The sequence below is a fragment of the Durio zibethinus genome, chromosome 11 (assembly GCF_047325235.1).
Source record: "Durio zibethinus cultivar Kanyao isolate XHJ-2024 chromosome 11, ASM4732523v1, whole genome shotgun sequence".
Classification (NCBI taxonomy): Eukaryota; Viridiplantae; Streptophyta; class Magnoliopsida; order Malvales; family Malvaceae; genus Durio; species Durio zibethinus.
This window is the reverse complement of record NC_143172.1, coordinates 21,787,480-21,859,099: the sequence shown is the minus strand read 5'-3', so window position 1 is coordinate 21,859,099 and position 71,620 is coordinate 21,787,480. Positions and strand designations below refer to the sequence as shown.

Genomic DNA, 71,620 nt, shown 5'->3' with positions numbered 1-71,620 from the left:
CAAGAAAAGAAATTAAATGGAGGAAAATAGAATGTTTTTAAGAAAGAAAAGAATTAAATTATTTTATTTTATTTTGATAATGCAATTTTTTTCTCTTTTTATTTTTATTTTTTTATTTTTTATAATGCAACTTTGTTTTTTTTGAAAAAAACAACTTTGAAAATAGAAAATTTAGAAATGCACAAGAAAACTTTAATTAAATTTAACAAGACAACAAAAAAATCATTTGAAACAACAAAAAAAAAGTTTTCTTTTAATTTTAATTTTTTTAATTTTTGGAAAATGAACTAAAAGAAAAACTTATCTTAATCTTTATATTTTAAAAAAATGAAATAAATGAAAATTATAAATTAGTATTTTTTTTTGCTATGGTAAAAATAATTAAAATTTTCATTTTTAAATTGAGTATATCAAGTTTTTTTTCATTCAAAAACATAATGGCCTTTACAGCATCTTCTTAATAGATTTTTTAATATTGGGTTAATGACAGTATCAATTTGTCGAACCAAATTGATAAATTTGAATGAAATGTCTATTTTTAAAATTAATGAACTTATGTGGAATTTTAGTTAAACTTGAAGGACTTGGATGAAATTTATTCAAAAAAAATCTAGAAAGGTAATTGATCTTTCTGTGGTGGACGTAATAGTTCCTTGTGTAATATAGTGTCATAGAAGCATGTTAGCCTTAGGAGTGTAAGTGAACAGAGCTTTCGATAAACTGTTTGTGAATATGTTCAATTTTTGTTTGTTTATTAAACTTAACAAACAATCTTGAACACCATTTGTGCATTTGTTTATTAAACGAACCAAATACAAACAACTGTTTCTTTGTTCATTTACATTTATGAACAAGCTCGTTTAAGGTTCATTTAAAACTCATTCGTTTATTGTTCGTTTGTTTGATAACAATAAGGGGACATTTGGTTCGGGGGAATCCAAACATTTTCCTTCAAAATCTTACTGTTGAATATTTGATTCTAATGTTTAGTTCAGGGTAATCTGATTTTAAGAAAAACTGATGGATTCCCAATAGTACCCATAATCTTAAAATTAAAAACTCACATCTCCCTGTGGTATTCTAGGATTTCAAGGGAAAAGTAACATTATTTTTAAATTTGACTTGACTAAAAAATTATGAAATAGCTATTATCATTTTGAAAAGCATGTCTAAAAATGAATGAAAGTCAATTATAGGCTTCTGTTGATAAAAAAATTGGTTTATATATGGCATTTGACATGAAAAATGCCTTCAATAATCTTTTACAAAAAATTGAATGGGGTTATTGCAGGTGTTTTTGGTAAAAAATACCTTGAATAATCCCTTTAATTTTTATGAAGGGATTATCCAAGATATTTTTTGAGGGTTATTGAAGGGATTTCTGGCCAAAAATACCTTAAATAATCTTTTTCAATTTTTGTTGAAGGCGTTTCTGGTCAAAAACGTCTTAAATAATCCAAAAAAAATTAGAAGGGATTATTAAAGACGCTTTTAACAAAAAAAAAAACTTGAATAATCCCTTCTAATTTTTAATTGAAAGGGATAATTCAAGTTGTTTTTAGTCAGAAATACATTGAATAATCTCATTCAATTTTTTGTAAGGGATTATTGAAGGCGTTTTTTAGCAAAAAACGTCTTGAATAATTTTTAAAAAAATGGGTGGCAATTATTCAAGGCGTTTTTGACCAAAAATGCTTTGAATAATCCTCTCATAAAAATTGAAAGGGATTATTTAATGCGTTTTCGATTAGAAATGCCTTGAATAACCCAAAAATGCATTGAATAATCCCATTCAATTTTTTGTAAGAGATTATTTAAGGTATTTTTCTAGTAAAAAATGTTTTGAATAATCCTAAAATAAATGGGAAGCGATTATTCAAGGCATTTAATGTTCACGAACAATAAAATTTAATTTAAACAAATTGAACACAAACAAAGATGAACATCTTATTATTTAAATGAACCGAGCTCGAACACAATTAACAAATCTCTTACCAAACACGAACTGAGCTTAAACAACTTTAAAAATAAATGAACAAATTACGAACATATGTTCATCCGTTTATGTTTGGTTTATTTACAGCCCTAGTTAGCCTTAAATTGATTATTTTTTGAAATAATAAAAAATTTAAAGTTGTTTTTCAAACTAAAATAGTTTTAGATTTTTATGTATTTTTCAAATAAAAATTTACTTTAAAAATTATTTATTTGATTTTAAATGAAAGATTAATTGTTGTTTTAAATAAAAATTATTTTCTTTGGACTCAATATAATTGGGACAATATTATCTTTGAGAAGTAAATTTTTTATGCTTAACTTAAAACATAAATCTAATTGATATTCAAATAAAATTTATTTTCCTTGTATTTAATACAATTTTAGCAATATTGATTTTAAGAATAAGTTTTTCAATGATATACTTGACCAAAGCTTTTTTTTTTTTCAAAAGAAAAATACTCTTAAACTCAAATATTTTCTTTAACAAATAAAATTTGGAGAAAATTAAAAAAGGATAAGATCATGAATTAATGGGTCATTAATTATAGTGAAATGTTCAATATATTATTTAAATTTTAAAAATCTCTAATGTGATACTTGATAGATTGTTTGTTCATCATGTGTCATTATTTGAAATTATCTTGTTAGGAGTAAAAGCCACCTTAATTAACAGAATTATAATTCAAATATCATATTAAAAATTTTTAAAAGTCATTATTACATTAAATATTTTATTATAATTTATGAGTCATTCATGATATTAACCCAATTAAAAATCAAGAAGGGACTTTCAAGATTGAGAAAAATGGAAAGTCCAAGTAATTTAAAAATTTGGAGGTATTTGTTTTTTGGCATATTTAAAGGTTATACCTTAGGCTTGAAAGGTAGTGAATGTAAAGGTTATATATAAGCCTTGAAAAGGTATTTGTAAGCTTGAAAAAAATTATGAATTTGGCTTCCGGGCTAGATCAAGCCAAGGAAGATGAGTGAGGTGATTTAGGGAAGGGCCAAACTTCTATAACTTATTATGTTTGATTTGTTTGTAATTTCTCTTTTATTTAATTTCAAGATCAGTTGTGCTTAAATTTCATATATATATATATATATATGTAAATATTATTGTTATTTTTTTTGAGAAACATTTATTTAACTTTATTTTGTTGGAAGATTTTAATTCATCGACTCTTATATAGCTTACTAGATAGCTTACTTTAAGTTAACAATTAGTATCAAAATTTGTACTCTTTTTTTTTATATGTTTAACAATCTTAAATTGATCCTATAGTAATCTATCACGCAACTTCTTATGTTTAATAGTTCAAATTATATTTAATGAAAGATAAAACTAAAGCTTTTATCATGGCTAAAGATATGGAAGCATGGAAAATTATTGTCAAAGGGCTTAATGTTCCAATGAATTATTAAGAATTGATGAGAAACTTTTGAATTTTATTCAAACAAATTGCAAGGCCATAAACATATTATATTGTGGCATAAGCGATGAGGATTTAAACAAAATTTCAAGTTGCTTCGTGACCAAAGAAATATACGATGAAGTTGAACAAATGTATGAGGAAAGAATAAATGAAAAGGCAATTGGAGAAAAAGCTGTGTGAAAGCGAATGTCCCATAAGTAACAAGGAAAATGGAGTTGAAGATTCAAGTGAAAGGCAAATTTTGAATAGCCCTTGAGGAATCTAAGGTAATTTCTTCCCAAACTCAATTTAGTGAATATGCATTTGATGAGCTACAATATCATATCTTTCTTCTTCTTCCTCTCTCCTTATCCTTAACTGAAATCTCGACAAGAGAAGAAACCAAAGAAGTGTTGTTCATCAGAGCCTTTTAGGTCAATATCAATAGTATTCTCACAAGAGCTAGAGGAAGTAGCCAAATTTCTAGTAGAAATAGTTGAACTAGGTCAAGACATTAATGTTCCCTTCCTTCCGAAACTCCAGTTGAGAGCAAAGGGAACAGGGCCAAAGTCTCATGATTGCTGTTGTTATTGCCATTGTTGACGACTCATTCATAGTTTTTAATATTTGGCATGGTGAACTCCGTAAAATCTTGCCTTCTCCATCTTTCTAGGCCTTCCTCTCCCCTTTAACTTCTCCAGGGAGCAGAACCTTGGGGCACTAAGGGTAAAACACTAGATTCCACTGTAAAAAAAAAAAAAAGAAAACCTCCGACTTTCATTCTCTCTCTCTCTCTTTTTGTTTTTTTTGTTTTTTTTATTTTGTGGGTTTGGATGGTTAGCTTCCGATATTGATTTTTTTTATATTAAGGGGATTTGATGATGGTGCTTTCTCTTAAATAGATAGGTTTACGGCTTGTGAAGGCAGTTAAAACATTCAATCCATTTTGCTCTGAAGTTTGCTATTTGTCTCCAGCAGGATACCCCTTCGGTCTGAATTGCTTGTCTTTTATTGCCCCAAAAAATTATTGAAGGACTTTGGGTGTGGTAAAATTGTTTATGATGTTGGGAGACTTGGCAATGGCGAGACAATAGGGTGTTACAATGGCAGACAATGTTAGAACAAGTAGAGAGTGGATTAGTTCTATGTATTTTGTGTTGAGCTCAAGATAGAGAATTACGTATAAAAGGAAATGGCTTCAAGGATATTGCAAATACCCCCAGCCACGGTACGAGATAAGGGTTAAATCTAATGGTCTTAGTGTACAATACAATGAGGCCTTATTTGATAATGCTTTATACTTGTGAAATCAAACCATCAAACACATTGGATTGACAATATCTTTCTTAATTACAGTTTTCTGCAGCAAACAATGTCTCAAAGATTTATTTCTTAATTCAGAATGAGAAGGGAAAATAATACCAAAATCTATCAAAAGGTGTATATTGGAATTTTTTTGTCATCTCTATTTATTGAGATTTTAATATAAAGTTATAACTCTTGGGTTGTGTTGATTCAATCAATTAATTTATCTTTTAAGGAAGCTCATTTTTTTGAAACTCAACATGTGCCATTCACAATCATTTACAAGCGAAAGATCAAATTGTGAAAAGGTTGGAACTCAAATGAAGCAAAACTAGTTATTGCGGCCAAAAGTTACGAATTTTTTAACAAGGACAAATGGCCGGGGAAGGGATTTGACTGCCTTATTGTAAGTGTGAAGCAAATCTATCATTTGACTTGTTTGCTGAAGACATCCGATTGTCTTAGTGAAAAATTGAAACGGAATTATATTCTAGTCATGACACTCAACTTCCCTAACTAATCATTCGACTTTTCAAGATATGATAATCGACGGCCCTTGGCAAGATAGAGTAAATTTGAAATATTATCTTTGAATAAGTGCTTCACCCCACTTGGTATAACCATATAACCACAGAATGTTTTACTGCAAAAATTAAATAAGATCAATAATAATGAAAATTTTGCATTAAACTCTCACAAAAACATAATGGTCAAATTTGATTTTCCATCCAGTTTTTTAGTCATTTTTTCCTTTTGAAGGCAAAAACAAGAAGTACCTGAAGACAATAACAGGATTGGAGAAAACAATCTCCTCGACCTTCTTTAGTGCCATTTTTAGAATATTTTCTTTTTCTCTATGGTCTTTTTGCTTGAATGCAACACCCAATCACTTAGCTATATGTTTAGTTTCCTGGTGTTTAAAACGTGTAGCAGTGAAGGCCCAATGCAGTAGTCCAGGTGTCTCAAGGTCCATTAATATGAACCACTGGTGGAAGCATATGGCGTCGCCACCTGACCACATTGCTTTTGTTACCATATTGAATGTTTATTTGAAAAAAGGAGAGCATAAGCAATTGCAAAACGTTATATCAATCAATAGAAATTAGATTACTTGAACTTCAATATCCAGTACTGACAAAGCTAAACAATTGGGTTTTGTGTCTCGGCACAAGCCACAAGGAGCCATGAACATGATATTATTCCTATAAAGCTAGAATCGGAAAAATGGCACGCTTTTTGAGTTTCAAGAGGTGGTTGTCTCAGCTATACATTCCGCTGCTTAAGGTTAGACACTCTGCATAAACTCAAGCCTTGATACATTTTTTGGGATGTGTAGGCCTCAGTTGGACGCAAAAATGGCTTCTAAGTCTTTGTACAACCCTTTTGACTTTGACTTGAAATCGGAAGAGGAACTTACAGGAGAGCTCCCACTCCTTTTTGTCCCCCAAAACCCACTCCATTTGGTTCGGCTGCTTGAAGGATCACTTGGAACTTTGCTTCCAGCTTTACTAAAGCTAGCCTTTGCCATTTCCCTTAGTTGTTTTGGCCATGGTTTCTCCGTTGTGCTAGAGCTCCTGCTCCCAGAAGTACTCCTGTTCCTCTCGGAAGCAAAACCTGTATCCACTGTGTCTTCACCTCCACATCCAAATACTGGGAATTTGCTTTTCATCAATTTCTGAGGGATGAAATACAGGAGAAATCCAATTGAAGCTATTTTTAAACCTCTCAAGGAAGAGTTTTCAGCAGCGTCTAGTTGCTTTGTTTGTTCATACAAAGCATACCATTCTGTAATCATCTGTGACAAGAATCCAAATAGGAATAACATAAGCATGAAGATCCCAATTTTAGTCTCATCCCCAGCTGAAAATTCCTTCCCCAATAGAACAACACAAGTAGCAAACAGGGCCACTTCACAGGAAAGAGAGATGATTTCAACCAACTGTACCTTTTTCTTAATGAAAGGCTTCTTAAGAACAAGGAAGAATAGCTGAAAAGAGGTAATGCACAGCAAGATAATTAATGGAGTCTTAGATGACCAGTTATTCAAGAAGGCACCAGCCAAAACTCCAAGTGAAACTCTTTTCACAGATTCTAACATTGTGTAGTATATTCTCAGTATTCCAAACAATTTCTGAATAAAAGGTGCTTCAGCATCCTCTGTTTCATCATCTGAAGCAATGATACGGTCACCTTGCCTGCTGGGATTGCCACCACCAGATATCTGTGAGACTATATATTTTGGAGGACCTCTTAAATCTTCGAATAAAGGGCCTAACATGGTTAGGTAAACAGAGTTAGCTTCATTTTTCCAAGTCCACTGGCCTCTTTTACCAGGACCAAGAGTCATTCGGATGATATCTTGATACCAGTGAAACTGCTGGCCTTCTCGATGGACTTCCTTGTATTGAAGCAGCTTTCCAACTGTAATTCCAACAGATAGGAACAACAGCAATGACAGCAGTACGAAAGCCACAACACCCAGCACCATAATGCCAACTACAACTCCTGATGGCGTTCCACCTTTTAACCATGAAAGTTAGAAGAGATGAGAAAGGATTTCCAATGAGAAGTGATTGTGATAAGCAATATTTAAATATGTCACAAATTCACTATACAACCGATGCAAATTGATATCACTTCCTACAAGATTCGATAATTAGGCAACAAAGGAAGTACAGAAAAAGATTTTGATGCTGCTCAATAGAGTGTGACAAAGAAGAAATTAGACATTGTTGTGGCCAGTCCACTGATGTAGACATGCAGTAAAGGATTAACTTTTTGAATTGCAAATACAAAACCATGTAGCAGAGTAAAAATAGGCAAACTATTTCAACTAAATTGTAAGAAATTTCAAGTACTGCTTTTAGATCAAAGAAGAATAGACTGGATGTACAACAAAAGACATGTAATGATCATTTGGAAGCAGATGGTGAAAATCATAGTAAAAGATGAAGTAGCACAGTGATGGTAACCATTCACTTTATAATCACAAACGGTCTCCGTGTTATGCAACCCCTTTACAACAAATGACCATCATTTCAGTTCTTTTCTTTTTTTTTTTTTTTTGAATCCCTTTATTTTCCCCCTTTTAACACTAAAAAATAGTTAGAAAGTATAAAATCAGAGTGTTAAACGTAAATTATCCATGAACCTTTGCTCACAGTTGAGGGAAACTTTTTTATGTTTAAGATACCTCCAACTAGAGCAGCAGAAGCCTGGCAGATACAAGGTAGTGCAAGAATTACGAGAAATATCTCAAATCTGGGAAATATGAGTGCTCCATAACTCCCCTTCTTTTCAGAATCTCTCTTCTTGAACTTGAGAATGAAAAAGAGAAAAGCATGCAACAGTATCAAACTGCCACCAATAACTGCTAACCAGAACAAGCTTCTATCAAAGTCCCTCCACCTTCACAGATGAGATAAACAAGATTTATGATCAATATACATTGTTACTACTTTTACCTTTCTAAGGACAAGTATTAAAAATATATATAAATATATACTCCACAAATAAGAAAAGAAAAGGCAAAAGAATCTTCCTAAACCACACAATGAGAAGGGACACATCCATCACTGGTCCTTTATACCTTGATCATAAAAGTGTATGAAATTCTATAATCTTTCTTAAACATATGGTTCTGACTTTGTAAATTTAGTGTTTGTCTATTTCCGAGTAGGAAACTGTTAAAAGTCCAGCCGAATATTTTCAGCATTATTCAGTCCACAAGATCAATTTTGCAAGTAAAAGGTTTGTTGAATAGACAACATGAAATATGCTAACAACTTACCCACTTGAATGGAGCTTATCCAAAATATATTCTGCTTGTGGTTTAATGCTTTGGCTCTGCTCAATTAAATACACCTTCGTTACTTAAAGGTGTTCTTGTAACCTTGGAGCTTTTATAATGAGAAAAAAAAGAGTGATTTCTGACCTCAAAAAATGATCTGTACTCTATTGGAGTAAGTGGTGAACCATATACTGCAGCAGCTATTTTGAAGTTCACTTCTTTTGGTTGAACACTATGGGAGATTTCCCTATCATATGCTCGGGAAAGGAAAGAATTTGAACTGTCGCTGGGGCTCAAACCCATCATGAGTGGTTGATCATGCCCAGTTTCCCATGGGAGACTAAAATAAGGAATGCTCCACTCTAACCTCCTTGCAAATTCATAATACTCCACTGGCAAGATTACTGCTAACCACCTAGACAGCGCAAAAACCTGAATGTGGCATGCGCTTCTCTGTAAAAATGAAAAACAAAAGAATAGAACTGTTTGTCACTTTTGTTTTTATACTTTAACTTGATAGTGAGAAAGTATCAATATTCTGCTCTCCACAATCCATTCATGAAATTGTTTGTTGGTGTAGGATTCATCAAAGCTTAATCAAATAACAAATGACTGGTCAAAAACATCAGAAGACTTGGCATGAAATCTTATGTATCGTTAAGGGAAAATACAATGAAAAGTACCCTGGGTACATTTGCTCCTCCTAGTATGGCACATAGCATTATGCTTCATGGTTTCATGGTGAGGTTATGTAGGATGTGGAGATGATATATTTTAGAAGGTTTACAAGAGAAAGCTCGTACATTATTCAAAGTCCAACGGGGAAAAAGAAAACAAAGTGTTAAGAAGTGTTAGGTATCATACAAAAAGAATCCTTGCAGGGTCAGATGACAAAGATGAAGATGGTCTTGAAAATGCCCCGACAGATTGAAGGCTTGCAGTTGACATGGTGAGAAGCCCCGCAGTAAAACAAGTCAACAAAAAAGCAGCAGTTGCAAAGACGGAAATCACAGAAGAAATTAGAGGTATAGTATCTGCATAAAGTTCATGCAGCAGGAATCAGAGTAACAAAAATGGTCAGCCACAAAACCATCAAGAATGTGGTTTGTTAGGTCAACTGAGCTAATAACAAGCAAAAATTAAGTGGAAAAAATCCTTACAGTGTCTCACTCGAAGAACATTAGATGCCAAATTTTTATTTCCTGCAACATCCCCGGTTACATTTTCAGGGACACTGACAGAAACAACATCATCATCTGCTCGTATTTCTGCAGCATATATGCTTCTACTAATTTCATGGAAGCTGGAATGCATCAAAGCAAGGAAATCAAATTAGTGTGTTGAGGTTAACTCGTTCTGAACATATTTGCAGTTTCATATTTCTTCAAATACATGCAAGCAGAATGCAGTACATATTTCAGGACTTTATGTTTCTTTCTGAGCTGTTGTTTATTTTCCTATATATGCCACTGCATAAAGGTTGCAAATTACTTGCCTCTGCAGACGCCCTCCTGAGATGGATATCAAAGATGAATTAAAACCAAAAACAGGCTCCATGAACTTTATCGAAATTGGGATATCGTATTCTCTTGTCCTCATATGAGATGTTGTGCTTAATCTCACTGCAGTCCTCTGAGAATCTGAAGATCACGTCTATATCCATGTCAATAGGCATCTAGTACATCTAATATGTACAGATAATGTTAATTAACTCCATGAAATATAGAAAGTAGAAACCTCTTCTTACTGAAGAGAATAGGGGAAACACTGAAAGTAAATTTTATCCTCTATGAAATATAAAATTTCTTTATAACTTCTTTTAGAAGTGTAACTTGTACCATAAAGGAAAGTAACTGGTGCAACTGGAGAAACCAGAGTCCCCTGTCTGCTTATTGTAGAGTTTGGATTGAGGCTTATTGTTATTATAGCAATATTAGATATATTAGCAACCTGAAAGGAAACAATGAAATGACTTGAGAACACTAAATAAATAACAAAAAGGCAAAACCTGATTGTACATTAATGAAGAGTGAAACAGACAATGAGTTAAGTAAACTAACTTTAGAACTAACTACTAACCAGAAAGCCGAATCTGCGATTCCCATGATGTTCTCCACTAATAGGAAGAAGTGTACCCTGACTTATGTTCAGAGAACTTAGAATCTCTGCTGATGAATTGAGAATAGGCGCTGAGAAGTATAGGTACACCTTTAGGTTATTATAATTATTAGTTGCCTGCACTGTTCTAATTTCGCTGTTTAGTTGAAGCAATTTCTCAGGAGCATGAGCCCTCAGGTTAACATATACACTTCTTCTATCTGTGAAATATAACCAACCACAAGCATGAAGTTAGAAGTTAGAAAAAGTCAACAATTTATGAATACATTCATCTCAAGTGAAAAAATGGGGAAAAAAGAACACTCAAAACAGCCAAGTAATACTTGATGGAATTTTAGTTGTCCTACATGGCAAAGGACAGACTCCAATTTGAAAATAACCTTCTAACATTCTTTTATCCGGCTAGTAATGACCGTATTTCAAAGAAATTAACACAATGAACCCATCATTTTAATTGAAAAACATTCTTATATAACTATAAAATGTTCTAGATCTTTCCAAAAACTTCCTACAGGAAAGGAAATAATCTAAACTTTTAGTGAGATCAAAATGATGAACAACTTTGGAGAAATTTTCATATCACCTATAACCATATTTAAAGATTGAAAAGTGGATAGTTTAAAGATTGAAACAGAGAATAGTCTTGAAGCAATTTTGATATGACATACAATGATAATTAGTATGTGAGTTTGAAAATGACATAGACATTAAAATGTATAATGATAAACAAAGAAGAAAACTCACCAAAATGCACGTAGAAACTTGAATTTGCTGATCGAGTAAAAGTGTTCCCAGCAGCATCAGTACAAAAATTCCTATCCATTACCAATACCAATCGTCCATACTGACTAGCAGATGATATGCCCACAAAAAGCGAATACTTGAGGTTTGGCTCCAGAATGATGAGTGATGATGGTACAACTTTGCCAGCACCATAAACAAGCAACTGCCAGATGATGCACACTTCTTTGTTAGAATTTGGTCATTAATTTTGTACATAAACTGATACAAAAAATTAATGACTAATTGATACGAAAAAAAAAAAAAAATCAGATGCTATCCATGGTCATTAAAAAATGACAAGGAAATTCATTAAAAAACACATCACAATATCACAAACATTCTTGGTAATGTTGTGATCATACATTGTTGTTGATCAATTAGTAGATGGAAAACAAGGGGTTACCCTTGGTTCTGAACCTATGAACAACACAAGTAAATGTAGCAAGCACATGAAGAAAAACAACATTAATTTAAAAAGTATAAGGCCATCTACTCACATTGCAATCATTTACAGATGAACATCTGAAACCTCCTCCACCAGAACAAGATTCAGTGAAAGAAATATTTACAGAAACATTTAGAGCATTTGTGAAAGGCATAGATGAGGTTACATATGCTGTGGGAGGGACCGTGTCTGCAAAAATAAGGTAGAATTGACCTCAGTGTAGGACCATACAGAAACTAGATCCACTATAATTGGCAACATATCCGAACTTGAGCTAAAAATCAGTCTATCAAAAGAATGATAGTTGCAGTTTCTGCAAGATTTATAATATTCAAACATAATTGTAAGCACAAACAGACAATTTATATGTAGTATATTTAATAGGGAGCTGGCATATAGGGGAACAACTATATGCAATTCATGCATCTAGCAGGATTTCCTGTAAAATTTCTTCAGCAAAAGAAACGAAAAGAATTGAGAAGAACAATAATTAAGCAAAAAGGCAAAGATGCTAAAGCTCGAAAAAGCTCTGGTCTTTAAAAGCTTGGAAGTTAACAAATCCAAAGATGAATTTGAAACAAATTTGAAACTAACATATTTCTTTTGTGTTGCATAATTAGGAAAAAGGATTTGTCAAAAGACTGTTATGGTATAAGCAAAGTTGATTATATAACTGCCTTATGGTAGATAGGAGAAAAGATGATTACAACTTATAAAGGATAAAGGAAGGTTTCTTCACCAACAGTCCAATTATAGCTACTGCAGCTAGCTCCTTTAAAGCCATTGATGCAGACCACAAATGAGTGGTTTCCGTCCTGCAAGCCTGAGTACAAAATCCTTCTAGCTCCACAGTCTGAAGCAGAGCCATAATCCAGCTGCATGCATGGCATTGGCATCACACGAGTTAGCAATCGGGAAAAAGAATTCTACAGGAAAAAAAATAAAAAGCATTCTCGATAAATTCTTGATTAAATGAGTCAAAATTATGAGCAGTTTCTTAGATTCCAGTATAGTAGACAGAAGCAATAAAAACCTATATGAAAAAAAAAAAAAAAAAAAAGAAATTTAGAATACTTCAAGTATTGTAAGTTCAATCAAAAACCAACCTTGCAAGAGATGCTACAGTCTGAGCAAGTGCCATTGCCAGCTTCCAGGACTTCAAAGACAAATTTGGCTGAATTCAGGTGAGAAAATGCACGAGGAGCCTTTAAGAACTTCACTGAGAACTCTGAACCATCACAATTCCCTTTGAAACACAAAACTGAAAAGACCAAATAAACCAAAACCACAAATGACACCTTGAAGAAACCCATTTCACTGGAGACTATACAGTCCAGAATGAATTCTCAAACACGTAAAGGCTAGAATTCATCAGAAAAAGGTAGTCATTGTGGTGGGGTCTGGCCACAAAACAATGAGAGAAATTAATGCATTATTCGGGGATAATAATATTGGCAAAAATGAAAAATGTGGCCGAAACTAAAGAAAGAGAGGAGGAGGCAGATTAGAGGTAAAAAGAGTGGTTTAGAAAGGTGAATAATGGTAGTGGTTGATACAGTTTACCAGATTAAGGATAGTTGCACATGAAGCTGACAATGTAGGACAGGTTGTGTTTTGCGTAGATAAGCAAGAGAGAGAAACAGACTGGTTGAGAAATTCCCAGAAGGTTTTGTACTAAATTAGGACAGGCACCCAAGGAGTCTTAACTGCTGTTTTTTTTTTTTTTTTGACAAGGATTGAAATGTGAATCATACATATGTAATGTTACTTGCTAATGTTTATAAATAAAAACTTAACTTTTGTTGAAAAACTTTGTAAATTTATTTGATAAATAAATATGAGCTAAAGTTTTCATTAATTTTTTTTAGAGTTTTATAATAAATATATTTTTTGGCCATTTTAAATAATTTCTTTCTTTTTATCATTATAACCCAATATAAACTAATCTATTATGCTGAGGTTCTGTCCAACAAACTGAAAAATTAAGTTTTAAATTATTAATACTAAATTTAATAAGTAATGAATTTGAATTATAAAATTTGTTTGGTATTTTACTGAAAATTAAATATTGAACATAAATGTATTGTTTGATAATTATGAAATATTAAATTATGAAAATTTATAATTTTATATTTTTAACTTTATTTTTCATTGCAGATAATGAAGTAATATTTTTAGGATAATAATTCAAAAATATTTTTTTTAAAAATTATTCAACATTTTCTACATTAGGTGATAAGTAAATTTATACTTATATTATTCTAACACCTTTTGATTAATTTTTTTTTTAAATGGATTTTAAAATGTGTTATCAAAAGCATTAAAAAAATTAAAGTATTAAAAATTATCATTTTTAATGCAAAAAAGATTTTCAACATCAAACAAGCAATACTTTTCACATAATTTTGAAGAAACTTAACGATTTTATTTTAGATTACTTTTATATTATTTATTGTAATTTTCTTAAAAATTTCAATCCAACAAAGTTTATTTTACGTTCTATCGTCATTATCTAAATAATTTATAATATTTATTATTCTTGGTAGTTTGATATAATCACTATTATAAATGTACTTCACTTGAAATTACGAAACATTAAATTTATTAGTATTTTTTCTGTATAAATTGTTCTTATGAAATCATTTTTTAAGATAATAATAAATTTCTTCTTTTATTTTACTAATTATATTATTAGCTTAATTTGTAATGTTATCATCCACGAAAATTGTTTTAATTTGTTTAAAGATAAAAGGGATACATCATTAATTTCTCAATTTATTATATTTTTGAAAGGATTTCTCAATTTATTTTAGTAATTATGTTTTGTCCATTGCTTTATTGTTTTTTATTTCTTGATTTGTTATGTTTTGTATTATATTGAAATAAATATGTAGAATTGAATGTGTACTACATTATGATAAGGTGAAATTACATGATCTTATATAAAAGTGAGTTAAAGTTTACATTAATTATTTTTTCAAAGTTTACATTAATTAAAAGTAATAAATATTATGTTAATATGATATATATTATGTACAAGTAACAAACTTTACTTATTAATACACACTTTATTTATTCATTTATTTAATTTTAAAAGATTAACATGTACTTTATTAATTTGTGCTAAAGTTTACATTAATTAAAAATAATAAACTTTATATTAATATGATATATATTATGTACATGAAACAAACTAATTTACATGATAACATGCATTTTTTTTTTAAAGATTGGTATGCATTTTATTAATTTCAATTATTTATACAATAAACAACTATATATATGATATATGATTATTATTTAAAAATTTATATATTCCAAGTTTTAATTTTACATTAAGTTAAAAATAATAAACTTTATATTAATCTAATTTATTTTGCATCTAGAACAAACTTTACATATTAATATATTTTTTTATTGATTACAAATATTTTTTGAGCCATAGTATTAATTTTAAATATTTGTATAAATTACAATATATATTTATATATTGAATATATACTTATTATTTAAAAATAAATAAAAAGGAAGTATATAGGAAAGAGCAAGGAGTGTACAAACGTTTCAACAAATGGTATAGTTATGCTGCTACTGCTTATAACTTGGAGAATTGAATTAAATGCTTATTGCTTTACAGTTTGCGTCCTGCTGATGCGCACTTCTTTATTGAATTTACTTCTTTCTCTTGATTATAACTACTCCACTTTGCCTCTTACTTGGGGAACTTTGATTGACTCTTTCCTTCAACCAATTTATTTTTCCTTCCAACGAAGTTGACCATTTGCCAATTCTCCCTATAAATAAATACATTTGATGAGGGGCAGATTCATACCTTGAAATTGAATATTTGAGTCATAAAACTTTAACAGAAAACTTATTTTGGTGATACAGTTGAAGTATATATTTATTTCATGTTTAACGAATATAAAATATAAAAATTATTATATCATATTTCGTATCAACGCATCAAATATAGAATAAAATTTATTTTTTTATTAAATTTATATATAATTTTTTTAAAATTTTAAAACTTATTATTTTTATTATTTTTATATTATATTATCATATCATATTTAAAATTTTTATATATCCTTGATATTGACAAATGTTCATATGAAAGATAAAAAGGTATAGATGGCAACATATTTTTAGAACAATTAAGCCTACATTTTGGGTGTCATAAATTTGGACTGCCCTCAATGACAAACATCAAGTTTAATGTATATGAAATGGTGGCCTCAAATAAATGTGGAATTTCCTTTGTTTCACTTGATAAGAAAAAGTGAAAAACAAACACTTTCAAGTGCATATTGGATTTAAACACCTTCAAGTGGTAATAACAAGCCTGCTGTAAAGTGACCCACAAGTTTTTTCGCTGATTTCGATCAGTTTACTATAAGTGGTAATTTTTCTTCCCCACTCATCCTCAATTCTCGTACTCAAATAATCAAGCGAAACCCAAAAAATAAAATGTTTTACTGGATTTTTAATATATATATTATTAACATCCAAGAAAAGCCAAGATTTATAGGCAACATTTGAAACTGATTCAGGGTGTCATCACTTTCAACAATGAATGTGAACGAGAAAAAGGGATTTAAGGAACAAGGAAGTGTAGGTGTCGTCTGGTGAGTTAGGCCCCACAATAGAGTAGAAAAACAAAACAAAATGGCAAGGACTGAAAGAAAAGTGATTGAGGATCTCCATCATTTAAATTGACAAGTGCAGCAGCAGCAGCAGTTTCTAATAAGATAAATGGTTTTTGAAGCTCAACCTCTAAAACATTATCTCTTTACCTATTGCCACTGCGTTTTCCATTCCTCATGACTCTTTCACAAATACAACAGAGAATATATGAATAAATAGAGAATAAGACATGAAAGCTATAAGATACAAGACATAAAGAGAGAATAAAATTTTCCAACGCAAAATGGACTGTTATCAAATGGGCACAGAAAAAGCTAGCAAGCTGGATTCAACAAATGAAAGGTTTCTTTTTTAAAAAAAAAAAAAACTTAGGTTAGGTATAACATTATATTGAGAGAACGATTTTAAAAGAATGGAATGTCATACAGTAATTACCTGACAATAGCAAATTATTAAGAGTTGAACAACTGGCATACATACATGGAGACAACCATCCCATGTGCAAGACGAGACAGGGTGCTATAGCAGTTATGAAGTTTGAACAAGCCACAAACCCAAAGAACAAGCCAAACCAACTGGCGCAAAAAATGAGATCCTTTCAGCCCATCTGAGGCCCATAAATACAAGTTTCTTACACGTTTTCCAATTATTTTTAAAAGGGTACTTTTTAACACAAAATGTACAGGATTCCCCTTGGTTTTTTTTTTTTTTTTTTAATCTTTCTGACAGTGGGTGGAGAAAGATTACTTGAATTAACTTATTGAAACATTCAGTATTTCCTCGAAGGTATCATATTATACAGTAATGATTTGGCAGAATTCAGTGTAACAGAAGTTACAAAACATCCAAATCTTTTTATCTTTTTCCGGCTCAATGGATGAGAAACTAACAAAAGAATAAGAAGAGAACTTTTGAGAAGTAACAGTACCTCGACAATGGCTTCGCAGTGCAAATTCATCCGCATGTTGTTAGCTATATCAACTGCAGCAGTGGAATCTTATCACGGAAGAAAAGAACAAAAGAATAAAAAGTGAACAAGGACCGTTTCAGGCCCACCAGGCCACCACCATTTGCCACTACTCACACGTGAATGCTAGCCTCCCAAGCTTGTAAATAACTCCCTAGGTTAAATGTACTTAATTCCATGCTTTTTCAAGGAAGAATAATGTTCATGCTATAATATATTGGCCAGGCTAAAACCAATCTTGAGCAGCCCAACTAAGAAGTAGACACTGGTTTGACAAAGTGGATCTCTTTGTTTGGATTCCAGCTGAGTGTTAAAAGAAAAGTGTTTGCAACAAAAATAATCTATAAAATTATCCGAAATAACATTAATCAAATTATATTATTTTATTTTTATTAATTGAATTGAATTTTTTAATTTTAAAAATTAATTGATCAAAATTAATTTGATCAATTCAATTAATTTTTTTGATTAATCAAATAATAAAATATATTAAATTAAATTATATTTTTATTTTTATTTTCTTATATGCGAAACAAATTAAATAAAATTATTTAACAAAACTATTCAAATACTAAAGTATTAAGTTAAAAACTCTAATAACTTGATATGAAATGGACCAATTCATATATTTTTAGTTTTATATATAAATTTTATAATATTTTGATTAAAATTTTAATTAATTCGATTAATTTGATTTTCAAACTGAATTAATCGAAAACTAAAATTTTTTTAAAATTATTTTCGATAACCAATCAAAATTAATTCGGTTATTAATCGATTAATTAAATTAAATTAATTCAGTCTACTAATTCGATTAAGATTGAATTGTGAACACCTCTAATACTATGTAAATTATTCCCCCTATATATATATTTATATATTTTTGAAATTATCAAAAATTGATCTTTGATCATTTAAATTAAAAATCTAATATTTTATTAACAGATCACGTCAATATGCATAAAGTTATCTCTGCTACTTACCACACTGATACCGAAAGGTCATTTAAGATAATGCTCCTATATATCCTTTTTACTTGTAAATTTATACTAATCAAACTTTACGTCCTCCTTGATTAAATCATTGTTTGATAGGATAGTATACGGATACCCTCGTTTTATGGATAGATGTTTGAGCCCCACTTGACACAAAAGTTCCATTCATGATTGCATAACTTGGGCAAAACTACCTGTCATGATTAATTGGAAAGAACAAAGATTAGATATGTAGGTAATACATATCTAAGTTTGAAAAAAAATTCCCTAAACCAACATACCTGGTTTGGTGCGAACTCAACTAATGAATGTGCTTAAATGCAGCAAATATCACTTTTTGGCATCCATATGCGAAGAAGCCGGTCATAAAATGAGCAAGAAGCCACAATAGTGCTCTTGGTCTTGCATCCTGGTAATAATTTCTCTTTCTGCCAATCTGCCCCATATGCAAGTGAGCCATGCTGATTGTAAGTTTCAACAACTTCAGGTTTCTCCCCTGCAATTTTAACAACCATAAATCCATTATGCATACAAGCTGCCAAGACCAGGCCTGATACAAAAGGATGGTGCTTGATTCTCCAAACTCCTCCTCCAAGACAAACTGAAGATTCATTTATTGGCCTTGAGATAGACCTCAGATCCCATACCCTCAAGTACTCATCATAGCTACCTGTAAGTATAGTATTTGGGTCACTGGGGCTCTTGGCAATGCAACAAACTCCCATCTTATGGACCTTGGAATTCTGGAATACCATCTTGGAAGGATTATCCCGCATATCCCAACAACTGAATTTGCAGTCATCTGATCCTGTATATACTAATTGTGGTTGGTGAATGTCAAAGCAAGTTGTCCAAAGCTCAAAATCATGTGCCTTCCACTCTTGTAATGTTTCTATTCCAGATTCTACAAGAGAAATTATTGAAACAGAACCATCTGAAAGTCCAACTGACATAGACGTGGCTGATGGGTTCCAATCCAGGAAAAGGCACATGGAGGAGCTGATTTTTTCACCACAGACTGCATTAAGAAAGCCTCCTGCATTTAAGATAAATAAATATAAGGATTTTTTGTTTAAAAAAAGGCTAATCCCCTGCTCCATAAGCAACGTACTTTCTCTATCAATGGCAACATAAGAATTTTAATGCCATGAATGTGATGTAGAATAAAACATACTAAAAATGCTGTGAAGCAGTCCTAATCAGCACTTGAATTTACATTATCAAATGGAAAAGTACAAACATAGAATGATAAATTGATAATCCAACTTAATGTTGAAATAAACTCTTTACCTCTAATAGCACTTGCACATGCACACATGACATAGCATAGAATATATTTGCTCCAAGGAGTAATATTGTATGTTTTATGGCCATGATTAACTCAAATGGCGTTAAAGTCAGTTACCTAAAAAATTAACGATAGGGCAAAAGTTGCTAAAGTTCACTTAAGCCTCAAAAATATGTTTTCTTACTAGTATTACCACAGAAGTTTTAATTAGATACATAGCACATTTTGAATCAATTTTCTACTACCCCATGTTTGCCAATCACTTTGTAGCAAGGAGCAAAATTTTGGGTAGCAGAAAATGGATGGCAATTTGAAATGAATACCAGTATTAGCATGCTCTCAAATAATTTAAAGTAGAAAGAACTATTAGAATGCTCTACCACTAATTTAAAGTAGAAAGAAATTTAAAAGTTCATATAATTAAGTTCGTATACATCCTAGAACAAAGGCTCTCCAAGGTAAAATTTCATCCATCAATTCAAGTCCCTTATATACTTTTCCCTGTTAACAGGAATATCGATAATTACCTACCTTTAATTACTCCCATGAACTTGATTACCATGGATTAAAAGGCATGATATTTGTTTGTTTTCCCCAAACAATCTAAGTAGTTATTCCGCTTTGGAATCATTAGAATCTTCAATCCAATGACAAAGTGGATTTTCAAGCATAGCAAAGTAAGTTTGATAAATTATGAATAACATTCAGTCATCACTCATTAGCAAGAAGACTAAAAAAAGAACACACAATGCTCAACATAACATGCAACATACCCTTAGCTCTCTCTTCATCAGGGCAACCCTCTAAATTATAGATTCTCAAGTACCCATCAGCATCAGCTTGAGCAAGGAAAGGGCCCACATTGCCTCCAACTGGGCTCCACTTAATATCAAAAATCCCAGCAGTCTCTACGCGATGTAGCAACTCGAGATGACCCTTTTCGGTATTAACATCGAATAATGAAATACTACCAGCTCGGCTCGGTTGATCACCTTCTTGCAGCGTGTACGTTGAAGCCGCCAGCACGTGTAGATAACCTTCGTGGGGGCAAAACTCTACGGCATCAGCATTGCCTTCTAAATAGCAATGAGCCACATCCATTCCTCAGCTGGGCATTTCATCAAACAGATTATAAGCACAGAATTGAAAAAAAAAAACCAATAAGTAGATTAAAAGCGTAGAAGAAAAACTTTGGCATATTAGGAAATGGAAAAAAAATGAGAGAACGAGAAAATACCGTTATGTTGGTTAGGTTTTTCCGCGCTGTAACCAGAAAGTTTGTGATTGCTACCTACTATACTAGATTCCAGGGGAAGAGCGTTATGATAGATTGAAGTGGTCATAAATAGCTCAGGAGCCTGAGCATTGAATTACTGCCAAAACCTGCCTCCGCCTCTCGTCCAGCCAATTCCCTAAGGCCCAGTCTCGGGATTCTGATCACATGTGCCCTAAAAAATTAACCTAACCCCAGTGGAAAACGACGACGTAGAGGTCCCTTCACCTGAAGTCTTTAACCTTATCCAAGGTTGAGGGAATTACCGGGTTGGTCGCATAAAAACAGTATACTTTGATGCAACTGAGCTTTTTAGTAGTAACTTTTAATTTTAATTTTAGTTTGTTGTTCCTTACTGATCAGACCTGACTGAATGTTTTCTAGAAGCTTTGAAATGCCAAAAACCCAGAAGCAGTGCGTGTCTTGCGGGTTGCTACTGCAGGGTGCGCACGCACAGTGTCACGGGCATTCTTTAGACCGATATCATGCTTCCGTGCAGTATGGTGACTACTCATAATCGAGATTAATCTTTATCAAGTTATTTTTTTCATAAATAGATTATTACCAATCCTCCAAGTCGCATATTCGTTAGCTCTTCCTAACTTAGATCCTATAAGGTTCTTAAACTTAATATAGAGGAATTCAATTCCTATCATCTCATCAACCTACGATTTTTAAGATGACTTCGAGCATTCATCTTTATCTGCAAGCATCAAGGTCCCGATCGCTAACCCTCTTTGCTTAGAAGGTTGCATAGCCTCGATTTTCAGAATATTATCTCATTCTGACATAGTAAGAACCTAACACCATGCCCGCATGGATCATTCATAAGCTTTTGTGCCTATAATCCAAAGGCACAATAAGATGCTGGTTAGCAGCCAGTTCGGAGCCATAGTAGATTCATCTCACCTCACGAAACTCATATATTAAGGTCTCAACCTTTAGTCTCATTCTAGGCTGCCCGCATGCATGATGGACACCTTACATTATGCCCATCCCGCCTGGAGAGACTTGGGTGTGCTACCTCAATCATAACACATCTCTATTGATTGGCCACAAGAGTTTAGTAGCACGCCTGCTTGTTAGTCGGCTTATCCTTTAAGCTCGATGGTGTCTCTTCTATGCAAATACCATCTTGTAATTTTTGGTTACTTATCAAATCAACTTAAAGAGGGGAAATCGATGTGGCATAACGAATGTTATCATCTAACCTTATGATTTAATGCAACAGCGCGATATGAGGCTCGCTGGCCCCAATCGTCCTCGAATTTACCATGATCCTAGGAGACATCCTGCCACACTTGTGACTTGACGATGCCGCTCACTTAGACACCACATGTGTCTAGGAGTAACTCACTTTAAACTAGCCAAATCCCTGCCTGCCCGCTAGTCATGGAGATGGTAAAGAGTTGACAGCAGTCGTCTCCCTATAAATAGCGTAAAAGCTTTCCTAGCCATCCTACTAGGAACCATAAGAATGTCTAAAATAGAGACACTTTTCTCCCCAATCATCTTAAGGCCATTATTCAACCAATTCAATGACCAATGACCTATCTTTTGGCTACCATAATTCTAACATTCCACTCATTGCTCCACCAACCCACTCGAGGGTGCTCGTACATGACTTTGATAGACAATACCCGACTAGCTACCCAGCTCTAAGGTGCCCTTCCATTGGTTCACATTTGCCTGCGTGTCTTGGAGACTAGGGCTTACACCGCGCACACACTTTATCATAAACATGTTTTCGGGCTTACACTATTAGCATATAGCTCTAAGACCATTATCCTGACCATAAGGCCTCTTCCACTGCTTAGCTCAAAGACAGTCATGGTAGGACCGAGACACACCAAGGCCTGACCATGACACTCTTTCCCATTTACTATGTCAATACCCTTATTGACGCCAAAACCACACCCAACTCTCTTGTTGCACACTGTTGATATTTTCTCATATGTCCATCACTTGTGCCTTCAAAGATTGGGTTGAGATCCCGTCACATGAGGCACCGCCCACAATACTTATTCATTGTCGATGTCAATAGGTCTTATCCCAACTCCGCTGCACCTCTGTATGGTTTCCATTTCAAACCATTAGACTTTATCTCAGTTACTCAATATGTGCCACTGCACAACTTCCTCTATGATCTCATAATGTTGCGACCTTTAGGCACGTTTGTTGATTATGACCTTTAGTCGAATGAATGACCACCTGCTTTGTCACACATTGGTGCATCTTGCTGGATGTGACCTATCACACCAACCATATGCCTACAACACTGACTCTTCGATGCGCCCTTTTGGACGTGGTGCTTAGGTCAACTACACTCATATGGCACCACTCACAATAAATCTTAGCATAGTGGCATTCAAACAGTTTGGTCATCTCACAACTTGGGTCCTTTTAGCCCATTCAAGGTCATCTCTTTACGTGTGGCCCTTTCTAGCTAATTGCCCTCGTGGCAGCACCTTAATGCACGCTATCTCGGACTTGAACTCTTGCTTAAATATCTCATAGGCTTTACCACCTAGGCTCAATACCACAAAAAATCATAAGTCTCCCCCACTTTTACTCGAACTCATCTCGACTTTGCATGCAACCATATCTCAATGATGGTTTCACACCTTATCTGCTTTGACTCTGGCATAGCTCAAAAGGGCAACCCAAAGCCCATACATAGCTCAAAAATCCACTGATCAACTCTAAACACAAGGTCTCTAAACCAGTTTCATTTCAGGGTTCACCAACCTAGTCGATACTCAAAATCCATTAATCTATTGGAACTTATTTCCATCCCAATTGGCTCAATTCTGCCATGCTCAAACTCGTCCAGTCTCAAATGCCAATATCATCGGCTTTGTTTAACTCAATTAATCCTTTTACCCACACAACTTAAAGTCTTATCAACTAGCCGATTCTCGTTTACTCGTTTCATTAAACTGCATACTATCATGGTCTGCTGATCACCACATCTTATAAAGCCTTCTTTCTAGACCAACATAAACACGGTCTACTGACCGACAAAATCTCATGATCCTCTAACCATAAGAATTCATGATCCACTGACCATCATCAACTTATGGCTTCAATCTTCAGCCAACTCAAACTCATCTGCCTTTGTAGAATGGCTCAACGCTTGGACCCCAAATACTTGATTCGTATCCTCGTTAAGGTACCTATACCACACAATGAGTGCACACATTAGTAATTTATCTCAATAAGCTCAACTTATGTCCCTCAAGACCGCACGCATATTGGCCCACATGGCCTTGCTCAACACCATTTTAAAGGGTAGCCTTTTGTTACATTTCATCTCAACATTATTTTCCCACTGTAAGGGCATTACATACCTACACGTGCTAACACCTTTCGGTAGGTAAGGCAGATTCTTATGCCCTTTCACTTAGCATCCAAGACTCCATTAGAAGGCCTTCCATCTAGGCCAATTTTTCCTAAAGCATGCATCAATGGCTCATTCTCGAGCCCACATAGCCACATTATCACAATTGTGCCTCGATAACTTTCTTTAAGCTTAGCATTACCTCAATTTCTCATTATCGTGCCCACACTTAAGGTCACTTTAGTACCACGACTGAGCCGAACTAGGCTTTAATACCACAATATCATGGGTCGCATATTCTTTAAACCAAAACCACGCATTTGTGCTATACCTTGACTACTCATAGTCGATGTCAACCTTTCTTAAGTCCATTTCTCTATAGACAGATCGTTATTGATCCTCCAAGCTATATACTCAAGCTCTTCCTAGCTTAAATCCATAAAGTCGCATGCAATATTCCCAAACTCAATAGGGAGGAACACAACTCCCATCATTTCATTAGCTCACGATTCTCAGAGTGACCCTGAGCACATATCTTTGTCCGCAAGCATCAAGGTGCTAAAGATCGACCCATCTTGCTCATAAAGGTGCACAGCCTCAATTTTCAAAATATTATCTCTTTTTGGCATAGTGAGAACCCAACACCATATTCACTCGAATCATCTTCAAGCTTTCGTGCCTAGAACCTAAAGGCACAACAAAACGCTAGTTAACAGCTAGCCTAGAGCCATAATAGGCTCACATTTTCCTATGAAACTCATATTTTAAGGCTTCAACCCTTAACCTCATTCTAGGCTTCCTGTATGCATGATGTAAGCATGCATGATGGACACCTTATATCATGCTTATCCCATCTTAAGGGACTTAGGTGTACTATTCCAATCATAACACACCTTTACTGAGTGGTCACAAAAGTCTAGCAACATGCTTGGTTGCTAGCTCGCTTATCCTTCAGGCTCGATGGTGCCCCTTTTACGCAAATACCATATCGTGATCCTTGGTTACTTATCAAACTGACTTAAAGAGGGGAAATCGATAGGGCATAACCAATGATATCATCTAACCCCACGTTTCAATGCAACAATGCGATACAAGGCCTACTGGCCCCAACCATCCCTAGATTTACCATGATCTGAAAAGACATCGTGTCACACTCGTGACCCAACAATGATCTCCCACCTAGACACCACACGTGCCTAGGAATAGCTCATTTTAGACTAGCTAGGTCCCTACTTACCTACTAGCCAAAAGGGTGGTGAAGAGCTGACACTAATTGTTCTCTTATAAAAAGCGTAAAAGCTTTCCCTACCATCCTACCAAAAACCGTAAGAATGTCTAAAATGAAAACATTTTTCTTCACAGCCATCTCAGGGCCATTCTTCAACCAACTCAAGGACCAGTGAACTGTCTCTTGGCCACCATAATTTTAGCATTTCACTAATTACTCCACAAAGCCATTTGAGGGTAGCTGCGCACGACTTTGATTGACAGCATCCGACTAGCTACCCGACTCTAGAGTGCCCACCCATTGCTCACACTTACCCGCACATCTTGGAGATTAAGGCTCACACTGCCCACACAATTTATCAACATGTTTCCAGGCATGCACTGTTTGCGCACATCTCCAGGACCACTATCTTAGCTATAAGGCCTGACCATAAAACACAGGCACAGCTGTTTCTCTATCTTTTTTACTTTCGCAAAAGCCCTGAAAAACAATTCCCCCCTAGAAAATGAATGTGGGGTCCCCTACAAACAAACTAGAAAGTATTGAAGCATGGCTGAGAGAGTTGTAGCATATCTGGGAGACCATGGACGTTAGCCCTCCATGTGGCTTCTGTCGTCTGCCCCATTCCCCAAACAAAAATTATATATATAAAGAAAAGTAATAATGGACCTAACATGGTTTGGTTTGGTTTTAATGGACTTGCTTAAAAAACTTCAAGGTGGACCTCTTTCTACAGTCTTCTCTGGTCTGGTCTGCCCTGTGAGTTGTGAATTGCATTTCATGTGATTTTTTATTTTTAGCTCACATTTTATTTGGGTTGGGAAGGAGGGGTAACTGCCATGAATTGTGAAACGTGGTTCATGACTTGGTTCCAATGGATTGCTCATTAACTTTTGATCAAATTTAGGCTGCATGATCAGTTTTCTGTTCTTTTTTGCTACATTTACTTTTGTGTCTTGGAATGTTTTGCTTGCATCAGAAATTAGAAGTCAAGGGAAAATCTTATAGTTGTAACTTTGATCAACCTGGTCTCACGAATATCGTCTTACTAGATGAAGCTGCAGGATCATCCTGGTGGCCATATCCTACGGTAAACGTGTCCCTAAAGGACTACCTGTAGATCATTTAAAATATTTTTATACTGTTTAAGAAATTGAAGTAAAAAATCAAAGAAGAAAATATCATGTCTTTTTCTTTGCAACTTACTTCAGTCAGTTTAATCACACGCAGGTTGCCCTTACTGAAGCAACAGGGCTAGACCAGAAACAAATAAACAACTGGTATATAAATAAAAGGAAACATCATTGGAAACCGTAAGAGAACATGCAAATTGCTGTTATGGGCGTACAGTTTATCCACTGTCTTGCTTTGTATATATATTCTTGATCCTGAACTTTGATGTCAAATGAAATGCTTATCATCATCATCAAAACGCTTCAACATTTTCTTTGTACTGATGCATTTATATATTAAACATTTTCAACACAAGAATCACACCCCCTCCCCCTCTCAAGGAAAAGAACTTTGTCTGTGTTGAGCATTCAAATAGGATATGATTTTAGTGTCCACAGAAAAAAGATGATGTTTGTCATAACATGGTTTGTAGATTTACAAGTTTAAGGACCTTTCTACATTGCACTGACTTGACGATACTGATCACCCATTTATAAGCAAAGCCTTTGGGGTAAAAAAGAGCTGGAAATGGCAAGGAATTAATGGTGGAACTATTTTTCAAGAGCTTAGTTTAAATATATGTTCATGTTCCCTGCCAGATTAGTAGTCTTCTAAAAGATCTACTATTCTTAAACATTCGTTTTCTTAAAGATGCTGTGAAAGTTAAAGCTTCAACCTCCCCCTAATCTATTTGGCAAGATTTTTCATTATCTGAAGCACCAAATCTGTAATAATAATATAAACGCACGGATATGAAAAATATTTTGAAGTAACTAAAATAAACATATTAGTTCATTATATTTTTAAAATGTTATTTGTCAATTTAAATTATTTTAATTTAATATTTATATAAAATTTATATTCAATTAACAGTTCTACGCGCTGTTAACTTTAATTTGACAAGTCCTAATCGATTAATATTAATAAAAGTTTTAAACAAAGTTGTAGTTATAATAATTGTAAGGGAAAAAGGTTCAAATTTGCCATTACACTATATTGTGAGCTTTATATTTACCACTTTACTTTTTTCTTTTTTCTTTTTTACATATAAATTTGTCACTCTACTATATTTTTGATGCAATTCTAGTCATCTATGGATGAAAATAAAATATTCCATTTAAATTAATAATATTTTATAAAGAATTTTTATTATATAATAATAAAGATTATTTATTTCAAATAAGGATAATACCAATAATAAAATAAAAATAAAATGATTATATTCTTTTCTAAAAATATAAAAAAATTTCCACTAATTTTTTTACTATATATTTTATATATTTTTTACTAACTTTTTCTAAAAATAATTCTCTTAGATTTTTGGTATAATAATAAAAATATATAATATATAATAAAAAAGTTAACACAAGTGAACTTAAAGTCATCAAATTCAAAATTTCTTTTTTCCCTCAAAAGTCACATTCAATTTTTCTCTCTTTTTTTTTTTTTTGTATAGTAAATGTAAATGATATTTAGGAGAAAATGAAAAAAAATTACGACTATATAATATAATATTTGCCAAAAACACTATATTAGAATTATTTAACTACATTTTTAATTACAAAACTAGGTAAAAGATAATTATGTATATCAGCAACATCACATAATTACTTAATCATTTTTTTTTAAAAAGAAAAATATACAAAATATATAGTAAAAAAATTAGTGACATTAATTGTTAGTTTTTTTATAAAATAATTTAATTATTTTTATTTTATTTAATTATTTGCATTATCTTTATCTATAATTTGAAATAAAATATTTTTGCTTTTTACATAATAAAAATTAAAGAAATAATTGAAATTCTTAACAAAATAGTTATTAATTTGAATGAAATATTTTGTTTCCATCCACAGGTGACTAGAATTGTATTAAAAACTAGTAAAAATTTTGTATAAAATGTAAGGTGATAAATATGGAACCTTCAATCTAATTCAGTGATAAATTTGATCATTTTCCTAATTTTAACTTCTTATTTTTTTTTAATGATTCAATTGCATGTGATTAATTATGAAAAAGTGATACAACCAGTTTTATTATAAACTTGTGCTTTGGTTGATAAGAAGGATGAAGATGGGTAAAAATGAAAATTTTGTTAATATAATAGTTAAGATTCATAATTATTTTTCTATTTTATAACTTATCCATTAAATTAACAAATTTTTCATATTTGCCATTTTCATCATTCACATCAAGAAAAGCCTTAATACTTTTGTATTTGCCTTTTTTTTTTTAATATTTCTTTTATTTTGTTGAATTTTTTTAAATGTTGCAATTCTTAAATTTATTATTGTGCATTTCTTGTTGAGAGTAACTCTTACTAATTGTTAAGAAGTATAATAGAATGAAACCTATAGTTTTCTTTGTAGGCTATATATTTTTTAAATAAATAAAAGGAGGCAATGTTTGTTAAGCTATATAGTGATGGAGATTGAAAATACAAGACACTTGGATTTGTTATGCCTAAATCAACTAGTTAGTGGTCAATTTCATCAAGACTTAGATTAATACAATCATGCTTTGGAGTCGTCCAAATAAGACACACTTAGATAGCTACATTATCTGCTCTTAAAAAAAAATGATTTGCCTATGGACAAAGAAAGGATTCGTCCAAAATTTTATTGACGATCTATTAAAATAATCATTTTAAAATTAATCATTTGATATTTAATTTATCTAAAATTATTAAATAAAATTCATATTTATTTAAAATTATTTAATGTAACTCACATCTATCTACGTGAACTCATCTTGAATTCTCACAAACATCTCATTAGCTATATATTATTTCAATCAAGTCATCGTCTCTTAGTTTCATAGATAAAAAAATTGGAAGATCAGGTAAGCAACAAAGAACCCCGTTACATACTCTGAACTTTCCCTCCTTTAAAACTTCCTCCGTATATTTCACTACTTTTATATATTTCTTTTCATCCTTCTTTCCTTACCTTATATATAATACAGATTTGAGCATTGAAGTGCACCTTAATATAACAACTCCAGTACCCCTAACTGTGTTCTTGGACAATATTCATTGTCGAAGTTCAAATTAATAATTTTTTCAATAAAATATATATTTTTTTCTAATAATTTCTTTTTCACATTATATTTTTCTACGAAATCAATTTTTTGTCAAAAAATTAAGAAAAAATAATGTCATTTTTAAATTAATTTTTTATTAATTATATTGTAATAAAAGTTTTGATTGATTACAGGATCTATTCATTAGTTATTTTATTGATTTTAAATTATTAAGTTTTAATTATAATATGAAAATTAATTCATTGCAGTAGATAATTAAATCAACTTCACTTTTTTAGTAATTATTAATTATTTGTAATTACTTAATATTAAATTAGTGAGTCTTTAAGCAGCTTAAATCATAAATATGGTAAAATTATTCAAAGAATTTTTTATTTTTTTCTTCTATTTTTAAAGGTAATGAATTTTTTAATTTATATTCCCATAATTTTTTTTCCAAGAAACATGTCATTATGAGACACATCTTGGCATAATTCCAAGGTAATGCATGATTTATATTTTATACCATTTCTTAAAATTTTGAACATCTAATAATATATGGGAAATATATCTCTTGTCACAATGTTACTTTATAAATATCCGCCGTTAGGACTGTTGAAGATAATATGACAAAGAAGACAATAACTCAAAATTGATATGGATTATGGAAGAATCTCATGCCCAAAGCCTCTCACATTGCCAAGAAAAAATTATAGAGAAGACAACTCGTATGTCTTTAGTACTTGTGTTAACTCATAAATGTAGGCTTAGCTCAAAGAACTTTAAAAGAATTTTGAATATTAAAAAAAAAAATTTTTTTTCGAATAATATTAGAAATAACTTTTAAATTATAGTAAACTATTCAACATAATACATAAATTTAAAAAATTTTTAATGTGATACATAAATTATGAATTTATTAATTAATAAAAAATTTATTTTTAATATAATTAATTTCAAAAGATGATACATAAAAAATAAAATATCTTTCATGCACCATATTAATTAATAAAATATAATTCAGATATTATATTAAATATTTTTAAAATTTAAAATCATATTTAATATTTTATTATAATTCGAAATCATTCATAATATTAACCCATTTTATTTATATTTTGAATTTTTATTGTATCTTATAAAGATAATAACTTTTAAACAAGTATTTCAAATCTCAATAGTCAAATTCAATTATACTCTTCTATTGGTTTAACATCGCTGGTACTGATAAAAAAATTTTGTATTGGAAAAAGTGTCTCTAAAAAATGTGATATTATTGTGAAAAAGTATTAAAAGTAGTTGAAATTTTTTAAAAATATGTATAAAATAATAAATTATTAGACATGTAAAAAACCCACAGTATAAAGCAAAGAAAAAATCTCTATTGCCTTGGCGGCTTATAGGGCACCAAATGCAGATATCCATTTACGTAGGGTATAAAATAAAAAAGTTAATGGGTAGGATATAAGATATATAGAGTATTTTTTTATTTTTATTTTTAAATTTTTAAATTTTTATATTATATTTTTATTTTTATCATATTTAATAAATATTTTAAATTTATCTTAAATTTTATTATTGTAGCTATTAAGTGAGTACGATAATTTTTATATCCATAACTTATTTTTAAAAAATAAAAATAATTTTTTTTTACTTTTTTATTTTGATTTTTACATTTAAGTAATTTTTTTATAAATATATATTAAAATATGTTTTTAAATTAAAATATATTAATTTTAATTAATTTAAAATAAAATTTAATATTATTTTAAAAAATATATTTATTAAATATATATAAAATATGACTATGAAACAGGTAGTATACTATTTATCTTTATTTTCATATCTAATGAAAACTTTAAAATTATTCTGATTCTTATTTTAAAATTTAATATTTATTTACATTCTTACGCAGATAAAAAATTAAATTTCTCATAATAATGGACAAGATTGACATGAACTAATGCTTATAGCGGCGTTTACGTAAACATCCACATATTTTCATGAAAGGTAAGATGTAATTCCTTGTATCATGGAGGCTGAGGCTCACAGCCAAATTCATTGTAGCGATTTCTACAAATGGCCTAAATAAAGCAAAGAGGAACGAAATTCAGTTCGTTTGTCTGTCTCCTTTTTCTTTCTTTGTCATCCTCCTCTGTCTCTCTCTGCCAAAACAAATCCAAAGAAACTTTGAATTATGCATGCAACAGAACCAAACACAAAATATTTTTCACAGAATGACTCCATACCTATGAGGAGTTAAAATCCTCTCTCCTTCTCCAAACCCTTCAAGCTTAGAGAGAAAGAGAGAGGGGTTGGAGAGAAGAGAAGAAAACCTGAACAGAAACTGTGAATATTTTGTTTTCCTTACAAATTGTTAAACAGAGGAAAACAGAGGAGCAAGAGGCGGGTTAGAATTCGATGCGATTCTCAAACCCATATCCTTGGGATATAATAATATGGGTGTACTTGATATTTTCTTCGTGTTTTTTGCCGTCATTCTCTCATCATCAGGCCTTCAGAGCCCACCTTATGTGTGGAACTACCAACGAAACCTCTCAGACCTTTATTAGGAATGTGAATAAAGTTATGGGAGCTTTGTCCGAATTGGTTGCTGCCCAGGGCTGGGGAATCTTTTCTGTGATCAATCCGCCATTTAATGTCTTTGGATTAGGCCAATGTTATGATGATGTCAATGGAAATGATTGTAGAATCTGTTTCGACACAGCAACAGAAGATCTCAAAAGGTGCATCCATGCCACATCGGGGCGAATCTATCTTGATCGGTGCTTCCAGCGTTTCGATAACTATAGCTTCTACAATGAAGGGTTTGATGCCAACTATGATCACGTAATGTGTGGCTCGCCTAAAGGTGTTTCCAATGACAGCTACATTTATCAGGATTTTCAAAATAAGTTGGATCTAGTGGTCATGAACGTGACGAAGATGGCTTTGAAAAACAATGGTTACGCCGCAACGGAGGTGAAAGGAGGGTTGGTGACCATTTACGCATTGGCGCAGTGTTGGAAGACAATTGATAAAGAATCCTGCAGAGAGTGTTTGAGGAATGCAGGGTTGGGGTTGAGGAAGTGTGCCCCTGGAGCTGAAGGCAAGGGTATGTTTTCTGGGTGTTATATGAGGTATTCAACCAATAGATTTTTTGATCAAGTTGCAGAAACAAATGATAATCAGGGTAAAAGATTAAATAAGTGGCTTTATTTAAGTTGTCAATATTTTCTTCGTTACGACTATGGATTTTGTCATGTGTGATTGTAATTGTTGTATCGTCTTTGTAGGGTTTGGTCATTGGGTCATCATAGGAATGGCTTTAGCAGCAATTGCATTCACTTTGCTTGCTGGTGTTGGTGCTCTTATAAGCTACAAGAGATTATCCAAGAAGAAAGAAGGTACATACCATATATAAATATAGCTTTGTTTACAATTTAATGATGTTTGAACCATGTTTTTATACACTGCTTTCTGCGGACTTATCTAAGGGCTTGACGGTCTAGATGACATTCCAGCTGCTGGAAACAAGACTAGTTTAAATTTCAAGTATGAAACGCTTGAAAAGGCAACTGAAAGTTTTGATGAATCGAGGAAATTAGGCCAAGGAGGAGCAGGTTCTGTGTTCAAGGGAATTCTCCCTAATGGTAAAACTGTTGCAGTTAAAAGATTGTTCTTTAATACCCGGCAGTGGGTGGACCAGTTCTTTAATGAAGTAAATTTGATCAGTGGAATTCAACACAAGAACCTTGTAAAGCTTTTGGGTTGCAGCATTGAAGGTCCGGAGAGTCTTCTAGTTTATCAATATGTACCTAATAGGAGCCTAGATCAAATCCTTTTTGGTAAGTGGTTGAATGCCATACTATTATTTATTTAGCTACTGGAGAGCATCTATAATTGGAAGATTTTACTGTAACTTTTTGTCACTGAAGTTTCCTCCGAGACCGTAATAAAATCTTTATCCGATGCAGTTAAGAACACAATACACATTCTAAGCTGGTCACAGCGGTTCAACATCATATGTGGAACAGCTGAAGGGCTAGCATATCTTCATGGAGGTTCTGGAGTTAAAATCATTCACAGAGACATAAAAGCAAGCAACATTCTCCTTGATGAGAATCTCACTCCAAAGATTGCTGATTTTGGACTTGCACGTTGTGTTGCTTCAGATAAATCCCATGTTAGTACTGCAATTGCAGGGACATTGTAAGATATTGATCTAATTTTACTATCGAGTGTTTACTTTTAGTGCAAATTTGACATTATTATTTTCAACATTCAGTCCTACGTCAATGTTGTTTTTGACATCCTAAAGGTATGAAGGTGAGAAGTAACTTCATTTTAATGAAGACGATTTGATATTTCGAGTATCCAGTTATAGGATTCAGTCTTCATGCTGTTCATGATTTCTTGCTAATTACCCTTAGAAAAGGGTCAATTCCTATTGTGAATATTTTCCGAGTATTACTCTTAGAAAAGGGTCATTTCCTGTTGTGAATATTTTCCAAGTACTTGTGATAAACAAATCTATGCTGCAGAGGATACATGGCTCCTGAATATCTTGTTCGAGGACAACTAACAGAGAAGGCAGATGTTTATGCTTTTGGGGTGCTAGTTCTTGAGATTGCAACTGGTAGGAAAAACAGTGTTTTCTCTGAGGGTTCAAGTTCAATTTTGTACTCGGTGAGATTCATGATCCATTTTCCTTGACTACATGTTGGTGGTATAATTGATAAGCTGTTCTGAACAATTCTTACAATATCCCAACTATAAACGAAAAGTATAGAAAACAAAGACATTATCGGATTACTCAAAACCATCCAATTAAGGATAGAATAACTGCTGCTTACACCAGGAAAGTTTAGAACAATTTGTTGAAGAAACATATAGTTTTGATGTCTCTAATGTTAACCATAAATTGGTAGGGTTAGCAGCAACACATTTTCTGGCAAATCTGGTGATTTATCCTTGTCCTATCAGGTCTGGAAGCAATACAAGGCAGACAGTATAACACAAGCTATTGACTCTGGCTTAAAAGGCAGGTTTGACGAGAGGGAGGCAACGAGTGCGCTTCTCGTTGGGCTTCTGTGCACCCAAGCTTCAGTTGCGCTAAGACCATTCATGTCAGAAGTAGTTCAAATGCTAGCCGATACAAGTGGTGTGATTCCCTCTCCAAAACAACCTCCATTCTTGAATGCTAGTGTGCTGAGTCCAGAAGACACTATCAGTAGTTCTTTTATGGGGTCTTCAGCTTTAGATGAGCCAGAAACAGGTCCAGAGTCATCCACTCAAAGGCCTGGCATTACAGCTAGTCCTGTTTCCGATCATTGTACACAAACAAAGTATCAAAATCAAGATAGCCTAGACTCGTTTTCTCATTAGGCTTGGTAAACCAAACAATTGTAAGTCTGAGATAGGCAGGGCATGCAATTGGGGAATTTTGTTACACGTGGAATAAAAGAATTAATTGTTTTTTGATTAAGAGGCAGAGGGGACGAAGATTTGCATAGGTTCTTTTTTCCTAGTCTTTTTTGTTTCTTGGGGGTTTCCCCCTTGTATTTGCACATAGAAACAATTACTTTGTACATATCATCAAAAATTAAAAATTCACTTTGTTCATTTCTTTTAAATTCCAAATTTATTTGCTGTTTTCTTTAGAATTAACAATGCTTGTACACTTTCTGACTTTTGGATTAATTAGGATAATATTGAAATTGATGTTTGAAAATTACACATTAAAAAAAGATTATACTGTGTAATGTCATATTTATAACTATATATAAAAGTAACTTATTATGTAAATGACAAATTTACCTTTATAATTTTTGGCTAATTGCTTTACATGTGTCTAAAAAGACAATAATGCCCTCCTACGTAATCGACAAAATACCCCTCTTTTGAATCTAGATTACTATAACTTTCTCATTTCTTAAATGACAAAAATACTTCTCTTATAAATGTCAATTTACTATAATATCCTTTATTCTTAAATGACAAAAATACTACTCTTATAAATATAAAATTATTATAATACTATTATGTCATAATTACGAAAATATCCCTCATATCGTATTAGACTAAAATTATTATAATATCTCTCCAATCATAATTATAAAAATTGCCTACTACTATGATTGATCCAAATTACTATAATATCTTCTTATCATAATTACAAAAATATATTTTCATCAAAATTGATCAAAATAATTATAATATCTTTTATTATAATTATAAAAATATCATTATAATTAGTTCATAAGAAGTTAACATATGTCATTTTATTTGAAAAATTATAACTATATAATGAAAATAAACCCATGAAAAATGACATTTATGCCCTTCAAATTATTTGCTTATTGCTTGACACGCGTAAAATTTAATATGGCGACCCTATTTTCATAATCAATCAACATTTCATTGGAAATGATCATAATATCTTTTTAGTTACTTGATAATTGAAAGCACATGCCCAAATTTATTATAATACCCCTCTTGTAATTAACTAAAATTACTATAATATCTTTTTTATTATAATTATTGAACTACCCCAATATTATATTTAATCTAAGTTATTATAATGTCCTTTTAGCCATAATTACAAAAATTCTCTCCACTTATTATTGATCAAAATTATTATAGTGCCCTTCTTATCATAATAAAATTATTGATTTTTTCTTTTAAAAAATTAAGTTGAATGGGTGATAATATTAGTGACCTTTGATTTCATAGACAAATGGGTTTGAATTTGATAATTAATTAAAATTGATAATAGATAAATATTATATCAATAGGTTAGATTATCATGTATGTATTATTAGATTTAGATTTAATCTATACAATTTTTAAAATAATCTCTCTTATTTAAAATAGAAGTCAATATCTATTCAATTATAATTTGGTGACATAATTAGAGTATCAGATTTTTTTAAAAAATATTATATTTATTTAAAATAAAAAACCAATAAAATACTAAAAAATAAATTCTAATTTATTATTAAATTAAAAAAATTTTAATTTCATCAAGACGGGGTAATTTTTCTAGTAAATATAAAAGTAAAGAGTTCAAGTATAAATTAGATATCGAAAAAAAAAAAGTTTGGAACACTATTTTTTTTTCCAGCTTTCTTGATCAATAATTTTCAATGATTATTAAAATTATCAACCGTATCTATGAGTAGTTTTGACGAGTGCATTCATGCTTTTTTTTCCGTATAAAATCTTTCCTGTAATGATAATTGAAAACAAGTAAAAGGGAACGGCTTTGCTTTTTTTTCCTATAATTTTCCGTTCATAATGAAAATTGAATAAGATGCATTACCAATTAGCTTAGACAGCACAATTTGGATGTCACCTCCATGCTTCAATGGATGGTGTACATTGGGACCTAGGGTTATAATAGCCTAGGCTTTTGCTGGTTGGAAAAAATTTTAGGTTTAAATTTGGTTTCATCCTTTAATGAAATTAAATAATTACCCTTCTTGTCAAGGAATTTCACATGGTAGATAAGAGTGAGAAAAAATTTTTAAAAATTAAAATTAAATTATAATATTTTATTAAGTTCAGATCAATTTTTTATTCGATTTGATTTAAATTTAAAATTAAATATTTTTATTAGATTGAGATCAAATTTTAGATTAAAAATTAAAAATATTTGAATTGCATGAAATTATATATTTTTATTTATATTTTAAGTTGTTATAAAATAAAATAATTATTTTATATTTAAATCTATTAAGATATATTAAAATTTATATTAAAATAATATCAAAAAACAAAATTTTAAAAATTGATTAATCAAATTAAATCAATAAAATTTGATTTAAATTAAATATAAAAAGAGATTGATTAAGATTGAGATCAAATTTTAAAAATTAATAATATTATATATTATCTAAAAAATTAAATTGAATATGATTTTATTCTATCCGTTATTACTCCATGAAATCTTCAATCAAAATGACATCATAGATCCTAAATTTTTTAAATAGATGAATTATTGAAAGAGGTTGTAACTATATGATAAGAAAAACAATGAGAATGATATTAATTTCTTTTATTTATCCTTCATCCTTAGTTACTCAAATAACATTAACAGATTTTTTTGTTAATGTCATATTTAGTGCATGTATTTTAAGAAAATTTTCAATAAAGAATTCAAATAACATTAAAATCACACGATGATATGTGACATATTTATCATATCATCATGCATAGAGATGTCATATGTCATAATTATAAAAAAATATAAAAATATATTTTAAAATAAAATTTTTAAAATAAATTTTTATTTGTTAAAAAGTAAGTTTTTTCAAATATTCTATTAGAATTTTTTTAAAATTTTCTACAGTATTAAAAAAAATCCATTTATATATGTTTTAAAGAGGCTATTCGTAGAATCGGTTTTATATATTTTATGGTATTTACTCAAGTATAGATAAGCAACCAAAAATGGTTGAATTGAATTGACTTCAAACTTATTACCAAAATAATTATTGAATAAAATCAATGGGAAAGTACAAATCCAATAGATTTATATAAAATATAATACGCCATCAACTTAAAATTAAATAGAAGATAAGGGATAGAGAAATAAGATTTTAATAAATAAATATATATATATATATATATATATATCAAAACCGCATTTTTAATAAAAATTTTGAAAGAGTTGCATTAATAACATCGGGAATTTCTAATTCAAATAAAAATGTCAAATAAATGCATAGATTTGATTTGCTCATGGATCGAGCTATTTGCTCGAATTGGAAAATTCACTTAAAATTTTAAATAATTTAGACATGAATATTAAAATAAATTTGAATAAATAAATAAGATTTGATTAAAAAATAAAATCAAACTTGAATTTCACCATTCAAGGTTTAAACTTTGTTCAAAAATTAAAAAATATTTTTTATCATAAAAAAACAAAATCTATTTGTTTGATTTTTTTATAATATATGAGATTCATTTATTTTATTACTTATAATATGATAAAACTCTCTTTTTTTTTATACAAAATAATGTTTTAATTTTAAATTACATTTAATAAAATTAATTGATACTAAATTCAAATAACTCATAATTTAATTAAAATTAATTAAATTAATAATTAAAAAATTAATTTTGTTATTTTAAATACCAATACTTTAAACCAAATAAAACTTTATTATATGTAAAAATAGATTTGAGTAACAAATAAGACCTAAAAAATTAAACCGAATCCAACTTGCTTAAAATACTAAAATATTAAAGCCAAACTCAAACCTGACCTAACCGATAAGCTTAAGTCTGGTGCAGACTTACACTTTCTACCACACTAACCCATGTCAAATGGATGCATTGAATAATCTTCTAGCACCCTAAACCAACCAAGCTCGCCAACTATTGTCGACTCATAAATGCTAGAATTACGTAAAGGGTTGATGAAGTTGTAAAATGTTTTACAGCCTTCCAGACCTTTAACTTTAGAGATGCTAAATCTCAAGTGAAGAAAAATACAAGAGAAACGAAAAAAAATATACAAAATAAACTAATGGTTTACTTGTTCCTACTTTCTCTTTGGCTCAAACAAACAAATTATCTCTTAGATTTACTCAATATCACAAAATGTGAATGCAGGGATGGTGAAAGTGAAGGGAAAAAAAAAGTCATCATGTAGATTACAACTGAAAGATGTATAAAAAATCCAATGCAAATTCAATTACTCTTCATCATCAGAACTTGCATATGTTAAGCCTAATAAGCATTTGGCAGGGTTTTCCACCTTATTCTGCTTTTCTGCTTTATTTGATTCCAAAACAGTAAGCTCATTCTTGTTCTCATGGTTGGACTCCTGGGATTTTAAATTGGATTGATTTCCGTCGGAGGAGCTTGAAAATTTTGGGCGTTTAGGTTTAACTTCAACAACCTTTTTCAACAAATCTTGCTGTCTACAGAACAAAGGTGAACATAAATTAAACCTGAGAAGACAACAGAAAGCAGTAATAAAAAATTTAACGGAGCAGGTGTCTCTAAATATAAATATTTTTGTGTGTGCATGTGTAGTGGCACTGTCCACACCAACTTGTAAGATATTATCTGCTTCCGTCTATTGGACCTCACGGTTTTATCCCACAAAAAACATCTTACAAGTTAGAGAGTCATACTTATATCCCAAAACCAATTCTAGTACATAGTTGATGTGAGATTCATAACTCTTCTCTATAACCATGACACGTGGCATGCATGTGGTCTGACAAGTTTCTGGCAAGAGAGATAGAGAGAAAGAGACACCTGATCCCACTTTTTGGCTTGGGTTCAACACGTAGAGGCAAGGGAAACGATGCAGGTGAGGAATCTGCTAAACTTGCAGCTTTGTGTTAATTGGTTAAGAAAAAGTGAGCAACAATATAAGATATTTACCAGAAAGGGGGAAGACTTCTGGGCACTAACTTCGATAATACAGCTTAAAGGCAGGGCAATAAAGCACTCAAGAGCAAACTGTGTAAAATGAGATTATTCATAAAGTAATATAATGCAACTGAGGAAATAAAGTGGAAACTAATGCCAGATACTAACACTGACATCATAGAAAGGCCAAACTGTATTGATAATGACGTCTATATTAAAGCACTTCACTCGTGGAGTCAACATTTATTCCCCTTCTCTTTCAAAGTAATACTTGCAAGTGAAGGACACGAAAATTATCAAGAAAAAGACTATTACTTTTAACTGGGGGAAAATGTTATAGGTAAGAGCAAGCAACATACAACAATAATGACAGCAATGTAATAAAAATGAGGCAATAAACCAATGCTCTAAAAAGCACACGGCAGTGGATTCAATGAGTTGTTTGCCAACAGAAAAACATAAATGCCCAAAATCTACATGCCAGGCCAAACAAGAATTGCAAAAAATATTAATGCTAGTATATCCCAGATATGGTTTATTTAGCTGAACATGAAAGGATATCTTAAATGCAGCAAATGCACGTTTCTCAGTGCGTCGCAGGAGGCGTTCAGCATCCTCCTCAGCTTCCATCTGCTCTTTGAGATAGAGCAAATCATCACTGTCCAAGGCTGCAAAAATAATCCATAAAAATATACAGGTTTACCAAACAAAAATGCATTGTGTAGGACAGAGAGAGAAGAGGTACCGCCTCGCCCATGAAGGTAGCCTCCACGTTCTCCAGCAACCTCTTGCATCTGCTTGCATCAAAAGCCCAATGGCAGAAGCCAAGATCCCTGCCAGGGCAAGTTATCAGAAAACTGCCTCAAATTTTGTATTTAATATATGGCATTGATGCCAGCCAGTTTCAATAGCGTAACTAAATTGTTAAAATTCACACAAACAAATTCACACAAACAGCATCTATGCTTCCACTTCTAGTCTTAGCACTGTCATAGGTATAATTTATGTTACCACGGCTCTTCATTTTCTTTGAAGTACTTGTGTCTAACACATATTCAACGGCCATGAGTATGCAGATCCAACCTTCCAAATATATGGGAGAACTTAGAAAATTTGAACATACCCTTATCAGATACATAATCATATCTAATACAAACCCGAGTCAAAATAACATAGGATATAATGCTAGGCCATGGCACAATTCTCATAAATTAAAATTATATAGAAATAGCTTGCAAGCACGCCCTTGCACTTTAAATCAAATCTCTAATTGAAAGTCAAACCTTAAAAGATGCGATGGGCATTAGCGGTAAACAAAATTTGAGATTATTGAAGTGATTGGGTGGAATTAGCATTAAATAGAGCCAAAAAGGAAAAGACTTAACTAAAGTCGTGAATATTGAGGATATGCTTGCTTTGCAGAAATAGACTTTTTGGAACATAAAAACTTTTTACTGTAAAAAGTTGAACAGTTTTTGTTCTTTGGATGACACAGTTTAAAATACTTTTTGTTGCTTGGTTAGGTAATGGAAAATCTTTATTTTTTTTTTTTTCAAATTACAAAGTTTCGTTTTAGGAAAATAATTAATGATAAAAAGTAATAAAAAAATTTTAAACCATTAATAAAATTTATTATTAAGAATTCCATTCCATAAAACAATAACCATGTACCAACTTTTTATCATCAACATTTAATATAAAATTCATTAATTAGCCATCTTCAAAACTCTATCCATAATCTCAACCCTAATAATAATAATACCTCCACATCAAAAAGCAAACAAATTGCCATCATATTATCAAGTCCACAATTTTGTATGGAAATCTGTTAAAGCTACCTGAATCATTCCTTTTCTTTTATGATCAATAAATTCCCATCATCACTATAACCAAGTGAAGCAAATTTCCGAAAAAATTAATCAAAGCTTATAGAAATAGAAAATTAGAGGTTAACAAATGACAACCACAAAAAAAAAAAGAAAGATCCAAATAAATGAGAAATGAAGCAGCAAATCTTAAAAAAGAAATATAAAATAGCTGTCAGTGGCAGAGGAATGCAGCAATGGGTTGTGACTTGTTGAGTTTTGGCAGCCGCAAAACACACAACAAGGAGTTAGTGCTTTGCGGAAGATGAAGGAAAGAGAGCAAGGGAGGAGGGTGAAGGGAGAAGAAGGAACAGGGGAAAGAAAGGCAAATCGTAGGCAGAGTAAAGGAATGAGGAGGAGGAGAGGGCTATTGTTGGTAGGTGAAAGGGTGGTGGTGGTGTGTTGTTGGTGATGGGAGGCTTTGTGTTGTAAGGGTGTGGGTGCCATGTGTCTTTGATGATGTGAAGAGATTAGGTAGTTTTTTCGCCTTTCAAAATCACCTTGCAGATTGAGAGAAAAGGAAGACAATTTTCTCGAATCTCTTCAGCAGACCAATTAATATTCTGGCAATCAAAAACCAGAAAATGAGAAAATTTTACTTCTAGAAGTCATTTTCTGCAAAATAAATAGTCTCATAATCTTTTCATATGGTGGAATGATCTCCAGGTTGAAGGATGAGACCTAAGAAATGAAAGTCTTCTACATATCTCTGTCTTTAGAATTTTTGGAACTAGTAATAAATTTTGCTATGTCACTGGTTGTGGGATTTTCAAAAGTCGCGTGCTTTTGTTTGAAATATTTATAAAAGACCAGAAGTGAATTCATAATGGAGTTTTATTATATAAATGCTGTTACATATTAATTAGAGGTAATTGATGAATACTTATAGCCCCAAAAGCCAAAGTGTCATCAGTGCAATTCTCCAGGACGACAATTTTCCCATGGAGAAGAGCTGTTTCAGTGAAAGGGTGAGGTAAGGGAGGGTAATACTGTGGATTGCATGGAAAGAAACGCTATTACATTTCATATCAATAAGTTGTTATTGCAATGTGAAGAAGACAAAAAAAAGAAAGGCGAACTCAGGTCCAGAGCTTGAGAGCAAGATAAGGATTTACATCACAACATTCCCAAAAAGAATCATGGCCACCCAAAAATATTGGCTATTTCACCCAACTTTAAGAAAACAAAGAAAGAAAACATAGGAGAGGCGACGCCCTAACCTTTGCAACCATACGCTGGAAAGCAATATCTTCATCGTCCAGTTTGTCCTTTCCTTTTCCCCACTTTTTATCTGCAATTCAGGTTTTACTTATAAAGACAGACAGAGAACAAATTGCGAAGCCTCCAATTCAAGTTTTGATTTATACTTACCTTTGGGGTCGCTCAGATTGGTGTACTCACGAACTTCTCTGCCTGCCATATTTCAAAACTCAGCAAAACGGCATACCAGAGAGAGAAAATTGGGGATGGTGTCGGAGTTAGAGGTTTTTCCTTTATCCAAAGGCTTGGTGATTTTTATACCAAAACCTAACTGTAAATTTTTATTCGGAGATTAAAGCCACCGCCACAACCCACGAGTTCAACGACGCCTTATTTCTGTCTTTCAGTGTTTAACCCATGTGCTAGAGATTCGACTGGGCCAATAGGCCCTATCAGGCAGCATCATAATTGGGCCTCTTCGGCATTCCATTGGGGTTTGGCTCCGAAATGCTAATATGGACATAATGCCCAACAGTATGATTTGTTTTAAAAAGTTGTTTTTGACATTTAGGCTCGCTTAATATTAAGGTTCAAAAGTGTTATTTGTTAAAGTTTCGTTTTTATCGTAATCTTAATGCTAAATAAGATAAAAATTTTGAATTTTATGATAAAAATTTTGATTAAATAAACCAAATGCAAAATTTCTTTAAAGGTGTGTTTGCATTTCAAAAGTATTTTTAGACAATAAAATTATTTTTTATCTTTATAACTTTAAATTTTTATTATTTTATTTAAAATTTATACTTAATATTTTATTAATATATAAATTTTATATATTGTCAATGAATTAAATAATATTATCTCATTTATAAAGTAAATCAAGTAATGTCACTTTAGTAAGTTTTTGTATTTTTATTTTAAATGTGATATTATTTTATTAATAAAGTGATATTATTTGATTCATTAATAATGTGTAGAATCTATATAGACATTGTATTAAATATAAATTCTTTTATATATTTTTTAAATATTTTAATACGCCAATAACACTTTTTCACAATAATACTATACACTTAAAATTTTGAAAATATATTTTTTAACCACGCTTTTTTTAAGCTAAATGTTTTCAAATCGTATTAACAATTTTATACTAGATCTTTTCTTTTAAGTTAATTGTTAAAAGCATTCGGATATGTTTTTAATATTTATAACCTATATGATTTAAAGGAGTTCTTTTTATTTTGACTAAAGACGGTAACAACAGGTTTTAATGGAATATTTGGATCTTTTTAAGATAATCATAAATGGATATGAATAAGATTTGGACAATAAAAAATATCTATCACCATTTTGGATAGGTTTTAAGTTTGAGAATTTAAATACTTGCAATCCGTTTAAAATTCATTTAAATTAAAACAAAAAAAAAATTTACATATGCAAAATACTTTAATCTTAATTAAATCATTCATCATTTTCACATTTTAATCAATTAGTTTAAGTAATAATTTTGTTTTTAATAAAATAATGTGTATGATCTTATTAAAATTTGAAATTTTAAAAAATATAAAGTAATTGGATTAAAATTAAAAGTTATGTTAGATTTTTAATTTGGCCGGATTCGATTTTGGGTAGATTAATATTAAAAGGTTTTGATTATGAATATTTGATAATAAGTGGATATCTCAACCATTGTCATCTCTAATGTTAAGACTATGAAAAATTATCACTTAATTATTATTTTAGTTTCTTTTTTAATAAAATAGTCTATTATTCTTTTAAATATTAACATTTTCATTTTTCATATATGAATATATTATACTTTGAATTTAACAAAAAATATAAGAAATATAATTATTTATCTTTATTTTTCAACAAAAGAAATCAAGATCTAGAGAAAATTAAAAAAGAAAAATTTACGAATGTTAAAAAAGAAAAAAATACAAGTGTAAAGATTTAGTTGTGACGTTTTAGACTAACATGTCTTTAAGTCTGTGGCTTAAGTCCTCGACCTTTATATTGAGTTCATCGTTGATTTTTCTAAACTCAATATTGGATACCTTGAATTTTTTCACTATCTCCATAAAAGGCATTAAAGTCACGAGCATAGGTTTTGATATCTTACTCGATCTTGTAATAATGAGCCAAAAGTTGATAGTAGCGTATTAGGCTTTGCCTGAAATTTTGGGTGACAGAGATAGGGAGTTAATCAAAAACTACAAAGAAAAATCCAAACTTAGTGTTAAACAAAATAATATGAATAACAGACTACAAAGTAAAACAAGTTCAGTGATACATAAAACTTTTTTAGAAAAGGTGACTCATGTAATCTTCCTTACCACTTCGGAGTCTTCATGAACATTTATATAGAGTGAAACTCCATGTTGATAGCAACTTTCTCTGAGGTGGGCTGGAGCTCGATCACAGGCTTAAAAAAAAAAAGCCTTGATCTTTAGCCTTTTTTGAGGTTTCTAAACCATGCTCTTCTACTTGAACTTTCAAAACTTGATAGGGCTTTTGCCACCAATTTGGCCCTGAAGTGGTGGATCAATTATTTTTATCCTCTTGGAAGGGGCATGAGTTGAGGAAAGGCCTTACCTCTCACTCTCCCTTTAAGAGGCTAAACAAAACAGGACATGTTAAAAGCCTTACCTCGATCTACCATATCTGTAAAACAAAATCTAACTAAAAGTTAGAACAAAATCAATAAAAATAAGCCTAGTATGAAAATTAAACTTAACACCTACCCCATTACTAAACCTCCCTAATAACAATGGGGAGGCCAACTCTAATACTTGAGCTTCTAGAGTTCAGTAGGGCTTTTACCATCAACTTGGACCTAAGAAGGTAAGGGATCAATTATTTTTATCCTTTTGCATGGGGCATGAGTTGAGGAAGGGCCTTATCCCTCTCTTTCCCCCATTGAAAGATTGAACAAAATGGGACATGTCAAATGCCCCACCACAACCTGCCATATCTGAAAACAAAATTAAAGTAAAAGTTAGAACAAAATCGACAAAAATAAGCCCAATATAAAAAACAAACTAACACCTACCCTAGTTCTTAACCTCATTAATAACACTGGAAGAAGTCAACTCATAAGGATTGATTATTAACTTTTTTTTTTTTAGAAAGTCAATTATTATATCCTAAGCACCAAGCTCGTCCTTGGTTAAGGGGTCGACCTTGGCTTTTTCAAAAATGCCAAGCTTATTATTTACTTCCCAAATACCCTTAATCTTTTCTATATAGAAGAATAGAATTTCTAACTTTTTATTAAGCTAGAGTAGTTGGCAAAATTTTTTTTGAAAGGACGAGTAGTCACGTAGAATCAATTTTTATCATAGAGGTACTTTTTCACTGCAAAAAAATTCCTAAATAGAAAGATAGAAGAAATTAAACCTAGCATTCTAGAAAAATAATAAATCATACTATATAACTAAAAATATTTGACACGAGCTGAGTGATAGTTGAATTATAAGATAAAAGAAGTTCTACAATAAAAAAATGTAAAAAAAAAAATCTAAGGCCAACTACTATAGAGTCAAAATACACCTAAATCTTGTAGAACTTTAGAGAAACGGTGATCCTATCATTGAAGGTCGACACTAATACATTATACCACTCATTGGAAAAGTCAATTTTGACCTTTACCATTATAAAAGCATGATGAACAAAGCTAAAGAAGAAGCAAGCCTTTGAGACTAAATAGGGGATGGGACATTCATAACATTGAAGGAAAAAGTAAATGAAGAAGAGTCAAAAGGCTCTTGTTACCTTACTTCTGTAACTTTGGGGTTATTGTTATTCTACGTTGATATTTTTATTAGTATCTCTAATAGTTTTATTGACCATATTAGTTTTTGTATAAATAATTTAAAAAAAATAGTTTAATTAACCATGATACATTAGTAATCATTTTAAAATTTAATAATACCTGTAGTTTTCAAGCTACCATTTCTTTCAATTAGTGTATTTTTTGAATAAGTATCTACTTTTTGGACATTTGAAGGTACCTGAGAATTGGCATTAGTTATATGCTCAAATAAAGGCATGTTTTTTAGTAACATCTTGTTAGATGGTAGCTTGGCTTATTTTTTTCCTTTTGATAATGACTTTAGAAGATGATGCTTTCAAATCTCTTTTATTTTTATTCCTTTTTAAAATTATAGCTTTTCTTACTTTATTTTCTCTAAGTTGAGAAATATAATTTTTGTCCATTGAAACTAAAGTAACAATCAATAATTTTAGTCATCTTATTATACATCTTTAAGCAACTAAACATCTACTGTAATATTAATAATAATAAGAAAGAATGTATGCTTATTTTCAATCATAAAAACATCAAGCCATACTTAATCACTTTTTTTTTTAGTTTTCTATGAAGTTTTAGAAATAGCTATGAACATTAGTTAATGAAAATTTATAAACAATATAACAATAACTCAAACTGATAACATTAGAAAGCATAATAAACATATTATTAAATCTTATTTCATTTATCATCATTAACATATCCCTATAACAAATCAAATATATCATCATTCAAACTCCTACATCATTTACGTTTTTCTATAACAAATCAAATAGTAGTTTTTAAAATTTTTACACAAGTTATAATCAATATAAGTCATAAATATATGAAAAAAATGTAACAATAAATTTGAAAGAACTTATTGGATTAAAATAATAACATTGTGGTTTATCTACAACTTCCTTTTTTTGGTAATTCTTCCGTTGTCATCAATTGAAAAAAATTTTAAGAAAACACTTAAGGAAGGATTTTAACAATATAAAAAAAATTTTAATTTGATTCCATGACATGATTTAAAATTAATTGGAGAAAACAACTTACCCGAACCAACAACTACAATAGTTGCAATAATTGAAAAAACTTTATAGGTGATGATATTAATTAACTTAATAAGAAAAGCAAAAAAGATTTTGGTTTCTTTGGAATGAAAGTTTATCAACAATTTAAAAAAGAAAAAATCATAAAAATACGTGTGTTTGGTTCATGAAAATATCTCTATTTTCTATTTTTATTTTCATAAATAATAGAAAATGAGTGAAAATTTTTGTTTGGTTGAAAAATAAAAGCTATTTTTTGAAAAATGAAAATGAAAATAGATTAAATTTAAAGAATTAAAAAAATTGTTTTCAATGTTTTCAATGAATCCATATGATGGAGAATGTGAAAACATAGGAGTTAAAATTTTTTTTTTTCTATTTTGGGACAAAGGTTCTATTTTTGAATACATTACTTTGCAAATATATATATTTTTTAATTTTTCATTGTTGTGTTGTATTTTCTTCTATTCTTTCTTCCCTTTTATAGTTTTCTGATTTTTTTTCTTTAATCTTCCCTTATTTTTTCTTATATTTTCCATCTTTATCATAGCCACCATCATCAATCAAGCCAGTTTATTGGTTGCGACTTGGTTTTTTCCCTTCCTTTCCTTATCATACCCCATTTTGTCTCTATTCAAATAATCACACTTTATTTTCACCTCTATTTTTTTGTAAGCATGTTATTATAATTGTATATAAAATTATCAAACATCCCAATTGTTGTTGAGAGATAGAGCAAGTTATGATGTCAAAGATGCACATTGACGTGCTACCTATAATACAATTAAGAAACTATATGTTATTTTGAGGGAATGATCAGATAAAGTAAGAGAAAATGTGGTGGCTACTTTGGTTACTATATGTAGAAAAAGGGATCAAAGGTTGTGGTGGAGTTTGTAACGATTCTAGGGATCGAAAAGATTTGAGGCCAGGGTTTCATCCAGCTTTTTATTTTCTTGTCGGCATATGGTATAAGATTCATCACATCCATTACTATTGTAACCAGATAACACTAAACAATAACATAATAAGCAAGTCATTCATAAAACTAGAAAGGGGTATCAATCAAAACCATCAGATCATATTTTGATCTTCTAAACGTATTATTAATCCTCTTCACTGTAGTATAAGTTTTAGACCAGACCTCCTGTACATCTTTTCCTTAGCCTCTAGCAGGATTTGCAATTTAAATCAAAACAACTTCACCTGTATTCTTAAGATATTGTATGAGCAATTGTTCCATAGTTAAAAGCTTAAGGTTGATTCCCTTAAAGATGTCTATGTCATCAACCCTAAGTATAATAGTTTGACTCTAAATTGATTGCATAATTCAGCCACCATAGCTTCAGTTTCAAGAAAATTCAACACAGATTGGAGCTGTCCTATATGAATCCAACTGGAAGGGTTTTAATGCTCACTATATGATCATAATATTCAAGCCCTATGTAGCCATGCTTTCATTGATAAGAAAGACCAAGCACTTTGCTACAACATGAGAGAAAGTGCCTAACATAATAAAAAGTATGAAACCCAATAAGGTTGGAGTTGAGTACATCCAAAATAGTATTACCAACATAATTGATGATATTTGTTTCATTCTTTTCTTTTTTGTTTTAAAGGTGGGTATGTAAATGTTGGATTGTAATTAAGTTTTGTAAAATCTTACAAGTGAAAGATCATTCTTTGATAGTCCATGAATCTTGTGTTCATTGATTATCGTAAATTTTTTTTCTTTTGGTACTATAGTCTCAATGTTTTCTGGCTTTGTTTTGAGACAATCTCAAATTGCAACAACTTATTTTAATTATAAAAATACAGATACTAAACATAGTTTCACATTTTCATTTTTGAAAACAAAATTTCATTTTGTGTACCAAACATGTTTTTTAAAATTTAAAATTTTAAAATTAAAAATTATTTTCAAAAAATGAAAATAGAAAATGAAAAAGAAAAATATTTTCATTAACCAATCACATCTTAAGCTTTTTTAAGGAAATTGAAAGGGTTTTTAGAACCTTACCCTTCTTTTCTTCTAAAATTAATCCATTTCATTGTTAATTTTTTTAGAAAATCAATAAAAAGTTATGAAAATAAATAAAAGGTAGAAGGCAAAAAGATTGAAGATCTTAAATGAAATCAACATTCTTCCCCTTGGAATGATTTATTAAATAAAAAAGGTAAAAAGATTATAACCGAAAATAAATCAAAGAACCAAAAAAAAAAAAAATCAATGACATTTGTGGAAGGTAAAAGGATGAGATTAAATTTTTTGCTTCTAGAAATATTGGTTCAATGGAACAGACGGTGAAAAAATTAAATAAAAAAAGGATAAAGGCTTTTAAGTTTTCACATAATAAAATAAATTTCATTCAAAGCATAAATAATTAAAACAAAAAAGTACACATGTCATGTTCTTAGAATTCTACAAATAAAAATAATATATTATTAGATTTTATAATTTTTAAATAAAAATAAAAAAGAATAAGTTAAATTATAAGGATATTATTGTCTTTTTAATATAATTACAAGGGTAAAAAAAAAAAAATTAGGCATTGGGTCACTAGACTTAAATCCTCTAGTCACTAGAAGCTGATTTTTGTATTGCAAATTAATCATCAAAACAGATAATCAATGCGATGGGCATAGCTTTTTATAAAAATGTAGATGCCAAACACATTTTCATAATTTTAATTTTTAAAAATAAATTTTCATTTTATGTACCAAACATGTTTTTTCAAATTTAGAAAATAAAAAGTCAAAATTATTTTTAAAAAATGAAAATAGAAAATAAAAATGAAAAATATTTTCATTAACCAATCATAACCTAAGAATTTTTAAAGAAATTGAAAGAGCTTTTAGAAGCCGACCTTTCTTTTCCTCTGAAATCAATCCCTTTCATTATTAATTTTTTTAGAAAATCAATATAAAGTTAAGAAAATCAATAAAAGATTGAAGGTAAAAGAATTGAAGATCTTAAATGAAATCAACATTCTTCCACCTTGAATGTTTATTGAATAAAAAGGGTAAAAAAATTATAATTAAAAGGAAATCAAAGAAAAAAAACAAAATCAATGACATTTGTGGAAGGTAAAAAGATGAGATTAAATTTCATATTCCTAGAAATATTGGTTCAATGGAATAGATAGTGAAAAAAAATTAAAAAAGGGATAATGGTTTTTAAGGTTTTACACAATTAAATAAATTTCATTCGAAGCACAAATAACTAAAATAAAAATATACACATGACATGTTTTTAGAATCCACAAATAAAAATAATATATTATCAAATTTTTATAATTTTTAAATAAAAAATTAAAAAAAGAATAAGTTAAATTATAAGGATTTATTTTCTCTTCAATATAATTACAAAAGCAAAGAACTAAAAAAAGAAAAGGGCATTGGGTCACTGGACCTAAAACTTCCAGTCACTAAAAGTTAATTTTTGTATCGAAAAATGATCATCCAAATGGATAATCAGTGCGATGGGCATAACTTTTCATAAGAAACAAAATCTCTACGTTTCAATCTAAATGAAGCCTTATTCATTGAAAAATAGTTCATTTTGCGATGCACTTATGTGATATGATAACAGAGTTGACATTTTATGATGATCTCAAAATCTAATATTTTCTTTATGTTGTCGGGAAGGATACGTTCATTTGCCAATACTTAAGTCAACTCCTGCTTTCCTAGATTGCTTTCTAAATTATAAGCTACATGGATAACCTATTTCTTTTAGAGAGAATATTAATGTTAGCCTTGAATTGATCCTTATTTTGAAATGACAAAACATTAAGTTAAATAAGCTTGATCAAGATTTTGAAAAAGATTTATTTAGTACATGTTCTTAAGTTTTATATTTTGGTACTAAATAAATAATATGATTTTCAAAGTTTAAACAAATATTTTTTGGTTTCATATTTCTCAAATCAAATATATCTTTAACGATTATTTATTTAAGCTTAAATGAAAGTTCAATTGTTGTTTTTAAAGTGAATTTATTTATTTCAGACTTAATATAATTTTAATAATATTGATTTTGATAAATAGATTAACTTAAGAAAGCTATTTTACAAGAATAAAGTTTTTCAACATTGAACTTGTTTTATTTTCTGTATTAATTCACAAAGTTTTAATATTTGAATTTTATATAGTTGAAAAACTCTTTGAGTCTACTTTCTAATGGATTAAACAAAATCAAAATCCAAATTTTCTAAGAAAAGTTTTGAATTTTTACTAGATACTCTGTAGCTGTCTAAAAACTACATAAGGGGTAGTTTTGAATATGTAGTTTTGAAAATTCACTATAATTCGTACACAATGAATTAGGTGATAAATTTTATATGGATAGAAATCCATTTAAGTCTAGTTTTTATATCTTTAAATGGTTTGTGATTTGGATTTGTATAACTTAAGATATGATCAAATTAGTAAGTAGAGTACAAAACAAGAGATTACCACCTAGTATGGACATGATTCATTCCCTCTAGAAGGGATCGATTGATTTTTTATACATAAAGCTTCTTGGATCAAAAACATAAAGAAGGGATCGATCACCCTATGTAAGGGATCGATTACCTTCTTAACTAATTGATCCTATACATAAAGGGATTGATCGGGTAGGCTATTTTCAAGCATGAATTGGTTTAAAACATAAACCAATCAATCCCCTAATGGAAGGGATTGATCGAGTCTGGGCTGAAACTTTCTAACGACTAGTTTTTCATGCTTCCAATGGGCATTTCTTTTTTTAAACCTACCCAAATGGCTAGTTCTTCAATTTCTCTATATATTGGCCACTCCAATATACCAAAATGGTTGATGAATCAAGAGAGCAAGATCAAACAAGTCATATATTTATTCTCTTAAGAGTTTAGAGCTTTAAAGTCCATATCTTTGTATTTATTGTATCCAAAATCATATTTTTTGTTCATTCATCATTTTTTTGTACTTAAACTTAGCAAACACTTAGCCTTAGAGAGGTTGTTCAATTGTTTGTAAAATTACCTTTGATATACAAGGGAGAAAGAAAACAAAAGGTGAGGTATCCTTTTGAGACCTTTATAGTGAGATTAGGTAAAATACTACAAAGGATAGATGTTTCTATCTTAAGCCTTAGAAAGAAAAAGATAGGTTGTATTTTCAATACAAGAATAGTGGATTGAAGCCTTAGTGCGGATAACCAAGAAGAAAATATGTAGGTTTCTTATGAAGAAGGATCGAACTTCTATAAATCATTATGTTTGATTTCTCTATCCCTATCTCCTTATAATTTATTGTTGTTTATATTTAATTTTAGGTTCATTAATTGTTATTTTTTGCATTATATTTTCAATAAAAATGCTTATTGTTTTAATTTCCATTCAATTATATTGAAATCATTTGTTTGAGAAGAATTTAGAGAAATCCAAATCACCTCCCCTCTTGGATCACCACCTCACCTAAAAAGCTAACAATTTGTGTCAAAGCTTTGATATCTTTTTGTAGGTTTAACCGCTTTGAGTAAAGATTCTGTGGCTTAATTTTGGTTCCAAGATAGTGAAAATGTCCTCAAAGCTCTTATGATTGATAAATTTAAATTTTACAAATGGAAAATGAGGATAAAGGTGTTCATTATGACTCAAGATTTTGGAGTATAAAATGTGATGAAAAAAGAGCTTAATATTCCTTCCAAAGATGCAAAATATATGAAGCAAATAATAAATGATGCAAAGGTCAAGTGCATTCTTTATGGAGCTTTAGATATTACAACTTCAACTTGATCTCAAAATACTCAACCTCAAATAGGATATAGAGAAAGTTAGATGAGCATCACAAAAGATAAATTTTTAACCAACATCCATCATGTCTCATAGCTATTGAGGAACCAAAGGTAACCTTTAACTTTTATGATTCAAACTCTTATACTTTTGATAAGTTACAAGAAGCTTACAATGATTTAGTAATTGAGTTTGAAAATATGCATTTGAAACATAAGAAAATATTTTCAAAATTGAATGTTGAAAATGATCTTTTGATGAATGCAAAAAATATTTTAGAAAAAAAATGAAAAGTTGAAAATATATTTAGAAACAACTCAAAGTAGAAGTAAATTTTTTAAAAAAGAATATTTTAATTTGAAAAAAAAATTGATGAATTGATGAGTGAAAAACAAAAGCTTTTAAAGAGTTCATTAAGTACTAAAATGATTAAATGTAATTTTTATAATTTGCATAGTCATACTATACATACTTGTCCTATTAGAAGAAAAGTCTCATTTAGAATTAGGCAAATATGGGTTCCAAAAGGAACAAGAGACTTGGTGACTAACTCTCAAGGATCTAAAGCAATTTGGGTACCAAAAATCAAATGAGATTGTCTCTTGTAAGTGTGCTAGAGCAAGGAGCTATAATGTGAGATTGAATATTGAAAACTCTAAACACATAATGGAGATGAGAAACCTCTAAACTTTTATTTGAAGAAGATTTAAATTTGGTCACCTATTTTTGATGAAATTTGTGAATTTTTGATTGATTATGCAAATTTTGGTTGACATTGATTGCAAGACATATATTGCATAATATTGAGAAAATGTGAGCTCGAATTGAATATGCATTTATTTTGCACTTAAATATGTTTAAGATGCTTGTTGAAAGTGATTATGGTGTTAAATTGTTTGAGAATAATTTTGTTGATCAATTTTTTATTGATGCTTAGTGTGATTATTTATATGCTTAATTATTTTCATATTTATGCACAAACTTAGGAGGAATATTCAAAGCTTAATAATTTTGAGACTTTATATTTTGCTTTGAAAATAATTTTAGTTAGAGTCAAGCCTTAGAATATAAAATTTTGTTTTGGCAAGCTTTTAATTGTAAAATGAATTTGAATATCTTGAATTCAATAATTTAAACTTGCTTAAACAAAGAAAACTTGATAACTTGCGTTGGTTTTAATTTTTCATAATGTTACATGCAAGTTTCAAAAGATTGTTGAACTTAAAAGATCAAATCTTGTTTTTGAACATACATGAAAATAAAATCCATTTAGACAATTTCAAATTGTGATATAAAACTTTTCTAAATAGTTTAAAGAACTTAAATTTGTGTTTAAATATATTTGCCCATCTTAATAATTTTTTTTTCAAGGAAATATGGGGATTAAGAGTTGACTTTTTGATTTCTTTGTTTCTAATATCAAATGACCACTTGAATAACTTTATTTTGTCATTTGAAACTTGTTAAAATGGTTCAAGTTGGTTAAAAATGAGTTTGACTAGTTTTGAGATTTATTAAGGTATTTTTCAAGCAAAAATGAATTTTAAAATGCAAAAATAAAAATCCTAGACCTATTAAGCTTTGAATGATTTATCCTATGATATTTTGCACAAGTATACTTGTTTGAATGATTTTAACTTGATGAAAATAATTTTTGTGATTTTTATACATATTAATTTATAATTGTTAAACATGCTTATATGACCGTGTTGATTAAAATTACTTAATTTGTTCTCAATGCTTGGATAGTGTGAATTTTTTTTTTAAACTTGATTGTTATATTTTAAATTGTTATAACTCTTGATTTATGAATTGATGAGTATCTTGTGCTTAAGTGATATATATATATATATATTGATTCTTTGTTCATCTACATTTTTGGTCAGAGTATGTGCTCATATGATGATTGATTCAACTTGACTTAAATGCTTGTGATTTGAAAGTGCTTAAATTGTCTATTTTTTAATTTGTGAAATACTTTTATGAAATATGCTTATTTTTGTGCTTAAATTTTTTATTAATTTTATGAAATATTTTGGATCTTGTGTTCAATTGATATATCTCTTGATTTATAATTTTGAATATGATGAATACTTGCTTGTAAATGATATGTGTTATTGGTTCATCTATTGTTCTTGTCAAGTGTGTGTATATATGATAAATGTGGTTTTTTTTTTTACTTAACATGGTTGCAACATGACTTAAGTAAATATATTTCTTATGATGCTTATTTTTAGCTTAAGTCATTATTGATTATGGCATATAATTTGTGTAGACATATTTATACTTTTATGTTAAAATTGTTTTGAATATTTTTTTTGATGATAAATATTTCTTCCTTAAATTTTTAGTTTTCATATGGCCTAAAATTTATTTTGGCATATTCTTTGGTGATTTATTGAATATATATGAATATTGAATATGTCTTCTTTGTGTTCAATATTTCTAAATGATCTAGAAAGGATTCATGTTTTGCACATTACATGAAAACTTTAGCTTTAGTGCCATTCTTGTGCTATTGGATATTTAAATTGATATATGACCTCTAGCTTAAGTATATATCTCTCTTGCAATTGATAACTTGTGCTTAGTGAATAAATTTTCTTTTGCCTATAATGACTTAGAATTTGGAATTATTTTTTAACAATTGATATATTTTTTATCAATTGCTTTTTCTAATGCTTTTAATGAAAATCCTTTGTCAAGAATTTTTTTTAAGTTTATGCTAAGAGAACTTGAAATGAGCATAAATGAGCCTACATTTTTTAAATTTCAAGTATAACAAGCAAAGCATGTCTTCTTCATCAATCAAGCCTAAGTATATAAAAGACTAAATCAAATGATGTGAAATGAAGGATTCAAAGCTTCACTTAACTACAATGAGCACAACGACATAGCTTGATAAGGATAGAGGTAATTGTATTGAATCTATGCTATGTGCTCATGATTTATAATGTTTAATGCATGATTTTCATAAATGCTTGCTTTGATATGTGCAAAAATGAGATATTATGTTTGAATTTGTGAACACCTTGCACAAATTAATCACTAAGCTACTTAATAGAATTTGTCTTAACTTTGTTAAAAGCTTGGATTGATTAATTCACTTTGATTAATATTCATGCCTAGTTCTTGATTGTTTTGATTAAAAGTTTTAATGCATGAATATTTAGTTAATGCATGAATTCTTGAACATGAATATGAGTTAAATTGATTGATTTTTTTGAACATGTTCATTGATTAAGAATATTGAAATAGCATATATCACATTATGTCCAAATATTTATATCTTTATTGGTATATTGTTATATGTGATTTGAAATATTTTTGCATATGCTTGTATAATTTTGATTGAAATATATATTTAGATACTTGCATATATTAGATTAAGTTCAATGCTATGTATTGAAATAATTTGAAATATATTTGAATAATTATACTTTTATTATTTCGTTGTTGTAGCTTATGTGTTCATCATGTCTAAAAAATTCTTGAATAATCTTTGTTATGACATGATGATAATTGAACCTTATTGCTAATTAGTATTCATGCTTTATTAAATTCATACGAGCTCTTGGTTCTTATTTGGATATGATAACTTATAAAATATTACTATTATCATTTATGTATGTATTGAATGAATCTTTCATTTGCTTGAAGTATGTGTGCTCTATGAAAGTTATTGAGTAAACTTGCTAACAATCGGTATCAAAATTGCTCAAGATTTTTGAATTTTCATATATGCTTATTTATGTACTTATTCGTGATATAGCTTATACCTTTCATGCAAAATTGTGTGTGCCTTAAATTGATTAATCTTTAATTTGGAAATGAGAAGAAATCATATAATACAATTTTGCTTAATTTGTTTTGGGATAACAATTGGTATCAGAGCATACCAATCGGTATGCTTTATGATAATTTGATAATTGATATCTATAACAATTGGTATAAGCTTGTATGCATAGGCTTGAATTTATACTTAATTGTTATTGATGCTTTAGATTCTAAGCACATCTTATGACAATATAATTTATAAGTAGGTTGCATATCGTTCATTATCCTTTGCTCATAAATTTCATGTAGTACATTTGATGACTTGTGCTAAAATGCTAAATTTGGATATACTTATACTTTTGTGCTTGAATACATGTATGTGAACTTCATTGTGCATATTATACTTGATTACATGTATTCAAAATACTTTTGATATTATTGGTATCAAGCATTTTATCCTATACCTTAAATCGATCTCTTTTTCTTTTGAAATGACAAAAAGAGAGAAAGTTTAGAGATATTTCTTCTTGTATGCTTATAGCAATTGATATAGGAGCTTAAATATTTGATATAAAAAGTATAAACAAAAGGGAAGAGAAATGTTTCATGAATATATTTGTTAATGATGCCTTTTTGTGTTTATTTGCTCGTTAATATGCTTATGCCTTTTTGCCATGAAAAAAAAAGGGAAAAAATATCATATGGACAAATTTGCTTATGCTTGACATGCATATGTTTAATTGTGCTTATTTGATATATTTGACTAACATATGTTGGTTGAGTTGTGTTGGATTATGATTCATAAATTGAGGGGGAGTTTTCCATGTATTGCTTAAGGGGGAGTTTTTCAAAATGTTTATCAAAATCGTAAATGTTTCAAAAAAAGTTTTTTCATCATGTAAATTTATCTTTAAGTTTTATCATATTAAAAAGGCAGAGATTGTTAGCCTTGAACTGATCTTTATTTTGAAATGACAAAACATTAAGCTAAATAAGTTTTATCAAGATTTTAAAAAAAATTTATTTAGTATATGTTCTTAAGTTTTATATTTTCGATATTAAATAAATAATATGATTTTCAAAGTTTAAACAAACTTTTCTTGGTTTTATATTTCTCAAATCAAATCTATCTTTAAAGATTATTTATTTGAGTTTAAATGAAAGTCCGATTGTTATTTTTAAAGTGAATTTATTCATTTTGGACTTAATAAAATTTTAATAATATGGGTTTTGAGAAATAGATTAACTTAAGAAAGTTGTTTTACAAGAACAAAGTTTTTCTAATATTGAACTTGTTTTATTTCTTTTTGCATTAATTCATAAAGTTTTAATATTTGAATTTTATATGGTTGAAAAGATCTTTGAGTCTACTTTCTAATGGATTGAACAACATCAAAATCTAAATTTTTTAAAAAAAGATTTTGAATTTTTACTAGACACTCTGTAGTTGTTTAAAAACTGCTCAAGGGATATATTTGAAAATTCACTATAATTGGTACACAATGAATTAGGTGATGAATTTTATATGGATAGAAATCTCTTTATGTCTAGTTTCTACATCTTCAAACGGTTTGTGATTGGGATTTGTATAACTCAAGATATAATCAAATTGTAAGTAGAATGCAAAAAAAGAGACTACCACCTAGTATGGATAGGATCATCCCCTCTAGAAGGGATCGATTAATTTTTTATACAAACGTTCCTTGGGTCAAAAACATAAAGAAGTGATTGATCACCCTATGTAAGGGATCGATCACCTTCTTAACCAATCGATCCCTTACATAAAAGGATCGATTGGGTAGGCTATTTTCAAGCATGAATTGGTTTAAAACATGAACCAATTGATCCCCTCATGGAAGGGATCGATCGGGTCTAGGTAGAAACTTTCTAATGGCTATTTTTTCATGCTTCTAATGGGCATTTCTTCTTCCAAACCTACCTAAATGGCTAGTTCTTCAATTTTTTTATATATTGGCCACTCCAACATATTAAGAAGATTGATGAATCAAGAAAGCAAGATCAAACAAGTTATATATTCATTCTCTCAAGAGTTTTAGAGCTTTAAAGTCTATATCTTTGTATTTATTGTATCCAAAATTATATTTGCTGTTCATTCATCATTTTCTTGTACTTAAACTTAGCAAACACTTAACCTTAGAGAGGTTGTTCAATTATTTACAAAATTACCTTTAATATATAAAGAAGGAAGAGAACAAGAGGTGAGGTATCCTTTTGAGAGCTTTATAGTGAGATTGGATAAAATATTACAAAGTATAGAAGTTTTTATTTTAAGCCTTAGAAAGAAAAAGATAGGTTGTATTTTCAATACAAGAATAGTGCATTGAAGCTTTGGTATGGATAACTAAGAAAAGATGACGTAGGTAGCTTGTGAAGAAGGACCGAACCTCTATAAATCATTGTATTTGATTTCTCTATCCCTATCTCCTTCCAATTTATTGTTGTTTATATTTGATTTTAGGTTCATTAATTGTTATTGTTTGCATTATATTTTCAACAAAAGTACTTATTTTTTTAATTTTCATTCAATTATATTGAAATTATTTGTTTGGAAAGAATTTAAAAAAATCCAATTCACCTCCCCTCTTGGATCACCATTTCACTTAAAAAGCTAACAAGTAAACTTTACAACATAATGTTTTAGTTTGCTTATTTAAAAGTGACTAGATCATACAGTTCCACACAAAGGATACGACGAAGGCGTCGCAAGATCAGGTGAGAGAGAATGTCATGCCTAAGATGGGCGCACCAGGAGCTAAGGATCACACCCCAATGGCTAAGATCATTTAATGAATAATAGATCAGGTCCATTTGTGTTTAGAATAAATAGTCAGAATTATCATAAAATTGGATCTTTAGTACCAATTAAAGAGAAAAAATCTCAATTTATACAATTATACATCTATGACATAGAAAATGAGATCCAAAATAGGAAAACAACTTTAAACTGTCAAGAGAATGAAAAGTATGTTGATGACAACTTAGTGAAATGACTGTTACAAATGCTAGATCATAATAATGATGTTGTTAAAATTTTTAGAATGGTTAAGGATAAAGCTAAAATTCATAACTAGCAAATGTTAAACTGAGATTGATAGGTAACAAAATTGATTCAGATTGGAATTATATTTCACCAACAGCTCTTGAAATTGTTAGATTAGTTGTTGGAGATCTAGATTAATTAAGTAATCAAAATGATATTATTGTTGAACATAAGACTAAAGACTTTCAAAGAATAAGTTGTTACACCTTTTGTACATGGCTATATAATAACCATTGCCTTTTCTTTTTGAAAAAGATGGTTATAGGATTGATATTAGATACACACATTTGTGGTATGAAGCAAATATCAAGATAGTGTGTCATAATGAGAGAATATTTTGTTTATTTAATCTAGCAATAAATGACATATCAAAATGCATTGTTAAAAGAAGGCAAACTACTCCACCAATTTTTAGTTGATGCATTGGCTAATGTTGAAGGTGTAAAACAGGATTACATAAAGTTCGATAAAAAAAAATGAGATCAAAGCTTTATAATTGTATAAGAGATGCTATATCTAAAAGAGATTAAGATACAAATATAATTGGCAAACGTATCATTCTACATGCACCTTTCACAGGTAGCCCTTAGTACATGTTTCAAAATTATCAAGATACGATGACAATTTGTAGGTTTTATGAATTCTTAGACCTTTTCATAACCTTTACATGTAATCCAACATGGTTGGAAATCTAAAAAATTTTAAAGTTCATATCTAAATAAGAACCTAAAGATCAACTTGATTTGGTCTGTAGAGTTTTCAAGTTAAAAGTACTAGAGCTTATGAATGATATAACAAAAAAAATATTTTTTTGGAAAAACCATTTCAGGTTTATATCTAAAACCATGTATTTTTTTAACCTTTTATTTAAAAAATAAATTTCTTACAAATGTTTTGACAAACTTTTTTATATGTTTAAAATTTGGTTACTTCATTAAATAAAACATTCTTAAATAATTTTTAAATTTTTTAAACAACCAAACACACTGTTGAGTTTAAAAAAAGAGGCCCTCACATGTACACATTCTATTGTAGTTGCATTTGGAAGACAAGTTGCTTGCTGCTTTTAATGTAAACAAATTCATTTCAGCTAAAATCTTAAATAAAGTAAATGATCCTATATGATATTTAACTATTACCCAAAACATGATCCACAAATCGTGTGGTGTAGCATGCTCAATCGCCCTATGTATGCAAGATGACAATTGCACAAAACATTATCCGAAACAATTTTAAGAAGAGACTATTATTGATGATAATAAATTTTCTGTTTACAAAAAAATGACGATATCTTTTTGGGAACCATGGTGCTATAAAAAATAGGATTGAAATAGATAATAAATAAGTTATCCTTCACAGTATAGACTTAGTTATTAAGTACCAATCCCATGTCAATTTTGAAATATACAATATATTAAGAGCCATTAATTATTTGTTTAAGTATATCAATAAAGGTTCTAATAGAATGAGAGCCATAATTCAATAACCAAAAATATCTATAACTTAAGAAATTTTTTTTGAAGAACCTTTTGATGAAATTAAAAATTATCTTGATTGTAAATACTTATATGCACACGAATTTTGCTAGCGATTAATGGATTATCCAATCTACTTTAGAGATCCAACTGTCCAAAGGTTTATAATTCATTTACCTAAACAGAACACTATATGTTTCAGTGACAAGGATAATCTTTTTAGTGTTCTTCAAAGGTCTAGAATAGAAAAGACAATGTTTACTGAATTGACAGAAACAAACAAGTGGTCAAAAAATGCTACAACCTTAATGTATGTTGATTTTTTAATAAATTTGGTTTGGCACCCTACTAATCAAGTATAGATAGAGAGAAATAGTAAAAGATCAATAGGAAAATAACTTTTATCCATCCTGTAATAGGTGAATTATATTATTTATAATTACTATTAAATGTTGTGAAAAAGCCAACAAGTTATAAAGAAATAAGAACAGTTGATGGAATTACATATGTTTCTTTCTAATAAACGTATAATGCTCTTGGTTTATTAAGAAATGATAAGGAATGTGAATAAGCACTACTTCAAGCCTCTCAATGGGCATCGAGCTAAAAAATTAGACAATTGTTTCTAACTTTAATCATGTGTTGTAAGGTCAGCAATAGAAAAGCTTTGTTAGAAAATAATTGAAAACTTATATCTAAAGACATTGAATACCAATTATGTAAAACTTTTTAACTGCTTGATTACTAGATTCCTTATGAACATTTTAAACAAGTCCTCACTGCCTTTAAAGATATTTTCATAAGAATTCTAATTTTTTTATAGAATACAATCTATCAATGCCTTCATAATCTTCACCTTACAACTCCCATGATAGATTGTTGCTAGAAGAATTTTATCACTATATGCCAAAACTTGAATCTGAATGTTAGCAATTTTGCTAACTTAAATGAATAACAATTAATTATTTGTTGAGCAGTTATGAAATTAATTAATAAAAATGAAGGAATCATGGTTTTTGTTTATGGACATAAAAAAATAGGAAAAACATATCTATGACAAACATTTATAACTGGGATCTGTTCAAAAGGACAAATAGTGCTTGCACTGCTTCATCAAGAATAGCATCCTTATTGTTGCTTGGAGGAAAAATGATAGACTTTTGGTTTAAAATCCCATTGACAGTTGATGATGTCTCAAAATGTGTTATAAGAAAAGGAACTCAGCTTGCAAGGTTAGTATAAGATGTAAAACTAATAATTTAGGATGAAGCACCATTGGTACATCAACACTATTTTGAGACATTAGATAAGTCATTAAGGGATATTATAGTAGATATCGATCTTAAAGCCCCTTTAAACCCTTTACTAAAAAAACTATTATGCTTAGAGGTGACGTCAAACAAGTGTTACCTATTGTAAAAAGTGACAATAAAGCAGACATTGTAAATGCTAGCATTAACAAATCAAATTTTTGACACAAATGCAAAATGTTTTAGTTAAGAGTTAATATGAGATTGGTAAGGGGATTAACGATAGAAAGTGAAAAGAAAGAAATAGAAATCTTTGCTTAATGATTGCTTGACATAAGTAATAGAATAGCAAAGTTTTCAACATAGGCTAATGAAAATAAAGATAAAATAGAAATTTCAAAAGCACTTCTGGTGACTTATAATGATGACCCAATTCATGTAATTTTTTCAGTCATTTATGACAACTTCATCACCAATTATGCTAATGATGTTTATCTTAAATAAAAGGGCAATCATTACGCTATAAAATGAAACTATTGACTTTATCAACCATTATGTTTTGTCTTTTATTCTAGGAGAACTAAAAAATATCTTAGCTTTGATTCAATCTCTCCTAAAACTAGTAATACATCAGACCAAGATATCTTTCACTCACCAAAATTTCTAAATTCATTGACATTTCTTGGAATTGCAAATCATGAACTAATTTAGAAAAAAGGTTGTGTAACATACTATTACAAAACATTAATCAAAGCCTTGGTTTGTGCAATAGAACTAGGCTTATTGTTACACACCTAGCTAAAAATATTATTGAAGGTAGAATCATTACTGAGAATTATATTGGTGACAAAGTATTCATTTCAAGAATTGTTATGACAATCAAAGATCAAAAGTGGTCATTTGTTTTAAAGCGAAATTAGTTTCCAATTTGGCTATCATATGCAATGATAATAAACAAAAGCCAAGGACAAACACTAGATTTTGTTGGTTTGTATTTACCTAAACCAATTTTTAGTCATGACTAACTTTATGTTGCTTTATCAAGAGTTAGATCTTATAAATGGCTTAAAATTTTAATAGAAAATGGGAATGAGTTAAATAGGAAAGTAACTAAAAATGTTGTCTTTCATGAAATTTTTGAAGATTTGATCTTAGGTATAAATTAATAATACTTATTACTTACATAGTTATAAATATTCTTATACACCTTTAATAATTATTACTGTTTTTATCTCATATTGCTTTTTTTTTTTTTATGAGTTTACTTTGTGTTATTTGCTACCTTTATAATATTCAACTAACTAACATTTATTCCTTCAAGTCAAGTAATTGAAACTTCCATTAAAAAATCAGGTCAAGGAATTCATCATCCAAAACTATGGTTTGTTTATAAACCAAAACTAATTTTGCCTTAAAAAAGAATTAGTAATGCAAAACCTTATAGAACATTCCATATACTGAATTCCTTTAAATTATTTTTTATAAGAAAGATTACCACCAATAATGTTTTACTATTTTGCAATATCAATTTTAGTTTTTCAACAAAAATGACACATTCATGATATTAAATCTCAACAATAGAAGTCAAAAGTGTATAGTTAAGGTCAAGATACTTCATTTTTGGAGTTCAGTCAATCATCAAGCAAACAACTCTATGATAAGCCATGATTTTTTAGTCATTGACAAAGAGGTAAACTTTTAAAAACTAATGTGTTTACAATTTAAAACAACCTTTAATCTTTTACACATTAATAAATTTATAAATATACCAACATTCATTGTATAAAATGATACTTTGAAAATCAGAATAATGCTATTCACGTAATTATCAAATGAACTAAGATGGCAACATATGAAAATATCTTAAAAGAAAATGAGGTTTTTTTTTTTTTTTTAATTTTCAGCTTCTTTGTAAATGAAAGAAAAAAGCTATATAATGTTGCTCTAAACCCATATACCATTAATTTTGTTTGAACAATAAAGGTAATCAAGTCAAGCAAGCTACTTGACAACTTTCTTCCTTATCATTACAACTTTTTCAAAATTGAAAAGCTGAAAATAAGATAAAAAATAAAATACTATCAAGTAATTTATTATTTTTGAATAAGTTGTATCATTTTTATCAACACAACAAAAAGTTTTACATTTCAATATTAATTTCTTATTTGCCTCACAAATGTCATTTGAATAATGGTTAGCATTAGGAAAATAACAGCCACCTATGTTGGAGAAAACTTTGAAGCAATAAAAAAAAAATCTTGAAATTGAAATATCAGAGTTTGTTCCGCTTAAAAAATTTGAACATATAAACTATCACAAATAGATGTAAATTTACATATGAATATTTTTTGTAGGAATGATATCATAAGTGTTACACTTTGGGGAGACTTTGCACACTAGCCAAAGGAGGAACAATTCTTAGAAGATTAAAAAAATCCAATCATTATCTTTGTTGTAATGATTGCAACAAAATATATAAATTAGTATATCTTAACTTTTTCATACAATTTAAAGAAAAATTTATATGTTTTGTTTTGCTTTTTTTTTCTAAGTTCTAATTGGTAAATAGACTTTTAGAAAACTAAAACAGCTTCCATATGAAAAAAAAAAAAAGAAGCTGTCAATAGCTACATTTTCTATTTCAAGAATCATTGTTGAGCCTAACATTTTTGAAGCTGATGATCTCAAAAGAGAGTAAGTTAGAAAAAAAAAAAAACTATCCGATAATTACATATACAAATTCCTATTATGAAAAAGTTTCAAATTCATTTTTTTTAGGTGTTATGGTCAAAACAATAAGATCCAACTCTTGGAATTGAACATTGTACCTAGACTTTCACCAAAAGAAAAGAAAAATAAAACAAAACAAAATGACATTTGAAGAATTACTTAAAATTGAACCAGAGAAAACAATGGTAACCTTTTAAAATTTCTTTATCTATTTTTACAAATTATTTTCAATAACTTTTTTTTATACAAAATATAATTTTTTTAATTCTAGAGCATTAAGTTTACTTGTTTAGTAAGAATTATTGAAATCGATGCTTTCTAAGGATGGTTCTACAACTTTTGCACTAAATGCAATAGGACAGTATAACCATGTGATAAAAAATTTTGGTGCTCTAAACACAATGAAAAAGTTCCCAATCCTAGGTTTTATCATTTCATAAAACAAAATTCTTTTCTTAAATATATTTTTCCTTTACAACCATTACAACCATTTATTTTATAAATGCAAACTACCAATAGTAGTAAAGGATCATACCAAAATTATGCAATTCATGTTTTTTTGGAAAATCTTGAAAAGAGATTGGTGAAAGAACCGATGATGGCTCTTCTCACATTAGTATAAGAAAACCTTACAGTGCTCCCAAGTCCTTTGAAAAAACTCAAAAATCAAAAAAGAGTTTTTTAAGTTTTATTGTCAAAGCAAGTCTTAGAGAAAAGTGAAATACATTTCACAGTTCATACCATATATAAGCCTGATGATGATGAAGAAAAACCTCCCTTGTTGATGTTAAAAGCACCTTAGATCAAAATAAAAGAGAAAAAAGGAAAAGGTTGATGACAACTCATCGAAATCACTTATATAGTTATCCATCCCAGCAGATATATTCCCTGAAGAATCACTAGCTAAAAAACCAAGAACAAGGTACACACTATTTAAAAGAATAATTAAATTAAAAACATATAAATAACAATTCATCACAAAAAAATCTAATTGATATGATACACTTTTCCCCTTTGTTATAATAGGAAAAAGGAAAAAACCAATGTTCAAATAGCATTTGGATCACAAGTAAAAAACAAATAAGGTTATTATTCAAAAGATACTTAAGATTCCATGTGATCAACAATTATTACCATTCATTTATATTCTATTTGTTAATCAATTGACTCTTTATATGCAGAAATATTTGCTCGTAGATATGATGAAGTAAGAATTGAATTTGAACGCTTCATTTAATTTTAAACAATACATTTGTAGCTATTTTTATTACATGTCCTTGGTTGCTTTACATAGAAACTTTTAGGCATCTAAATCAAAGACCTCTTTACATTTCAAGTATTATTAAGAAGATTTATACTTAAACTTTTACTTATTAGTTTTATATATTTAGATAACATAGCTTTTGTTATAATTTATAAATCACAATTAATTGTTACATTAAAAGCTTTTTTTACTATTCTTTAAAATTTATTTAAAAGTAAAAAAAAAAAAAACAAAACTCGTAGCAACGTGCCAGATGGAGTCTTGTAATTTTGTTAATTTAATATAATAAAAATATTATTTAATATGCTATTATTGTTACTTTTATTAATTTAATTATTTTATTAACAAAATTATTATTTGCCATAAGAATAATTTAATAAAATTTAAATTATTTATTAATTTTATGAATTTTAGATAATTTAAAATTTATATTACATATAATTTTAATCTAATGTCTTTAATAATCATTTCTCTTTTTATCACAATTCATCTCATTATCATCATTATATTTATATCTAAACATTTATCTTATCACTTATTTTAATCTTTATGCTACAACAATTAACTTTATCTTTATCACTATTTTTAATATCACCAAAATTAATTTTATCATCAATGCAAATTGACTCTAAATTTGATATCTCATAATCATTAAGAACAACTAAAATAAATACTCAAATAAATAAAACGGTATAAATAGACAGATAGCATTTTCTTTCTTCCACTTATTGTTCAATATTTAAACTAGTAAACAAACTTTATTTTACTTTAAACTGCAAAGGGCGACCCGCTATCTGGTAATATATAAAGTGGTCCGGGTAAGGACAATTATCGAGATGCAATTGGAATCCGACACAATTTTTGTTACCCGAATCCACAGTAAACGGACCAAAGCGGGTAAAGGCTTAAAGCAAACCACAACAAAGATGAAGACATTATTTGGTCCTAAAGCCAAAAATGGGAGTCTTGTTGCTGGGCAACTCTTGCTCGTGTGCCCTGGTACTCCAACTCTCTTCATCACTTGTGCTTCCATTCTTATTTCGTTTCACATTCAACATAGTGGAATTAATTTTAATTTTAATTTTTTATTTTTGGTGGCAGTGGACATGGAAGAAACGTTCCTCGTTTTCTATGAATTTCAATGCAAATAACTCCAACCGGATGGTAGTCAAAGCTCTTTTCTTAGATCCCAATCAAGTCCCCATCCTCAAACAAGCTGTTAAGGTCTACTAAACTTTCTTTGTCGTTTTTAAATTACTAAGAATTATTTGTTTACAACTCTTTCGTGTGGTGGGTTCTTGTCCTTTTTCGGTGTTTGAAGATTGACCTGGTTCTGGATTAATCTGATTGCCTTCTTTTTAGTCATTGGAGTGACATTGTTTATGGATTTTGAGTTTTTGTCTCTTAAAGCAGCACCAACCCAGTTTACTGTTCTCGTCTCCTCAATTTTATTTCGAGTTGGATAATGAATTGCCTATGGGAAGATATCCTAGCATGTCAAGGTTTTAGAGCAAGTACCCATAGTTTTTAGAGCAAGTATGTTAGAGCTAAAACTGAAACCAGGGGAAAAGAATAACCAAAGGAAGGTGACATACTTAGGTGTTGGCAATTTTAAATGGCAGAAAAGATGAATGAACCAGTCCTGGTAATTGCCAACCATTTTTAATAGGGAGGAATATTAGTTTTTTACTCTATTTTTACAACCTGCCATTCCACTCATTGTAGGACATTGATATCTTGACTCCGGGAATACTTCTTGCTCCTTAACTTGGTGTTCTATTGTAATATTTATTACTTTTCATAGCAAATTAGTTCTGTCATGAGCATGTAGATGACAGGTTATGGAAGTGTTTGATTTGGATGACGATAGTCTAGGGTATTCTGCTGGCATGCTCTGATTCAAAGCATTGCTTGCCCATACTGTTCAAAACTGTTGTTTGTCAAATGTAAATGGTATTTGCCCTGAGTTTATTTGTTTACTCCTCTGTTTTATTTTATTTCCCTGAATTATTAGTTTCTCTCCCTGTTAAAATCAGGTTGCTAAAAAAGAAAAACTTATTACAAGAGGAAAGTCTAATCACATAATTTCATTGAATTTGGAAAATGCCATTATTTGAATTTTTTATTGCATTGTGTCCCTTCTTTTTTTTGGTTAACAATATTGTTGTTGAATTAGCAACAAATTTAAATGTAATTTTTTTTGGATAATGTAGAGAAAGGGATCTAATAAACTAGAAAAACAACAGACTTTTTTTACAAATCAAATGCTAAAACCCTGACCTTAGTGAGGGATAGACAAAAAGATATGAAGAGTTTAATTGAGATGTGATAACACATCATTTTAACATCATTTGTTCTGTTTAGTTGATATCAGTGTGATTTGTAGGAGGAATTATTTCTGATTTAAAAATAAACTATTTGTTTATTTGCAGTTTTTTAGTTGTGTGTGTGTTCATACATTTTAAAACCTTGTGCATAAATCTCAATAGAGACCACATTTTTTATCTCAACTAAGTCCTAGGGCATGCAAGCCCCAGTGATATAGTTAGTTCAATTGCTAAACAGGGGTAAAAGAAGCGGATATACTATCCTCCCTTGGAAACTTATACCTGATTGGTTGTTTTGCAAATGAGTCTTATAAAAGTGTAAAGCTACACATCAGTAAATCAGATTTCTTTGTATGAACCCAATCCATAGAATTTTGACTCCTTATTCTGATACATTTGACATGACATTCTAAACCAACATTTCATCTACTGTTCAACTACTAACAGTCTTTGAAAGTGGGATTATTGTACATTAGAAGGTGTTCCTTTATTTTCTTTTTGATTGCAAGAGTTTTTGTTTGTTCCATGGTAAACTTAAAGACCAACAGCTGTGAAGAATGATGGGTGTTTTTTTTTTTTTTTTTTTTTTTTTTGAGAAGAAAGATGGAATTAGATGATCTCACTCTTTGTGCGTTAAAATTTGACTATTCAATTATGCAGTCCATAAATTATTATTTATTGCTCTAATTTTTGTCGTTTGTAAGATATTTGAATAAAGTGATTGAAAATATAAGAGAATTGAATTACATAAATCAAACTAATGGAAAAGTCCTTTGAAGTATAACGTCAAGAATTAAGAGCACACAAAGCAAGAAAGGGGAAAAGAAAGAAAGATACTTGACATTAGTAACAATCAGAAAATCCACATAAAAATAGTGCAGTGTAACTATTGATTTACTCTTGTGTGAGTATAAGCTATTGATTTCTAACTATTTTATAGTTTCATGAATTTTTGTTAATTTTATCTTTTCTTATGCTTGACTTGTATTTTGGATGGTAATTTAAATGGATGGAAAGAGTAAAAATGTCAATAATCAAAAGATTGGTTGAAGCATAGAAGTTAGTGTTTATTCAAATTTAGTTGGAAAGCAAGAAATCATAAGTTGTAGATATCTAAATTTGAGAAAGAAGTATGGTTAAATATTTGTACCGATTTGTATGAAAAATTGGAGAAGATTACGGCTTTTAAAAGGTGAGGGTAAGTTTAATTTAGTTTTCTTTCTTGTGTTTGGTATAAGATTTGAAAAATTGAAAGGAAAAAAGTGTCAAATGTTTAATAGTGAAAAAAACTTTTATTCGAGTTGGAAAAATGTTGGTCTTTTATTTCCTCCCAATTATGGAATAAGTGAATTTTGTTAGCACAGAAATTTTCAAACCTACCCATTTCCTTTTCATCTCCAACTTCATGCTAGACAAGGAAAATAGTTATTCTTTGTTCTTTCCCTTCTACCAAACATAATATTAGAACTTTTGGGTGGAATCTACATTGGGACTTACATCTAACGTGAACAATATGTTTGGTAGTAGAGAAGAGAAATTGAAGGAATGGAAAAGTTAGGCAATAAAAGGGAAAGGGAAATTTAGCTTTCCCTCATGTTTTATACAAGTAATAACGGAAAAAATGTGGAAGAAGATATTGAGAATAAAATGACAAACAAAATGATTAATTGAAGCTAAATGGGGGTTTTCCTTTCACTTTGTTTCCCATCATAAAAGAATTGAATTTTGTACCCGTGGGCAGTATAAATCCACTCATTTTTCTTCATTCCTCCTATTTGCTTCGTACCAAACAAGGGAACTTCACTTTTTCTTCCACTATTTCCTTCTAGCCATTGCTGTTTTACAAGACTGATTGTGAATTGTGTTTGCACTTTGAAGAGATG

General features: G+C 29.8%; 5 protein-coding genes across 10 annotated transcripts in view; 2 read left to right on the top strand and 3 right to left on the bottom strand.

Moving 5' to 3' along the window:
• Positions 1-5,801: 5,801 nt before the first annotated feature.
• LOC111290468 (uncharacterized) lies at positions 5,802-13,202 on the bottom strand. Of its 2 annotated transcripts, none has more exons than XM_089768309.1 (13): positions 12,961-13,202; positions 12,562-12,729; positions 11,907-12,043; positions 11,371-11,572; positions 10,588-10,826; positions 10,347-10,458; positions 10,004-10,148; positions 9,669-9,811; positions 9,373-9,542; positions 8,653-8,961; positions 8,509-8,564; positions 7,912-8,126; positions 5,802-7,238 (listed from the first exon to the last, which is right to left on the bottom strand). In XM_089768309.1, exons 3-13 carry the CDS (start codon positions 12,006-12,008, stop codon positions 6,058-6,060), a joined length of 2,874 nt encoding a protein of 957 aa, XP_089624435.1. In that variant the 5' UTR covers positions 12,009-12,043; positions 12,562-12,729; positions 12,961-13,202; the 3' UTR covers positions 5,802-6,057. The 2 variants fall into 2 exon arrangements, with proteins under 2 accessions (XP_089624435.1, XP_022737519.2); XM_022881784.2 differs by having other exon boundaries at positions 12,594-12,729.
• Positions 13,203-18,381: 5,179 nt separating this feature from the next.
• On the bottom strand, positions 18,382-21,810 carry LOC111291221 (uncharacterized). 2 transcript variants are annotated; one of them, XM_089768308.1, is made up of 5 exons: positions 20,989-21,810; positions 20,525-20,859; positions 19,134-19,499; positions 18,745-18,959; positions 18,382-18,657 (listed from the first exon to the last, which is right to left on the bottom strand). In XM_089768308.1, exons 2-4 carry the CDS (start codon positions 20,850-20,852, stop codon positions 18,778-18,780), a joined length of 876 nt encoding a protein of 291 aa, XP_089624434.1. In that variant the 5' UTR covers positions 20,853-20,859; positions 20,989-21,810; the 3' UTR covers positions 18,382-18,657; positions 18,745-18,777. The 2 variants fall into 2 exon arrangements, with proteins under 2 accessions (XP_089624434.1, XP_022738592.1); XM_022882857.2 differs by having other exon boundaries at positions 18,745-19,499; positions 20,989-21,787.
• Positions 21,811-31,855: 10,045 nt separating this feature from the next.
• Positions 31,856-35,419, top strand: LOC111290252 (cysteine-rich receptor-like protein kinase 1). 3 transcript variants are annotated; one of them, XM_022881579.2, is made up of 6 exons: positions 31,856-32,979; positions 33,083-33,193; positions 33,284-33,634; positions 33,764-33,998; positions 34,331-34,475; positions 34,773-35,419. In XM_022881579.2, the coding sequence occupies exons 1-6, from the start codon at positions 32,208-32,210 to the stop codon at positions 35,172-35,174; spliced, it is 2,016 nt and encodes a 671-aa protein (XP_022737314.2). In that variant the 5' UTR covers positions 31,856-32,207; the 3' UTR covers positions 35,175-35,419. The 3 variants fall into 3 exon arrangements, with proteins under 3 accessions (XP_022737314.2, XP_089624939.1, XP_089624938.1); XM_089768813.1 differs by having other exon boundaries at positions 31,856-32,901; positions 34,773-35,382; XM_089768812.1 differs by having other exon boundaries at positions 33,299-33,634; positions 34,773-35,382.
• A 3,757-nt stretch (positions 35,420-39,176) lies between these two features.
• On the bottom strand, positions 39,177-43,629 carry LOC111290433 (ankyrin repeat protein). 2 transcript variants are annotated; one of them, XM_022881735.2, is made up of 6 exons: positions 43,418-43,629; positions 43,267-43,337; positions 40,927-40,975; positions 40,743-40,849; positions 40,065-40,147; positions 39,177-39,721 (listed from the first exon to the last, which is right to left on the bottom strand). In XM_022881735.2, the coding sequence occupies exons 1-6, from the start codon at positions 43,464-43,466 to the stop codon at positions 39,493-39,495; spliced, it is 588 nt and encodes a 195-aa protein (XP_022737470.1). In that variant the 5' UTR covers positions 43,467-43,629; the 3' UTR covers positions 39,177-39,492. The 2 variants fall into 2 exon arrangements, 1 of the variants encoding a protein (XP_022737470.1); XR_016346490.1 differs by having other exon boundaries at positions 39,685-39,721; positions 40,065-40,849.
• Positions 43,630-68,259: 24,630 nt separating this feature from the next.
• LOC111290827 (UPF0426 protein At1g28150, chloroplastic) overlaps positions 68,260-71,620 on the top strand; it is an 8,640-nt gene continuing 5,279 nt past the window's right edge. The window contains exons 1-2 of the mRNA XM_022882312.2: positions 68,260-68,409; positions 68,512-68,634. Coding sequence (XP_022738047.2) covers positions 68,368-68,409; positions 68,512-68,634 — 165 coding nt within the window. The 5' untranslated portion in view covers positions 68,260-68,367. The remainder of the gene's footprint in view (positions 68,410-68,511; positions 68,635-71,620) is intronic.

Coding starts and splice junctions, on each gene's coding strand:
- LOC111291221 (XM_022882857.2), bottom strand. CDS start 20,852: ATGGATGTGGCTCATTGCTATTTAGAAGGCAATGCTGATGCCGTAGAG. Junction 19,500..20,524: donor TGATGAAGAGAGAGCTAAGG/GTATGTTGCATG, acceptor TCTTAAATGCAG/GAGGCTTTCTTAATGCAGTC.
- LOC111290433 (XM_022881735.2), bottom strand. CDS start 43,466: ATGGCAGGCAGAGAAGTTCGTGAGTACACCAATCTGAGCGACCCCAAA. Junction 40,148..40,742: donor GTGCATTTGCTGCATTTAAG/ATATCCTTTCAT, acceptor ACCAATTAACAC/AAAGCTGCAAGTTTAGCAGA. Junction 39,722..40,064: donor AAGCCAAAAAGTGGGATCAG/GTGTCTCTTTCT, acceptor TTTGTTCTGTAG/ACAGCAAGATTTGTTGAAAA.
- LOC111290468 (XM_022881784.2), bottom strand. CDS start 13,167: ATGGGTTTCTTCAAGGTGTCATTTGTGGTTTTGGTTTATTTGGTCTTT. Junction 10,459..10,587: donor ATCGCAGATTCGGCTTTCTG/GTTAGTAGTTAG, acceptor GTTTCCTTTCAG/GTTGCTAATATATCTAATAT. Junction 10,149..10,346: donor ACCAGTTACTTTCCTTTATG/GTACAAGTTACA, acceptor CGTGATCTTCAG/ATTCTCAGAGGACTGCAGTG.
- LOC111290252 (XM_022881579.2), top strand. CDS start 32,208: ATGCGATTCTCAAACCCATATCCTTGGGATATAATAATATGGGTGTAC. Junction 33,635..33,763: donor CCTAGATCAAATCCTTTTTG/GTAAGTGGTTGA, acceptor TATCCGATGCAG/TTAAGAACACAATACACATT. Junction 34,476..34,772: donor CAAGTTCAATTTTGTACTCG/GTGAGATTCATG, acceptor TTGTCCTATCAG/GTCTGGAAGCAATACAAGGC.